Here is a 72,089-nt window from a genome sequence, read left to right on the forward strand (position 1 = left end):
AAGTTGCCCTTTATAGAACGAAATGAATTCTCAAAGGCCTGTAACTTCAAGTCCATTGAGATATATTTTGTTTAAATCGCGGCATGGTCAGTCATACACCGCCCGAAATAACAGACGGGAAAATGCAGAGATATATTAAAAATTCGTCCATTTGATGACAATCGTCACGATGAAATATTTAATTTATACGTCGTCACAATAATGTGGAGAGAGGAGCATAGCTTCGTTCACGTGTCGCCACATACGGGAAATTGCCGAGATATATTTTTTTACAATCACGGCATGGTCAGTCATACACCGCCTGAAATAACAGACGGGAAAATGCCGAGATATATTAAAAATTCGTCCATTTGATGACAATCGTCACGATGAAATATTTAATTTATACGTCGTCACAATAATGTGGAGAGAGGAGCATAGCTTCGTTCACGTGTCGCCACACACGGGAAATTGCCGAGATTTTTTTTTTTTTACATCGCGGTATGGTCAGTCATACACCGCCTGAAATAACAGACGGGAAAATGCCGAGATATATTAAAAATTCGTCGCCACACACGGGAAATTGCCGAGATATATTTTCACTTTGCACAAAAATAACATCAAGTAATCGAATCGATAGGAATGTCCTGTGCCTATAACATCGACGTTATAGGCACAGCTGCATCTAGGCATTGTGTAACATCGACGCGGCTTTTGTTTTAATTAAAACTTTTTGTACTTGTTTTTTTTTTAGATCCAAAGGTCAAGGTTGCGTAAAATCAATTTTCACCCGATTGACCTGAAATCTAAATAATTTGCATATCAGGTCACTAAATTGGTTCACTAATGAAAGGGTATGAGTCGAATGTTTTTTTTTTGTTGTTTTTTTTTAAGATCAAACGGTCATGGCTGCATTAAATCATCAATTTTCATTTTGTATATATTTTTTTAACTGTTTTCGTTATTTTGAGCATATGGAAGAAGAACATGTCTGAATACAAACGGACGCTGATGGGCTTTGCATTTTCAGATGCTTTCGAGTTTGTATTGTTGTCAGGACAATAAATATGTATTGTTTTCAGGATATGTTACCCATTTTTTTCCATGCAGGTTGTACTTGTAGCTCCTCAAGCTCAATAGTATGCTCTGGCCTACACTTGCTCTCCAGCAAAATCGACATTTTAAGCCACACAAAATATGTGGAAAGCATCATCATAATGACGTCATCTTCAAACTTTTGCATTGCTGATAGTGTTGTGCACCTTTGGACTGATTCCTGCACAAAGGTCAAAGGTGATGTCACGTAGATGAGTTCTTGCAGTCAAATTCCAAGCAGTGCCTACCAATTTGAATAAGCCATGCTTGTTTGAGTTCATATCATTTTATTGCAGCCAACGCTAGGCAGGCTCACGCATAGTCAAAGGTTTGGTTCCTTTTCTTTCACAATTAGATAAAAATGGAAGATATTAATGCGTTTTTGCTTTCAAGTTGTAAATTGCTTTCTGCATGTCCTTTCGTCCTGGTGGGGAAAAAAAATTAAAAACTTCACTTTGAGTCTTCCAGTACATGTTTCATGATGGGGATGACACGATGTGCCTACAATAAATCCTCCAATCAAAAGCCAGGGTGGATGGCCTGCCTCGACAATTCCGGCTCTTTATTGAATGAACCTTCATAGCAGGTCCATTGTGTGCCTGCAGCACATTTCTTCTTCTTTGGCATCTTTATTCTGCAAATACGAAGAATCAATCTTGTACATTCCAGGTGAGTCGGCCATCTGGTCCGACAGGCCCAAGCTGTGACTTGAGGTCTGGGTAATGAGAACTCCAGCTGGTCACTGTGCACCGTGGCAAATGTGGGCATCCTGATGGAGACAGAGCACAGAGCCCCGCCGGTTGCCAGAAGCCTCGCAAGAGTCTGTCGAGCCAAGGAAGCAGAGGTGGCAGATGGGTAGGTATTGTGGTCGGTGATGCAGGTAGTCCGAGCAACCGCAACAACCACCGCAAGTCGCTCTCCCCGTAGGAATTGCCCGGTGGGCCCATATTTGCTTGGCTCACTTGGTCTAGCAAATAAGAGAGGAAAAGAAATAAACTTCCATTGGCATGGATAAACAATTGTTATTCCATGAGGACGACATGGCCAGAACCAAAAGTTACGAGAAATTTTATTCCCCCATCGCTTGTCTGACGGATTTAATCAAAAGCCATCTTGTACTTCCCAAACATTCCGCTCTATTCACTATCATTTGCCCGAGTTCATCTTCCATCTGCTTGGAAGCCAGCTAACGTCACCTTACATCAACCACTGTCGAAGAAAAATGTATACATATCGAATATCCGCACACACTAGCAACGATTTGGTTGAAGATTTATGATCAGGAGAAGATTTACTCAAATATAATACAACAAAGTTAACAGTACTATGCCGGCATATGCAACCACGGACTCAACACAGAACGTTTCCAGTAGATCTGTTGATTCGGCCGAATTCACTCCCTTTATAGTGAATGAGGACAAAGGAACAAGAAGGCTGTCTTTGAAGTGGTAGGGAGGAGGGTTAAAGGGGGACGAGGAGCTTCTGGGAGAACATTAATGATGCAGACTTCTGGTCAGATAACACCGAGCATTTACTAGAAGGACATTCATTTACTAGAAGGTCAATAAGACACACAATTTAATCACAGAAAGCAGGGGTGCCAGAAGATGTCTGTTTTGCAAGACAAAGCATTCACTGGGAAGCAAGGCACAGATTGAGTCTCACCCCAGCAATTGCTGCACAAGCTGTTAGCAACAAGTGTCAGCTGCCACGCGAGCACATTGTCTCTGGCCTGCTCCTCGACAATTAGGAGGTAAATGAAGTTACCAACGTTTCAGGACATCAAGCCAGGTGTCTCATTTGCCAGCATTACTTGTTGGTGGAGGTTAAATATCCCGTGGTTTGTTTGCAAAGAATCGACGAGTTGCCACCAGCACTCTGAATAAATTAGAAATTCCTACGAGATGCATTTGAACATCAGGCCTGGCCAGCAGATTGGTGTACGACTTGGGCTGAGCCGGGAAGAAGGTAGGAATAATTTAATAATTGGGGCCATTGAAGTGGTAGTATTAGTGGAACTCAAACATATAATATTTAACCTTCTATCAGAGGGTTTGCATTTGAGACTTTCTTCCCATTGCATACGTCACGTTTGCTCCAACAATACCTACAATCTGTAAACCATTTGAAAGAAGCACCTCAAGCTTCAAATCACCTTGATTCATTGGCTGTCCCTTTCTGAAAGTAAGAGGTAGCACCAAGAAGGTCGTCTCGGCAATGAGCTCCCAGCCTTGGAGGATACGAAGACTCCAGGCACCAGGACGTAGCGGCTTCTTCAGGAGAGGCCGGTGGTGGCTCACCTCGACACCTTGATCGACACGCACCTCATACGCTGAAGCGATCACGTGCATAGGGTCCAGCCACACCACAGTAGTTGAGCAGTTGGGACCAGCACGCCACCACTGGACTGAGGCTGGTTCATCGTATGGACCAAGGAGTCCACCAAAGTTACGAAAGAGTCTTTCTTTGGGGTCCCAACCAGAGCCAACCTGAAGGTACAACTTGTTATGTAATTACATACGAGAAATAAGCAACAAAAGTGAACGATCATTATCATCTTAACGTCTGCTTTTGTTCACACAAATTGTCGGTAACTTTTGCAACTGGTTCAACTGTATCACCTTGTGGTCAGAATAGGGGAAGATTGGGAAGGGTAGGGTAGTTGGGAAGCAGTGAGGAGAGAAGGAAAGGAGATTGGCAGAAATAAGCGTAGAAGGAATGGTGGGAGACTGATAAGTATGGGACATATGAGGAGGAGTAGGTGCACAGAATCTGCCATTTTGCACGTGTAATATATAGAATTCCCGAACTTCAAAACAAATGCAATGATAAAGAAGTAGTTTCACATAACTTGAGCTTTACCTGAGACGTACCTCGACCCTCAGCAGTCGTGGCAGAAGGGTGGGCTTATGGACCTGGTAGAGAGCTTTCCGAGTAAGCAGAGCCTCCAGTTCCTCCAACTTCCCCGTGGACTGGCACATAGCGGACTGCTGCACCAAGTAGCCCTGGAAACGGTCTTCCCAAAAGTATAGGTGCACCATTGAAGGATGCCCGACTGCCGCAAAGCTGCCGCCATTGCCCGTTGAACAGATCAATAAACACACAACCAAAACATGGTGGGTGCGATTATCCTTCACAAGTAATTATTCATGAAAGTTGCAAGTACAATATTAACTAGAAAGAGCAATCAGAAATTGCAGACCCTCACCAGGACATGTTTTCAGTGGTTTTTAAGGCTTTTGTCTTACAAATATGGCGGCCGAACTACGTGACCGATGACGTCAGCATATATATTTTTTCTCCACCAATTTATCCCGAGATGATGTTCAAGAAATTTCATCTTGATCGGAGGAAGTTTTGTACTTGTCGAATTATGATGTCATAATGGAGGCACCTATGACATCATCATTAGCATATTTTATTCCTCATGGAGAGTTCTTCACAATAAGCCGTCTCAATTTTTTCTATTCAGTGCTTTCGGAGATAGAGGTTTTTCGGTTTTCCCAAGATGGCGGCCGAACCACGTGATCTATGACGTCATCATTATCATTACAATATTCTACAGGTGGAGGTGCACATATGGTGAAAATTTCCTGTCAATCAGACCAACGGTTGCAGAGAAAATCATATTTATTCTGTGCGGACAAACAAACAGACAGACAAACGGACTCAAATACAATACCCTCTCCTCAGGCGAGGGTAACTAGAAAGCATCTGAAAATGCAAAGCCTATCTGCATCTCCTATCGGTACTCCAAATAAACTCGACAAAACCAACAGCTAATATATATATATATATATATATATATATATATATATATATATATATATATATATATATATATATTGTTACGGACACGACTTAAGATGTTGCTTGACCGAGCGGAATGGCCGCCGTGTTCGCACAGTTTACCCGATTCTTCCCCAACTCACCCGATTCCACTCGAACGTTGACCAAATCGCGCTATGCTAAATCAATGAAGGAAAGGACACAACGGCTGGGATTAATGCAACGACACAAGGGGTACAGTTCTCAAGACCTCCGGAGGAGGATATAATTGGTGATGCAGAAACGGGTAGATTACACGGTAAGAGGTAAAGCACAGAAAAGATGGGCACTTAGACACAGTCTTATCTTATCCCCGACAGACCACAGACAAACGGGACAAGACTGACTTACACAGGGATTGATGGCAAGGAAGGACAGGCAGTCGATAGCACAAGGTGCACCTTGGCTCAGGGGCAGAATCAACACGGTCCGGTCCAGAGATGCGGGGAGGTATTTCAGCGCTCGGAGGTGGCGTCTTCTCTCTCCAAGCTGAGGGCGCATCTGACGTCACCTCCCTCTTCCTGCGCATGCCCAGCGGGGAGTGACACGCCCTCGGCTCGTTAGCTCCGCCCCAGATGGAATCGGTCCGCCGCTTCTATTGGGTGCGGGGGGTTACCGGGCTCCGCCCTTGACGAGGAGCTGACAGCGAGCCCCTGCATGGTAACCCCGTCGGAGCACATGTTCAATGGCGGCTAACCAAGCCGGAGTGAGGACGCACACTCCCCGCGCCGCCGCCGCTGTTGTTGTTGTTGTTGTACCATGAGGAAGAGCTGCGGGGAGGTATTGGGAGGTCCTAAACTTTCTAACGGTGCCATACAATCACATTCTGGTGCAACGAAGAGTCAGAATTAATGGAAACGAGTCCTTAACTGACATAGACTAAGAATAACTAGCAAGATGTCCTATAGTTGTCTACGTGAGATGCGGTGGACCTGGATGCGACATTTAATGGGGGAAATAGGGGAAGGTCGGGTCTACAGAGTGTTGTTTACAGACAATGGGACTAGGGAATGGGGGATTGGGGATAGTTGGGAAGTATTGGGGAAATAGGGGAATATTTACAAGCGGATATGGATGGAGGCCAATCTCATATCCGCAACATTGCACCCTTCTCTACCTCGGGGCGTTCCCGACCCGATAAATTTTTACTTACTTTAGTGTGGCACTCAGATGTAGTTCCCTCTACTATTAACTCAACCCTGAGTGCGACAGTTTTACAGATGTTTACAAATGAGTAAATATGTCCCCCTGCGACGTTGCACCCTTCTCCTCACAGAAACACACCCACAGGATAACCGAATCGCGGAAAGAATCCTCAAACTAAACATACAGCCGGTAGGGAGCATTATTTACACAAGACTGATATTTACACTACGATCCAGGACCTGTTCTTTGAGGAACACATGCAGATGTTATGCATAGAGAGAGCATGCATGCCAGCATCGATACACCAACCCACGAGTGCTCTGTGGCCCTACGGCCTTTAATAATGTGCAGAGCACCCCGTTCAAGCACCAAAAGCACCACCCCATCATGTACAGTCAGCACCATCCGGTGCACCAATAAAGTGTTCATAGTCACCGGTGGTGTCGCAGCCGGCCGATGTTCTGCCGCTGGTCTTGCCTTCATGGAGCACTTGGCCTTCTGGCTTCCTTAGAAATAAAGAAAGGCGCCAACCGCGTCCATTTCTAAATTGTGGCCGTCAGGGGGGCCAACTAAAAGTGGTTCACCTGTATGGCATAGGTGCCACGTTGACCCATAGGTCCATCCACGGGTGGTGCTTGCCCGCAGAAGAACTGCGGTCCATGGTGGGCGGCCACAAAAATTGCGGTCCATATGGTGTATCGATCCAGGCAGCAAGCAGCGAAAGTACAGGCCCACAACTGCAGAGCCAGCACCTCTCTCTCCTCTCTCTCTGCCCCAAAGCCAGATCCTCGGAGGTGGGAGACAAAAAGAAGACAAGTGAGTAAGGTGGTAAGGGCGCAAAAGTGCACGCAATACAAGGTAATGCACACTGGGGGCACATGGGAACCAGGTGAGACAGGTACGTTCCTACCGTACGCCCCCCCCCCCCCCACCAGGTAACCTACATTGCCCCTCCCTTACCCCTTACTGTATCCACAAAACACAACACTACCCATAAACATCTACTTTACACATCAACAAACGTCCCTACTGTCTTCCCCGTTCCTCCCATAAACCAAATTCGTCTTCTCTCCCTCCTAACCAATCAAATTTGCCATTTCCAACTCAACATCAAAATTTGCCATCTCCAACTCAACATCAAAATTTGCCATCTCCAATTCAGCATCAAAATTTGCCATCACCAATTCATCATCAGTCCCTCCTAGGGAGGGAGAGATGGAATCACCCCAATGTCTCATCCACGTCGTGATGCGTCTCACAAATCCACACAGCAATTCTCCCCTTCCTGCAACACAGAACAAAGAAAACGCAGGTGTGGAGTCATCATCATCACCCCAGGTAAGTGGCTGCGTATGGTGCGACAGGTTCATCAATCCTAACTATTTCCTAAATGACTAACAACTTTACATTACCTGGGGTCTTTCCCTGCCAATCCATTGGCCAACTTACACTATGGGTTCTAAAAACCAATTCCCATTGACCAAACTGTGGTGCCTCTCAATTTGGGGTCTCACTCCCCCGATTCATCTCTCGGTGCCCTCGCACAATTTCTGGGCTGTGACGTGTAGCTCTCCCAGCAGGTCTACCCACCTGCACACCTCCACCACTGTAGTTGCCACCCGAGCTTACCTGCTCCTCACCCTAACCTAACTAACTGGGGAAGGCCCTCTCACACTCTCACCCCCTCAGTGCCCTCTCTGGCACGGGCTGCCCGATCCACACCCGCGGGATCCTCAGGCACCCACTGACACCAACGGCTCCCAGAGCCCACCTGCGGCCTCACCTGGCCGACATCCTCACAGTGGTGGAGTGCCCAAACCAACTACACACACTAACAGGCTACACGCCCAGCCATTTCCACAACACTAATGCACCCATCCACAATACCATTCTGCAACCGCACCACAAATGCCAATATCCAACCACAATTTACCTATACCCTCTACCTAACACTTACACTACCCGCCCCGGGTACTCGTGAAAAGGGGTCCACTCTTCCCCCATCCACACCTTCGCACCATGCACACCACTCCGTACCACTTACTCCAACTCTCTCCACACCAGTCATTCTCTGCCCCATATATTCCACACACCTGTACTTGCACACCTGTGCTCTCACACCTGGTGCCACCTGCACCCTTCTCTCCCCAAAGCGCATTCGTGCTGATCCACAACACTCACCACTCATACACTGCTCCATACACTGCTCCATACACCTGTTCAGTTCTCACACAGCATCATCTCATCTAACTACTCCCCTCTGAAACTTGCGCTTCCCAGTCGTCCCTTTAAACTATTGCGCTCCCTCGTCATTATCATCCACGCTAATCTACCTGCGTCCCCTCTACAGGTATCCTTGTCACTAACTAATCTTAACGTTACCTAATGTCATCTTCTAGGGCCCTAACAATATAACCTAACCCACCCGGGCTAGTTTCCACTGCCATACACCCCATAAGCTATAGCGCATTTGCCCCACCTTGTGAGGGATGACAGAGTTGCCATCCCACCACATCGGGCATCTCCCACTACCAATTTTGCACATCAAATTTCAACAAATCAAAAATTTGCCAATCACTACCCATCATCTGCCAATCATTACTGCCAATCCTTTGCCAATCATCAAATTTTGTTTTTTTCTAATTTTGGGTCCAAAACACTAACCTCATCACCCGTCTACTTATTAATGCCTCTCGGTGCGCCAATTAACTTCTAAAGCTCGGCTTCGTACAGCCAAGCCATGAATGCGGGTTGTTTGGTGCCAGCGGCTGGATACGTCCCGCATTCGGTGCAGGGAAGGAGGTTTACCCGGGCCGAGGTCCCACGCACCATCTCGGCACGGAGCCATCCCATGGTCCGAGCTCGACCTGCCGGAATGCCTCAACAAAAAGTGGTCGCCATGACGACCCTTCCTATTGGGCTGCCAGCTCCGCCTAGTGGAGCACGGACGCGGCCGTTCAAAGCGAGGCCCAGCGTGGATCGCGTACGGCGGTCCTTTCGAACCCGCCGTGGCTCGGATCCCCGCTGGTCCTCGCGGCACGCAAAGCCCGGCACGCACCGAGGGCCCGATTCGGCTATAAGTCGTTCTAACCTCTAACCCGGTTACCGTCGATGCTTCACCTGCATGCTTACATGCATACGCTACCCCTTTCTTGCTCATACCTCCAGCTGTTCCCATGCTCCTCGTACCTTTCCTTACACACCTCGGTACACTCATTCCGCCCACAGACTTGGTCACACACCTGACCACCGAACACCTTGGCACACATTCGTTGGTCGCACACCTCACCAACACACCTCTTCGCGCCCCCTCCTCGGTCACCTCCTCTGTGACAATCACAGGTGTGCTTTCACTCGCACACCCAACCACGTGACTTACGACCAACTCAAGTGTGCATTCCCACACACGCTCTACCATTCCAGGTGTGCATCCTTCCATGCCAGGTGTACATCCTCGCTCACCTGTCACAACCAACTCACGCTCCATGTCACTCTCACTACTCTCACCTCCACTCTCGGTCGCGCACTCACCCTTACTCTCGACAGCGCACTCTTTCCTCATGCACCTGTCCGTTACACACCTTTCTCGCGCACACTCTCCCGTTACACCCTCTGTAACACTCCTCACTACGCGCTTCCATGTGCTCCCTTGCACACGCGCTACGACCGACTCACTCTCGACAACACCCTCACTCCTTGGCACACACTTTTTCCTCACACACCCCAGAGTCGGACTTTCTCGCACACCTCCTTTTTCGCACACCAGACCTGGCGCACACTTCACCAACGGCCTCTCACGAACACCCGGGTCCATCTCGACCCCCAAGCTCATTAAATCACCTGGCGCATCATACGCACGACCATATTGGTCACCACTTACACCGGGTCCTCTTCCTCTTCGCTTCTCCTCCATCACCTGCGAATCCCTCATCCGGTTAATGAGCACATCATCACGATCCGAACACAGACTTTGGACCAATTCTTTTACTTCCTCTTTTATCTCTTTCTTATCCCCTCTCCGTCGCTTCTTAATTTCGCTCACCCCTTCTTCCACTTCTTCTAATTTCTGCTTCACCTCTTTTATTTCCCGGTACGTCTCCTCAAGCTCGTCCTCCAAGGCCACCTTGACCGTTTCTATGTGCGTCCTCACCTGCCGGTCCTTCGTCTCCATTACCTCTGTCACCTCGTCCAACCTCGTTGTCAGTCCCTCACGTACCATCTGACATTCCCTCTTCGTCGCTATCAAGTCGTCTTTTAGTTCTTTCTGTGTCGCTTTTAACCCTCCTAGTACCGCAGTGTTCCTTTGTACCTGCTCCACTAACTCAGTCTGTCCCACCGTCAGCTGTTCCACCTCCTGCGTCAGGTCCTCTATGCCCCCTTGTAACTTTACAGTCCCCTTTCTCACCTCCTTCTCCATGCGCTCCTTACAGTGCCTCACCTCCTCGCGCACTCCTCCGACCTCCTCACTCACACCTCTTCTGATCTCTTCTCCCATCACTTGCATCTCCTGCCCAGATGCCACCCTCATCTGCTCCATTTCCTCCCTGTGAGCATCCAATTTAGTTTCTACCCCCATTCTGACCCCCTCTATCTGCTGCCCCATTTGTTTAACTTCCCTTTCCGCTTGGTCCCTCATGTCCCTCAATTTGCCTTCCATACTGTTTTCTAACCCCTCTAACCCCTTTCTCATCCCTTCCATTTGATTCTCCTGAACGGCCATTCTGTTTTCTACCCCCATTAACCCATTTTTCACCTCTTTTATCCCGTTGTCTAACCCCTCAAATTTGTCGTCTAACTTCCCAAATTTCTTGTCTAATCCCTTAAAATTATTGTCTAACCCCTCACCGGTACCCCTCGCTTCGTCCCTCATTACCCCCATTTGCTCACTCTGAGCCTCCATCCGGTTCCCCATTACCCCCATTTGCTCACTCTGAGCCCTCATTTGCTCACTCTGCAGGTTGAGGGACGCCTGCATTTGTACCATAAATTGCTCCATGAGGGCCTGCATTTGGGCCATCCCTCCCACTTGTGCAGCGGGTGCGGCCGCCGTAGCAATGTGCGAGGCGCCATTTTGCGCGCCCGCAACCTCGTGCGCGAGGACGCCATTTTGTGCGTCTGCCGCCCTCACTGCTTCGCTCTCCTCATGTCCCTCATGTCCCTCAATTTGGTCCTGGATCGACCCTGCCTCACTCTCCTCTACCGGAACCCAGCCGTCTTGATCCGCCATAGCGCGACTTTCAAAATTCGGGTTTTTATTTTTGTAAAACAAAATCAAATTTCGCCGTTAATAATTTCGAGCGCGTGAAGCGCGCTTCGGGTCCGATCTCACTCCTCGACACCAATTGTTGCAGCCAATAACACAATTGGTGTCCAAAATTTGGGCCTAACAAATTTAGTCCCAGGTCCGAATCCAACTCCTGACAACCAATTGTTACGGACACGACTTAAGATGTTGCTTGACCGAGCGGAATGGCCGCCGTGTTCGCACAGTTTACCCCGATTCTTCCCCAACTCACCCGATTCCACTCGAACGTTGACCAAATCGCGCTATGCTAAATCAATGAAGGAAAGGACACAACGGCTGGGATTAATGCAACGACACAAGGGGTACAGTTCTCAAGACCTCCGGAGGAGGATATAATTGGTGATGCAGAAACGGGTAGATTACACGGTAAGAGGTAAAGCACAGAAAAGATGGGCACTTAGACACAGTCTTATCTTATCCCCGACAGACCACAGACAAACGGGACAAGACTGACTTACACAGGGATTGATGGCAAGGAAGGACAGGCAGTCGATAGCACAAGGTGCACCTTGGCTCAGGGGCAGAATCAACACGGTCCGGTCCAGAGATGCGGGGAGGTATTTCAGCGCTCGGAGGTGGCGTCTTCTCTCTCCAAGCTGAGGGCGCATCTGACGTCACCTCCCTCTTCCTGCGCATGCCCAGCGGGGAGTGACACGCCCTCGGCTCGTTAGCTCCGCCCCAGATGGAATCGGTCCGCCGCTTCTATTGGGTGCGGGGGGTTACCGGGCTCCGCCCTTGACGAGGAGCTGACAGCGAGCCCCTGCGTGGTAACCCCGTCGGAGCACATGTTCAATGGCGGCTAACCAAGCCGGAGTGAGGACGCACACTCCCCGCGCCACCGCCGCTGTTGTTGTTGTTGTTGTTGTACCATGAGGAAGAGCTGCGGGGAGGTATTGGGAGGTCCTAAACTTTCTAACGGTGCCATACAATCACATTCTGGTGCAACGAAGAGTCAGAATTAATGGAAACGAGTCCTTAACTGACATAGACTAAGAATAACTAGCAAGATGTCCTATAGTTGTCTACGTGAGATGCGGTGGACCTGGATGCGACATTTAATGGGGGAAATAGGGGAAGGTCGGGTCTACAGAGTGTTGTTTACAGACAATGGGACTAGGGAATGGGGGATTGGGGATAGTTGGGAAGTATTGGGGAAATAGGGGAATATTTACAAGCGGATATGGATGGAGGCCAATCTCATATCCGCAACAATATATATATATATATATATATATATATATATATATATATATATATATATATATATATATATATATATATATATATATATATATATATACATACATACATATATGTGTACATACATATATGTGTACATATACTGTTTATACTGTATATACCGCCTATAGAAAGTCTACACCCCCTTTCAAAATGTTCACCTTTTGTTGCCTTATCGCCTGGAATTAAATTGCATTAAATCAGACTTTTTCCACCTTTATTTATGTTATGCGCCATCGGTAGATTTGCGCTATCGACCGATCGTGCTGCGCTATCAATGGATCCATCGTTCGTGCAGACATTGGTAGATGGCGCAGGCATCGATCAATCGCGCTCTATCGCGCTTTCGGCTATTTCCTGCATACGTCGTCTGAAGTTATAATCCAAGTTGTATCTCGTCTATCACTCACTGGGAAGTGTATGACAAACAGGAGAAAGAGGGCCCATTTTATAGGCCAGTGATGTGCCAGCAACCCATGAAAATGACCTAAAAGTTGTGCAATCAATTAACTTTCTGGTCACTAGAACAAAGACAGGACAAACAAAGGATGCAATTAATTATCTCACAAGCTGGTCACAAATGCGATCGATCGATGCCTGCACGAACGATGGATCCATTGATAGCGCAGCGTGATCGGCCGATAGCACAAATCTACCGATGGCGCATAACATTTACACATCGTAACCCACAATTTCCAAGTGAAAAAAAAATTCTACAAATTTCAGAAAATTAATTAAAAATACAAAACTAAAATATATTGGTTGTATAAGTGTTCACCCTTGCCTAGATGGCTAAAGATGGTGGAAGAAGAAATGCGGGCAAGGGGGTTAACAAGGGGAGATGCAGAAAATAGGGCAAAATGGAGAAGATTGTCATGGGGACCGCAAGGCTTACCCCCGCTCTATCAGGGAAAATGGCCTTGAAATGCATGTTGTTGTGTTGTATAAGTGTCCACCCCCCTGAGCTCATACTTTTTTTTTTTTTGTATACAAGATCGAGGCTCGTGTAAGAGCTAACATTAAACTCAAAAAACATAAATGGACACATAAAACACAAGATAAAGGGACCGGGAGAAAAGATGGGGAGAGAGAGGGAAGCACACAAGCACAACAACAGTAGAGAACAGGGACATTGAGAGATCTGTGGGAGGGAGAGGGCTGGAGGTGGGGGAGAGGGTACACGGTATAAAACAAATTGACACTACTAGGAATTTCAGGAATGAAGTTGGAGATTGAAAGAGGTGGATTTGGGGTGTTTTAACGGGGGTAGAAAAGATCAAGGAATTGGATGGGGGAAGTGTGCGGATAAGAGATGGTGGTGAACACCTGGAGGGAGGAGGTGGATTGAAGAGAGTGTGGGAGTTTGTTCCAGAGGTGGGAAAAAAGAGGAATGAAAGAGTGTAGGTGAGCAGAGAGTCTTGATAGGTGGAAGCACCTTTGACAGCAATTACAGCTTTGAGTCTGTTGGGATTGGTCTCTACCAAATTTTCACACCTTGATTGGACAATATTTGCCCATTCTTCTGTACAAAACTGCTCAACCTCAGTCAAGTTGCATGAGGAGCGTTGATGGACAGGAATCTTCAAATCATGCCACAGATTTTCGATTGGAATTAGGTCGGGGCTCTGACAGGGCCACTCAAGAACATTTATCATTTTGTTCCATAGCCACTCCAGTGTAGCTTTTGCTGTGTTCTTCGGGTCGTTGTCATTCTGAAAGGTGAACTTCCGTCCAAATTGCAGCTTTCTTGCAGAGGGCAGCAGGTTTTCCTCTGCGATATTTCTGTATTTTTCTCCATCCATTTTCACTTCTATCCTGACAAGTGCCCCAGTCCCTGCTGATGACTAACATCCCCATAACATGATGCTCCCACCATCATGCATCACGGTTGGGATGGTGGACTTAGGGTTGTGTTGTGTTGTGCTGTGCTGCTTTTGCACCAAAAATAACGTTTCGCATTGAGGCTAAATTGTTGTCAGACCACAAAACCTTTTGCCACATGGCATCAGAGTCTCCAGAGTGTTTTTGCGTACCTCAAACAGGACTAAAGGTGGGCTTTTTGAGTAATGGCTTCCTTCTTGCCACCCTACTGTACACGCCAGACTTGTGGAGTGCTTGGGATATTGTTGTCACATGCACACAGTGACCAGTCTTTGCCATAAGGCCTGTAGCTCTTTAAAAGTTGCCATTGGCCTCTTGGTGCCCTCTCTGATCAGTCTCCTCCTTGCTTGGTCATCCAATTTGGAGGGACAGCCTATTCTAGGCATGGTCTTAGTGGTGCCATACGCCTTCCACTTCTTGATGATTGTCTTGACTGTGCTCCAAGGTATATTCAAGGCCTTTAAATATTTTTATACTCATCTCCTGATCTGTGCCTTTCCACAACTTTATCCTGGAGATCTTTTGAAAGCTCCTTGGTGCTCATGGTTGAGTCTTTGCTGGGAAATGCACTGCCCAGCAGAGGAAACCTTCAGGAACAGCTGATTTTATTCTGAAATAATAAGAATCACAACAATTTAACACAGGTAGGGGCCAATTAACTTGGTGTGCGATTTTGAAGGTGATTGGTTTACCTGAGCTAAATGACAGTTGCTATTATAAGGGGGGTGAGGACACTTATCCAACCAAGATACACTACATGACCAAAAGTATGTGGAGACCCAAACATCACACATCTCATTCTAAGTTCATGGGCATTAATATGGGGTTGGTCCCCCCGCCCCCCAGCCCCCCTTTGCTGCTATAACAGTCTCCACTCTTCTGGGAAGGCTTTCCACTAGATGTTAGAACATTGCTGTGGGGATTTACTTCCATTCAGCCACAAGAGCATTAGTGAGGTTGGGCACTAATGTTGGGTGATTAGGCCTGACTCGCTGTCGGCATTCCAATCCATCCCAAAGGTGTTCGATGGGGTTGAGGTGGTCAGTGCTCTGTGCAGGGCAGTCAAGTTCTTCCACACCGATCTCGACAAACCATTTCTGTATGGACCTCGCTTTGTGCAAGGGGGCATTGTCATGCTGAAACAGGAAAGGGCCTTCCCCAAACTGTTGCCACAAAGTTGGAAGCACACAATCGTCTAGAATGTCATTGTATGCTGCAGTGTTAAGATTTCCCTTCACTGGAACTAAGGGGCCGAGCCCGAACCATGAAAAACAGCCCCAGACCATTATTCCTCAGCCACCAAACTTTACAGTTGGCACTATGCATTCAGGCAGTTGCGTTCTCCTGGCATCCACCAAACCCAGAGTCATTCGTCGGACTGCCAGATGGTGAAGTGTGATGCATCACTCCAAAGAACGCATTTCCACTGCTTCAGAGTCCAATGGTGGCAAGCTTTACACCACTCCAGCCGACGCCCGGCATTGCACATGGTGATCTTGGGCTTGTGTGCGGCTGCTCGGCCATGGAAACCCATTTCATGAAGCTGCCGACAAACAGTTGTTGTGCTGACGTTGCTTCCAGAAGCAGTTTGGAACTCGGCAGTGAGTGTTTCAACCGAGGAAGACGATTTTTACGTGCTTCAGCACTCGGCGGTCCCGTTCTGTGAGCTTGTGTGGCCCACCACTTCACGACTGAGCTGTTGTTGCTCCTAGACGTTTCCACTTCACAATAACAGCACTTACAGTTGACCGGGGCAGCTCTAGCAGGGTAGAAATTTGACGAACTGACTTGTTGGAAAGGTGGCATCCTATGACGGTGTCACGTTGAAAGTCACTGAGCTCTTCAGTACGGCGCATTCTACTGCCAATGTTTGTATATGGAGATTGCATGGCTGTGTGCTTGATTATATATACCTGTCAGCAATGGGTGTGGCTGAAACAGCCGAATCCACTAATTAGAAGGGGTGTCTGCATACTTTTTGTCATGTAGTGTATTTTAGTTTTCTATTTTAAATTAATTTTCTGAAATTTGTAGAATTTGTTTTCACTTGGAAGTTGTGGGTTACGATGTGTAAATGAAGGTGTAAAAAGTCAGATTTAATGCAAATTATTTCCAGGGTCCAAGGGAAAAGGTGAAAATTTTGAAATGGGGTGTAGACTAAGGGGGTGTAGATTATATATATAAGTGCCAGTAAGGTGTCCCATAACAGCCCTTGCTACACCTTACTGGGAGCGATAAGTGCTGGAAAAAAAACCAAGCCTTCTCCATGCACTTATAACAGCATGTGAAATTTCATCTTTCTGATTGGCGCTGCGACATCGCTCTTCCAGAGCTTCGCAGACAGTGTGGACGTTGTGTGGACGTTGACGTCACGAAGTTTGTCATAGGTTGGACCACTAATTATAAATTATATATATACTGTATGTACTTAATATGCATATACACAGATGGTGGACAAATTATGTGGTTATGTTCCAGTTGGTAAGCCTCAAGGAGTCATCAGACATAGTGAATTCCCTTCAAGACGTGAGCTGGCAAGCTATTCCACATGGCATACCTAGGAGATAGTTGCTCTTCACTGGAATGGTAACCATGAACCCTTATCTCAACCCAGCGATTACTACAAGGGTTAGGGTTAGGGTTAGGGTTGGGGTTAGGTTTAGGGTTAGGTTTAGGGTTAGGGTTAGGGTTAGGGTTGTTACAACTACAAGGGTTGTGACCATTATAGAGTGCCTGCTGCGCAGCGACCCTATTTGGTTATCCATTCACAAATTTGCACCAAAGGCTGCAATAGGACACAATGTGTTGTCTTACTATACACAGGGGGGGATTATATTAAAGATCTGGTCACAAAAGGCACATCCAACCAATGAAATTGCCACGAACAATGGCTCAGATCCAAGTTTAGATCACAAGGTTGTCTGGAACTGCGACCATGCCAAGCCTTAACACACTTCTTTCTAATTCTCATTGAAAATATTGGTTAAATAACCAATTTTTGTTGTTCATGTAGTATATTTATATATTTTTTGTTGTTTATGTAATTTTTGTCCTCCTGTAGAATATTTTTTATGATAATCATGATGCCATAGGTCATGTGATGCAGGCGCCATCTTGGAAAAACTGAAAAATGTTGCACCTCTATATCTCCAAAACCGCTGCATGGAAAAAATTGAAACATGGCTCATTGTAAAAACTCCATATGGGGAATAGGTGTTGTTAATGATGACGTCATTGGTGCCATAATTATGACGTCATAATTCGACAGGGACAACGCTTAGTCTGATCAGTTTGAAATGTATTGAGCGTGATCGATGCAACAATTATATTAGAGAATATAAATTTATGATGTCATCGCTCACGTGGTCTGGCAGCCATATTGGATCAAAGGAAAAAAAATGTTCAAAAACAGAAGAGTTGGCTCGCAACAATTTCACTGCGCAGGGTAAGTATTCTATGAATACCATCTAGTTTCATACATGGTTATTGTGTCGTATTCACAAAAGCAATGGTTCTCTGTATATATTTCCCCCCACAAAGCCGCAAAACAATGCAGCTTGATAGACGGACACCCACCTGCAGGTGTGTGGACTTTGTTGGTCTTGGTCAAAGATGGCTAGGCCTAGGCGGAAGAAGGCATGATAAAAAGTGAGGGCAGTGTCGCTGAGCACTCTCAAACCATCGGCTTTGTCAAATTCATTCTCCCAGTAAGCCAGCAGTGAAGTCGCGTCAGTGAGGAGCGAACCGTACAGGTCCGTATGGAGCCAGGAAATAATGCTTTGGCTGACTGAAGCTTCAAATTTGCGAGCAAAGAAAGTGGGTCTCGCAAGTTGCTGCAAGATCAGGAGAGTGGTGGACAGGTTATAGACAGAGACATTGCAACGTTGCGTTGGATACATACAAAAGGAGATCAATTTCCCTTAACTGCAATCACCTTAGTTGATTGAGAAGCTTCAATATAAATGTTGAGAAACGCACAAAAATATTTATCATTAGGTTCATAAAGAATGCGTCACTTGGTAGGTGTTCATGCATCACCTTGAATCGAGTGTAGTCCGCAGGTTTGAAGTCATTTGGAGAGCATCCACACCAGTCCACGATGTGCTTGTACTGACACTTGCAGCCCAGACGGCGGTTCCAGTTGGTAAGCCTCAAGTTGTTGTCCACGACACTTGTACAAATCTCGCTATTCATCAACAGAGTGTGGAAAAACGACTGGGGCATGGGTGGAGATGAGGTTCAGAATTGTTCATACAAACTGTGAAACTGCACTGTCCTCCATGATAACTGTGTCTTATGCAGACTTTGATATTGCAAGTGCTTTTACCCATCCTCGTTTATTAAATGTTCTAAATGTCAAACAGCACTGTAATATGACCAGATGGCAGACTGTATGGCACAGACTGTATAACCGTACGGCACAGACGGAGCAACCGTATGGTATAGACAGCGCGACCCTATGGCACAGATGGCCCAAACGTATGGCACAGATGGCACAACCGTATGGCACAGATGACACAATCGTATGGCAGAGAGGGCATGACCGTATGACAGAGATGGCGCAACCGTACAGCACAGATAGTACGCCCATACGTATGGCTCAGACAGCGCGACCGTATGGCATGGCGCGATCGTATGGCCTGGTGCGACCAAATGGCACAGACAGAGCGACCGTATGACACAGACGGAGCAACCGTATGATACAGACGGCATGAAAGTATGCTGCAGACAGCGCGACTGTATGGCACAGACAGCGCGACCGTATGGCACAGACAGCGTGGCTGTATGGCGTGGCGCGACCGTATGGCACAGACAGCGCGACTGTATGGTCTGGCGCGACCGTATTGCACAGACAGTGCGACCGTATGGCACAGACAGCGCGACCGTATTGCACAGACAGTGCGACCGTATGGCACAGACAGCACGACCGTATGGCACAGACAGCGCGACCGTATGGCACAGACAGCGCGACCGTATGGCACAGACAGCGCGACCGTATGGCACAGACAGCGCGACCGTATGGCACAGACAGCGCGACCGTATGGCACAGACAGCGTGACCATATGGCACAGACAGCGTGACTGTATGGTCTGGTGCGACCGTATGGCACAGACAGTGCGACTTATGGCACAGACAGCATGACTGTATGGCATGGCGTGACTGTATGGCACAGACAGCGCGACCGTATGGCACAGACAGTGCGACCGTATGGCACAGACAGCGCGACTGTATGGTCTGGCGCGACCGTATGGCACAGACAGCGTGACTGTATGGCATGGCGTGACTGTATGGCACAGACAGCGCGACTGTATGGCATGGTGCGACCGTATGGCACAGACAGCGCGACTGTATGGTCTGGTGCTACCGTATGGCACAGACAGCGCGACTGTATGGTCTGGCACGACCATATGGCACAGACAGCGTGACTGTATGGCATGGCACGACCGTATGATCTGGCGCGACCGTATGGCACAGACAGCGCGACTGTATGGCATGGCACGACCGTATGGCACAGACAGCGCGACTGTATGGTCTGGCGCGACCGTATGGCACAGACAGCGCGACTGCATGGCATGGCACGACCGTGTGATCTGGCACGATCGTATGGCACAGACAGCGCAACTGTATGGCATGGGGCGACCATATTGCACAGGCAACAATACTATATGGCACAGGTGGCATGACCATGTAACAAAAAAAGTAACGACCAAATGACACAGACTGTACAACTATATAAGGTCATAAGATATATAGCAGGCACAAATATGAAGGGGTTATAACAGTTTGGAACCAATACTTGCTGCAGACCGGGTTTTCATGGATCCCAAGTTATATCAAACAAAGACAGACAACATGGCCGTGGTAAAGGGAAGGTTGATTAAAATCATAAAGTAAGGTAGCTCTGTACGAGTCTATACCACAACGGAAAAAGAGATGACAGGAGGAAGAAGAAGCCATATGGTACATCGGCATTTGGAAAAGCATTCTTACCACAAAGTTAGTTTACTTTTCAGTTCTCAAGCCTTATTTACCTCTGCAGGCAGCAGTGTGAAAGCAAAGAACTGCTTGAGGTCAGAAACCAGGCGAAGCTTGGAATTGATGATAAAATCCACTGTGCGGTGATTAAGAGCAAACCAATCAGATCCACCGTCCATGGTGATTCCAGTAGGTACCGTGCGCTCTCCCAACCGCCACATGTGTGCATCACACTCGTGGAAGATTCGGTCAAGTCCCTGCTTCTTCATGAACCTGTGATGTTAGGTGGACAAAATCAGGTGGAATAATTATTTCCCCAAATGCCGAGTCCATTGTACACACAACACTATAAAGATTAGGTCGGAGAGAGAGCTGGCCAATTTATTTATTGTTCATACTTCATTAGCCCATCCCCATGCACAGCAGGAGACGGGGTTTTGTAATCACTTCTGTGTGTGTGTGCGTGTGTTTTGGGTCTTTGGGGTGTTTTGGGTCTTCGGGGTGTTTTGGGTCTTCGGGGTGTTTTGGGTCTTCGGGGTGTTTTGGGTCTTCGGGGTGTTTTGGGTCTTCGGGGTGTTTTGGGTCTTCGGGGTGTTTTTGGTCTTCGGGGTGTTTTTGGTCTTTGGGGTGTTTTGGGTCTTCGGGATGTTTTGGGTCTCCTGGGTGTTTTGGGTCTTCGGGGTGTTTTGGGTTTTCGGGGTGTTTTGGGTCTTCAGGGTGTTTTGGGTCTTCAGGGGTCTTGGTGGTCTGAAGGGTCTTGGGGGAATTAAAGGGTCATCAAAGGTCTGAGGGGTCTCAGCAGTCTTAACGCAATTAAGAGGGTTAATTAAGAGGGTGGTAATTTTATTTGAATAAGAAGACGTTTTCGTCGCATATAAACATACATACATACATACATACATACATACATACATACATAGTGAACCATATACGTTTGCTCTATTATAATAAGAAGATACGGAGAAGGCAAATTAATAATTTTGTCAAAAGAGCAAGAGGTCATAGGTCAGCGTCACCTAAAATCATCAATTCTCATCCAATTGACCTGAAATTTCAATTCACCATTTGAGTTTTGTCATCAAATCTTCAACAAAGCCTTAATATGAGAATATGGAGTAGACAACTTAATAGTTTTGTCAAAAGGTCAAAGGTCAGCGTCACATAAAATCATAAATTTTCATTCAATTAACCTGAAATTTTAAGAATGTGCATATTGGGTCAATTAATTTGTTCACCAATCAAGATCTACAAGCTGATTGTTTTTTTTTTACATCAAAAGTTCAAAGGTCAAGGTTGCATAAAATCGTCAATTTTTGTCCAATTGATCTGAAATTTTAAGTACGTATTTGCATATTCGGTCACAGAATTCGTTCGCCAATCAAAAGATAGAAGCTGATTATTTTTTTAGATCGAAAGCTCAAAGGTCAAGGCTGCATAAAATCATCAATTTTCATTTTGCATAAAAAAAAAAAAAAGTTTTCATTATTTTCAGCATACAGAAGAAGAAGAAGATGTCTGAATTCAGACAGATGTGGCCGGGCTTTGCATTTTCAGATTCTTTCTAGTTTATATTTGAATGAAATTTGAAAACATTGAGAAATCTATGCCAGTAGCAAATTTGTCTGCTCTAGGCACTAACCCAGAGCTTTTTTTTTTTTTTATGTTAGTGAGGGTGGCATGGATGGCAGAACTTCATACACAACAGAGTTTGAGTTTGTTTTTATTTTTTATTTTTTATTTTTTGTATACTGAATCGAGGCTCGTGAAAGAGCTAACATTTACTTCACAAACAAATCAACCAGACAAACAAAATATATAAAAAGAGGGAGCGGAAAACAAGATGGGGAGAGAAGGGGAAGCACACAAACACAACATTTGAGAGCAGGGAGATGTGTGGAAGGGAGAGGGCTTGGGGGGAGGAGGCGTGGGAAGGGGGGGCGGGGGGGTCGCTCGTCAACGACAAAGTGTGTCCCAGTGCCACCAGTACAGCACATTAGACATGGCAGACACATTACTTTCTCCTTGTAGTTCATTAACGAGCCAGCTGGATTTTTTTTACCAACTCTTCAATAAATACTCATACATTGTAATTATTCAAGGCTCGCCTTGATTCCAAAAAACAAATTGGGTCTTGGGTCAAAATCCTCGATACAACTGTGGCACACCTTTAAAGCATTGTCTGATGTTCAAAATCGGACATGCTTTGCTAGAAAGGTGGCGGGATGACCTAGAGATGTGCACACTCGGAAAGCGACACACAAACAGCAAGACCCAAGTACCAGAAGTTCCATAGTTCTATACAGTCAAATCCCTCTTCAACAACGATTACTAACTTGGCTGTTTCTCGTCCATGTGACTTGAGGAAGTTCTTGTCTCTGTATTTGCTCAAAAATGCCACAAGTTGATCATTGTGTCTGAAACAAAATAGAAGAAAATACAGTATATACAGTGATGAAATTCTGTCGGTCAATAGTATTAGACAATCATTTGGACATTCCATGATCAAGGTTGATTGATGATCTGTATTTCTGGATACCATTGCAAATTATTCAGTCACAAACTATGATTTGAAGTTCTGGATGATCTGCCCATCCAATAAAGATCAGGCAGTAACTGAATAACAATTACTAAAAATGGAGGAACACACCCTTGACAGAGATTCAGGGAATCCACCTTTAGAAAAACCACCTTTAGAAAAACCACCTTTAGAGGCCATTTTTCCCCGCAAAGCGGGGGTTGGCCTTTTTCGGGCACCGTGGTTGTTGTTGTTTTTTCGGTCCCCTTTTTGAAGCAATGTTTTACGGCCGGATGCCCTTCCTGACGCCAACCCTTTTTGTCGCCTTTTTGCGACAAGCAGGGAATTACCAGTGAACTGGTACTCAATTTGCCGACCTAGGAAGGATGACAGGTTGAGTCAACCCCCCTGGCGTTAATTCAGCAATCAACCAGGATTCAAACCCAGGATCCAAAACCGGCACCCTAACCGCTAAGCCAACACCAGGCACTACAGATCGCCACTCCATTGGAGGATATTTGGCAAAACTTTGGCAGGAACTTGTAATTTGTTCATGGTTCTGGCAATAACTAGACTCCTCTTTGCGAAAGACAATATGGGATATTTAATTAAACAAGGCCATTAATTATCTTCAAAAATGGTGTTTTAACAAATCCAAGTTCCCAGTTTTCATTTATGCACTTCCTTGGAGTTCGAGAAGTATGCATGCATAGTTTGGGGCCACTAGGTTTCATGGTTTTGGAGTTATGGAGGAGACACACACACTATCTTTTATTATTATAGATGAATAAAGTGCTCTGTCTGGGGAGCTGTGCATTGAGAGCACAACAACAAACGAAGTCATATCATTCAAAATTAAAGAATTGCTGAGTGGGCGAGCTATCGCCGGCATCCTGGTAAAATTCCAAATCCCTGCCCTGCTGGGGCGAAGCTGCACCCCAGCAAATGATGCAACCAGCATTTATTGAAGAGGAAGAAGATGAAGAAGGAAAAAGAAGGAGAAGAATAAAAGAAAGATGGAGATGGACATGCAATTTAAGACATTTGAATGGAGGATGCATTATCACCTTTCCATGTGTACAAATTGCCAGTGCTCTTGTTCCTGATTTGCATAACCACCAATTGCATCGTTGCATAGAGTATCAACAATATATTAAATGGCCAAACACCGAGATTGGCAGATAAAATAATCTGTCCCAGGAGTTTTGGTGGGATATTGCATAAGAAGGGAATTAAGCAAATTAATGAGTTAGTGAACGAATTAGCTCTCTCCTTGGCAGATGAATTAATCGATATGGAAGCATCTGGTATAAATCATGCAAGGGGGAGATGGATAAATCAATTAAAATGTGGTAGTGACAAGTTTTGTGACATGTTACGCATTAAAATGACCAATAACCGGACTGGGAAGTCGGAAGCGCTGAGGTTGAGGAAGAAGTCCCAGGTCCAGTCGGCCATGTTGAGAAGGTCTTTCATGGCACGTAGGTACATCGCCAGAAGACTTGCGCCTCCCCAGATGGTCGCCATTCTCCAAGAGGTCATCCGTACGTTGGCAAAGCTCTTAGCCAGCTGGAGCATTTGCCTGTGCAGGTAACTGGAGCGCTAGTGCGTAGTGGTGGGGCATGGTGGAGAGTTGATGTATTTAGCTCAGAATGTGACCCATAATGCTTTAACATGATCTAGGAGCTTTTGGTACCATATAGTATTGAGTGTCACCACCCATTGTTCAAGGACTTTCCAATACTGACGTCGATACATATGACTAAACATGCATCTTACTATAATTCACCAAATGTCTGTGTCTGTCTGTCTGTCTGTCTGTCTGTTCCCAGGTACCGCAAAAACGGCTGAACCGATCACAATGAAATTTTGGGTGGGTAATCCTGGGACCCCCTGGAGTAAAATAGGCTATATTGTTTTTCCAATTTTTTCCCAATTTCCCAGTTTTTCCAAACATGATGGAATAATATTTACCGATATGAACAGTGATGTGGATTTTATTGAAATTCTACAAATACTGTTTAGATTTTTATGATTTGCATGTGATATGATTTAACGGATGTTTATATAAATCGTTTAAAATAAAAAAAGCCTTCAATTTCTGATATTTTGCCTTTTCATTTGGGCCTCCCAATTGAAGCCCCGCCCATAGGGTGGGTACCGTTGCTAGTAGTGTATAATAGGAGCAATGGGTTGGCTTAATTAGCTAAAGTACTGTGTTGTAATCTAGCTTTGCTCTTCATCTCATCACCTGATCCACGTGGATGTAGTAGTAATGGTGAGAGTGGTAAATGGCACTGAAGAGTTGGTGCAGTTGGCGTACCGCTCTCCCATGTACCACCAGCATGAAAACAATACGTATTGGGACTCCATTCACAACCTCCCCAGACTGCAACCACTGCACAGGCTTCACCGTCTTTTCTATGCCACCACCAGGGCCAAAAGACAAAAAAAAAAAAAACAGTTTTGTTATCATTATACTCATCATCCTTTCCATCAAAGAACAATTCCCATTGGACGGAGGGCGAAACAAAATGTACAAATCTAGCAGGCCTTTAATGGCTGGTGTAAGTAACATCACAAATGCTATGTTTCGACCCGGAAATCATGCTGCAAGTCGATCCCATAAATGACTTGTGGGATGATTTGACTTTTCCACATATCAGGTATGCCTTAACCCTTGGATGCAGTGATTGGGCCTCGGAGGCCCACAAGGTTTTTTTTGTTGCAAAACCTATGCTGTACAATTTTTTTTGGGGAATGAGCCTCATTTTCACCGACTTTCATGTTGTTACACAAAATTCAGTGACATAAATAAATAAAAAATTCATTCAGGCTCGTGGGAAAATCTTCATTCTTCTCTTATAACCCGAAAATCCGACACGAATGCAAGCCTGGGGCCTTCGAGGCCCCGCATAAATGTTGTTGTACTACTATGTTATGTCATTATTTTATTGATATGAGCCTCATTATATGCTTCTATAACTTGGTTACAAATAATTCAGTGACAAAAATATGAAAATTTAAAAACGTTACACGAATACATTAGTGGGGCCTCCGAGGCCCAATTGCTGCATAGGTGTTGGATTTTTGACAGTTGTGGACATATACATTCTAAATAAAAGGATTAATGAATCATATTTTTTGAGCAAGTACTCCTCCATGAGCCTCAACCTTTTAGAGAAAAAAAAGTTGAAAAACCAAGAACAAAAAAAAAATTTGGAAAAAAAAGGATTATTTTTTATTACTTGTATGGGATTCTTCCAACTAATAGGATCAATGATTCACATTTTCTGAGCAAATACACATCCATGAGCATTGACTTGGATTGAAAAAGGATATGAAAGAAAAATAATCCATAAAAAAATAAAAAAATAAAAAAAACTACACAAATACTTCCATTGGGCCTCCGAGGCCCAATGGCTGAGTTTATGTAGGATTTTTGACACATGCATCTCAGAGTTAAAGGCATCATCACTTCCTCATCATTATGCTGACGTCACAAATACGTCACACAGCTTAACAACCATATTTGGACACACCACGTGGAGGATTACTTAATCATGTTTTCTTCCGGCAGGATATACAAGACCTTACAGATTAACAGTAGTGTCACATCACGACACTACTTCCACAGGAAAATAGTAGTTTCCCGCTTATGCACCTTTGAGAGGACAGTGACTGGTCAGCGAGACTGGCATAAGTTTTCCCTCCTGATGAAGGCAGGCCACGTTGGTAATCTCTCGACGACACTGCTTGCTTGATGCTCGGGCCAGCGCTGAGAGGGCATCCTTACTTTTCAAGTTGCAGCGCAAAAGCTCTCCTTTCCACACACTGGCCGCACCACTCTGACTCTGAAAAGCCAAGAAAGTATCTTTTTAAACATGAGTTTGTCAAATAAACCAAAACAGGTTCAAAATGTATGGAAAACATGATATTCAAAAGGTTAAGAATCAAAAGTGGCATTTGCGGGTGCACAGCTTTATGGGAAACAATGGTGCCACATCTCAGTAGGTGGCGGCAATGGGACAAACGAGCATCCTTGGGTCTTTTAGCGTTTTGCTCTCTGGCACCTCCGGCCCTTATCACGGCTTGCCAGGTGTCCACCAGTCGAGATGTTCTCACTTCACCATTTGGCTTCATTTCACATGCTCATGGACTCCGATGGTCTCCATGGTCCCTGACGCATAACCGGCTGACTCTGGTCCTCAACGCAGATAGCAGCGACTCAACCATTTAACTAACCTGATCCATTCTAACGCCTTTGCTGTCAGATCTTCCAAGATACTCTTGCAAGCCGTGCTCCTAGACTACCTGCAATGCCACTCATGAAATATGGATAATCCTTAACTTGTTTACTGTATCTTAAAACCTTATCTTGGACTGGACAGTACTGGCGGCTGAAAAGCAAGACTTTCATTAACAACTACTTACTTATACCAGTGAGTATTTTCACAATATTTCAAAGCAGGCTTTTCAAGCATGGGGTGGACAAAGGTAAATACTGTAAGTATCACGGAGACAAATATAGATGAAGAAGAACAACAGAAGAAGAAGAAAAAGAACCACCTTTAGAGGCCATTTCCCCCCGCAGAGCAGGGGTTGCCTTTTTCGGGTACCGTTGTCCCCTTTTTGAAGCAATGTTTCATGGCCGGATGCCCTTCCTGCCACCAACCCTGTTAGTCGCCTCTTGCGACACACAAGGAATTACCAGTGAACTGGTACTCAATTTAGCGACCTCGGAAGGATGACAGACTGAGTCAACCCCCCTGGCGTTAAATTCAGCGATCAACTGGGATTCAAACCCAGGATCCTAGGAACCCAAGCCGGCACCCTAACCGCTAAGCCAACACCAGGCTAGGAAGAACAACATCAGAGAACGCTCTTAAATCACTATAATGTAGCGGCTACCGCTGGGTTTACACAATCGCCTTGCACCTACCATGGACGCGGAGCGATCACCATGCCAGGCCGCGTCCAGGACGCCCGGTCACGCCCCCTCTCGCCTTTCCCGGGCAAACGCTCCAGGATAATGTGTGTATATATATTGCTGCCCAATAAACGGGCTTTTCAGAGTACCCGAGTTGTTTTGTTTCAATAAAGAAACTCGGACGAATTCCAGCTTTTTGTCGCGTCCATTCTTCCGATTACGTGGGAGCACAGCTCCTACATTGGTGACCTACCGACATGGACACGGCAGTTGCCCTCAAACTGCCTACCTTCTGGGAGGCTCACGCGGCGGTTTGGTTCGCTCAGGCGGACTCCCTGTTCGCCCTGAGAGGCATCACGGCCGACGACACCCGCTTCCACCATGTGGTAGCAGCACTCGGCTCAGCCACCGCGGCCCGCGCCCTGAGCCTCCTCGAGAGCCCGCCAGCCGCTGACAAATACGGCGTGATTAAAAAGCTCCCCCTCGACGCTTTCGCCCTCTCATCGGTGGAACGCTCACGGCGCCTGCTCGACCTGCCCGAGCTCGGCGACACGCGCCTGTCCGAGCGAATGGACTACATGCTTTCGCTGCTCGGCGAGCACTCTCCAGCATTCCTGTTCCGGGAGCTGTTCCTCCGTCAGCTGCCTAGCCCGGTACGCCTCGCCCTGGCAAACAAGACGATCACGGATCCCCGCGCCCTCGCCAGGGAAGCCGACAAGATCTCCGTGGCAGGCCAACGCATTGCAGCAGCGACCTGGGGCCCACCGCCGTCCGACGCAATGCCCATGGCGCCCGAGCACCCGGCACAGTCGACGACCGAACTGCCGACGCAATTGGCGGCCGCTACGCCGAGCCGACCACCTCCAGCGCGACGACCGGGGCCTCCACCTGACCAAGCGTGGTGTTACTATCATGCCAGGTTCGGACAGAAGGCCCGGACATGCCGACCCCCGTGCACCTTCGGCAGGCTGGGAAACGGCCGGGCCGGCGTTCATTACCAGCCATGAGCGCCGGCCACACGGGCAACTTACTTTTCATCACGGACAAAGCGTCCGGACGGCGCTTCCTGTGCGACACCGGCGCCCAACTGAGCATCATACCCGCCTCCGATCAGGACAGGCAGTCCGCGGTTTGCGGCCCCTCCTTGGTTGCGGCCAACGGATCGGCCATCCGCACCTTCGGCCCGCGCAACGTCACCCTCTGCTTCGGCGGCCAACGCTTTAATTGGACTTTTGTAACCGCAAGCGTGCCCATGGCTCTGCTAGGCGCCGACTTCCTCTGCGCACACGGACTGCTGGTGGACGTCCAACGGCGTCACCTCATCAATGCCGAGACCTTCAGCTCCCTGGTATGCACATTGAGCAGCTCCGCTCCGACCGAGCTGGCATGCGCCCTCCCGACGGCGAACGAGTTTGCTCGCCTGCTCACGGAGTTCCCGGCCCTCACGCGGCCGACGTTTTCGGCCGTCGCAGTACGACATGGGATCGAGCACCACATACCAACCACGGGCCTGCCGGTCTACTCCAGAGCCTGCCGCCTCGACCCAGCCAAGCTCGCCGTGGCCAAAGCCGAGTTCGACGCTTTGGAACACCTCGGCATCGTGCGGCGCTCCTATAGCGCGTGGGCTTCGCCACTACACATCGTCCCAAAACCAGGGGGCGGCTGGCGCCCATGTGGCGACTACCGCTGCCTTAACGACGCTACCACCCCCGACAGGTATCCGATCCCGCACATCCAAGACTTCTCCGCCCGTCTGGCAGGACGGGTCATTTTTTCAAAAATCGATCTCATACGGGGATATCACCAGGTACCTGTCAGGGCGGCCGACGTCCCTAAAACGGCCGTCATCACGCCGTTCGGCTTGTTCGAATTCCTGCCGATGCCATTTGGCCTCAAGAACGCGGCTTAGGCGTTCCAGCGCTTGATGGACGGCGTGCTGCGTGACCTGCCATTCCCCTTCGTTTACCTGGACGACATCCTCGTCACTAGCACGTCCCGGGCCGAGCACCTCCTCCACCTCCGAACACTGTTCGGGCGCCTCAGCGAGCATGGCCTCATTGTCAACCCGGCCAAATGCCACTTCGGCACGACGGCCGTTGATTTTTTGGGCCACCACATCACCAAGAACGGGGCCGTGCCGCTGCCAACCAAGGTCGAGGCCATCACCACGTTTCCGCGTCCCCGCTCCATAAAGGCCCTGCAGGAATTCCTGGGAATGGTGAATTTCTATCACCGCTTCGTGCCCCGCGCTGCTCAACTCATGCGGCCCCTCTACGAAGCCCTCCGGGGCAAGCCGGCCAAGCACGACATCGTCTGGTCCGCAGCAATGGACGCGGTCTTCAAAAGCTCAAAGCGGGCCCTCGCCGACGCAACACTGCTCGCTCACCCGGTGCTCAATGCTCCCATCACCCTCACCACGGATGCCCCCGACTACGCGGTGGGCGCCATACATGAGCAATGGGTGAACGGGGTTTGGCAGCCACTCGCTTTTTTCAGCCGGCAGCTCCGGCCGAACGAGCTCAAATATAGCACGTTTGACCGTGAGCTCCTCGGTCTACACCTGGCCATTCGCCATTTCCGCCACCTCCTGGAGGGCCGACCCTTCACGGCGTTCGTCGACCACAAGCCGTTGGTTTACGCAATGGCCAAGGTCACGGAGCCGTGGTCGGCCCGCCAACAGCGCCACCTCTCCGCCGTGTCGGAGTTTACCACGGACATCCGGCACGTCGCCGGCAAAGACAACGCCGTGGCCGACTGTCTTTCTCGGGCCAGCGCGAACGTGGTCCACCTCGGCGTGGACTTCGCGCTTATGGCGGCGGACCAAACCACCGACACCACGGTGCAAGCCCTCCGGGCGGCGGACACGGGCCTCCGCCTGGCCGACATCCCCTTCGCGGACACTGTCCTGCTCTGCGACATCTCCCAAGGCCAGCCTCGCCCCATCGTGCCCGTTACCTGGCAACGCCGCATCTTCGCCTCCCTCCACGGCCTTTCCCACCCGGGCCGGAAAGCTTCCCAGAAGCTGATGTCGGCGCGATTCGTCTGGCACGGCCTTCGACGGGACGTCCGCGATTGGACCAGCACCTGCACAGCCTGCCAACAGGCCAAGGTCCACCGACACACCCAGGCCCCGCTTGCACCTTTCACCGTGCCCGAACGACGTTTCGACCACGTCACCGTGGACCTGGTGGGCCCCCTCCCCCCATCACGGGGGTTCACACACCTGCTCACCATGGTGGACAGGACCACCAGGTGGCCGGAGGCCGTTCCCCTCGTCTCCACCACCACCGCCGACGTGGCGCAGGCTTTCATCGCCACCTGGGTCGCCCGCTTCGGCGCACCAGCGGACATCCCGTCGGACCGCGGACCGCAGTTCACCTTCTGAGCTGTGGGGCGCGGTCGCCCGCAACCTGGGGGTGAAGCTCCACCGTACTACGGCCTACCACCCCGAAGCCAAGGGGTTGTGCGAGCGATTCCACCGCTCCATGAAGGCCGCGCTCATGGCCGGCCTTCAGGACGGCGGTTGGGCCGACCGCTGCCGTGGGTCCTTTTGGGCCTCTGCACGGCCCCCAAGGAGGACCTCCGGGCATCCACCGCCGAGCTTGTCTACGGCCAGGCGCTACGCGTCCCGGGCGAATTCGTGCCCGACGCTACCAGTCCCTGGTCCGCAGCTCACCAGCGCTTGGACCTCCAGGAGGCCGCCCGACGGTTTGCCCCCGTGCCAACATCCCACCACGGTGACCCCCAGTCCTACGTTCCCCCAGCGCTTCGCACAGCGGAGTACGTTTTTGTGCGTCATGACGCACATCGGGGGCCACTCCGGCCGCCGTACGACGGGCCCTTCCGGGTCCTGCGATGGGACGACAAGTCGTTCGTCATCGACATCGGCGGCAGGTCGGACCGGATTGCGGTGGACCGCCTCAAGCCGGCGCACGTGGACATCGACCAACCGCCATGGTTGGCCCTTCCGCCGCGGCGAGGCCGCCCCCCATCCACGGTGCCCCCCACTCGACCGCCCACCACCACACCGGACCCCCCCCCCCCCCCCCACGACCCGCCAGGGGTCGCTTCGGCCGGGTCATCAGGACCCCCCTTAAATTGACCCTGCCGGTGCAAGTCGATTCTGGGGGGACGTGTGTAGCGGCTACCGCTGGGTTTACACAATCGCCTTGCACCTACCAAGGACGCGGAGCGATCACCATGCCGGGCTCGTCTAGGACGCCCGGGCAGGCCCGCTCTCAACTTGCCAGGCCTCGTCCGGGACGCCCGGGCATGCCCGGCCATGCCCGCTCTCGACTTGCCAGGCCGCGTCCGGGACGCCCGGGCATGCCCGCCCTCGACTTGCCAGGCCGCGTCCAGGACGCCCGGCCACGCCCCCTCTCGCCTTTCCCGGGCAAACGCTCCAGGATAATGTGTGTATATATATTGCTGCCCGATAAACGGGCTTTTCAGAGTACCCGAGTTGTTTTGTTTCAATAAAGAACCTCGGACGAATTCCAGCTTTTTGTCGCGTCCATTCTTCCGATTACGTGGGAGCACAGCTCCTACAATAACATACTTAGACCTATCTTGTCGATAGCTCTTAACAATTGAAAACCGTCAATAAGTAACTTTGCAATTGAATCAACCAGTCTCATGGAAGAGCTTTACATGATTCACACGGAGAACAAGGACATTATGAGGCAACAAACAAATGAACACATGATATGGGATTATTTATTGACCTGGGATCTCAGCACCATGAGCTCAGATGAAAACAGGGAGGATTCAACCCATTTAAGATAAAGAGCAAAATGGAGGAGTGCGACCGAAAACCCAAAATAAACACGAGTGAGCCGGAATAGCAGCACCATGTGGTCTTCGGGTCCCACACGAATCCCATCCTGATCCCATAGTTCCACCATCTTCATGTCAAAGGGAGATTAAGCCTCTCTAGACCAACAATATGAAGCAACACAAAAGTGACGCAGACATTGATGAACAGGCTCAGACAAAGAATCCAAAAAGGGAAGTGTAACTCGAGCCCCTTAAATAAGGAGTTTGAAACATTCTCCAATGAAGATCCAAATGAGTTCTTGCCTGAAGTGCAGATCCATTCAGTTCCAATCGCGTAGTCTTCGACATGGCACGTCCAGTCTCTTGCGGTGCTGTTCTGCGAAAGACAAGTTAAAGCAACTGTCAGCGTCATGCTTACTCACATGGAAGTGAAAACACTTGGGCCAAGCTCACGATTCGGTCAACACGATGAATGGGTAACTATTAATTTTCCTTTAAGTGAAAGTTTGATGTCACTCATCATTGAAGAGCTTAAACACAGAGAGCAGTTGTTCAGGCAACAGATTAACGGTAGAGAAAGAGGAAATCCACAAACCTGCATACTTCGCTGGAGTACGTTCAGATATAGAAACTTTGAAGGTCATGGAATAAATTGCAAACAATCATGAAATGTCAACAAGCATGCACGTTAATACTTGGAGGGAAGGATGTAATACTGAATGCACGGGCAGAAAGACACCAAATTGTGGCAATTAACAGGTGCCATGACTTTGGGTTGGCAGGAGGTGTGAGGTTGCCCGATGTCTTTGGTCGATAATGGCAGAAACGGCAGAATGGCAGAATAAATGTCTACAAACACCTCTCAATTTATTCCTTCCCAAATCCTTGGGGAAAAGTCAAAATTCAAAATGGCGTCCAAAATGGAAAAATTGTGGATAAAGTCATAGTTTGGCCAGAAATTTTATACTTAATATGGGGAAGAAACCACAAAAATATTGTTCTAGGACAATTGTGAACTCTTGCTAAGCATATTTGTATTATTATCTTGCTTTATATCCAAGATGGTGGCCAAAATGATGTCCAAAATGGCCGCTAAAATGTGAAAATTGTGGATAAAGTCATAGCTTGGCCAGAAATGTAATAATTATTATCTTGCTTCAATAATAGGTGTCTACTGAGACCTCTCAATTGATTCAGTATGGAAGGGGATGCAATAGCTGCACCTGGCCATGGCTTGAGGTGTTTCATCTGTGATGATCCTGGGACTGAGATGCAGAAGCTGTCAAAAGTCACCCAAAAAGGCCACTCACAGATGTTATCATATTCTGAGTGCGTGGACGATGCGGCGCTGATCAGGAGACTAAATGAGGACTGGAAAAACGGAGATGACCCCAAGTTGAGATATCATTTGGATTGCAGAACCGAGTTATACAATCGTGTGAAAAGTATATCCACTGCAACTGCAACTGCCAATCGTAAGTTTTTAGATTATCATTCAGAAGAAGTAGCCACTTGCAGAGATTTCGATCCCAATCTGTTATAAGTTGTGATGTTGCAAATGAAGAAAAACTAACCAAAACTACCTTTCTACACAATCCATTCCCTAGGACATGACGAGGAGGACCGAAGGTCGGGCAGGATGAAAAGACGACGGGTATTCTCTGCGTCAAGTACTTCAAGTGCCGGCAGCTCCAAGTCCAAAACCCCATCAGTACACCTTGTCTACCGTGATGTTTGTATACTCTGTAACGAAGGCAAACTCCTTCTCCACGGGGTTCAGTAGCACTCCCGAGGACCCAGTCAATGCTGATCAGGCAGAGGAGGTTGGCAGAGCCATGCAGGCCAAGATGGATGGAAAAACCTTTTTGGATACAATGGAAACTAAGCACAAGGTCAAATCATTAGAGAGCTTCAGAAGTGGACCCAAAGTCAATGGGAAGAAGCTGGTTATTGACTCACTCAAGCTCTTCAACCGCCTCATCATCATCAGTGAGCGTGAAGTCAAGACCAAACAACCCTGCGATTTGGGTTGACACCAACACCGATGTCTCTATTTGATAAAGACCAGAAGTTGTGAAAGCCAGACAAGGCTGCCCTAGCAAGGGTCCTGAAAGCATTTGTGGAACCCGTTGAACAACACCCCTGCACGAGCCTGGTGATTGATGGTGGGTGGCTCCTGCACAACGTCAGATGGGAGGCTAAGCTCACCTGGAAGGACATCGCTGAGAGCTACCTCCAGTTTGTGAAGTCCATGGGGAGCCATTGCCTCAGGATCACTGTGGTCTTTGACGGATACGGCAGCTCCACCAAGGACCATGATCACCTGAGACGAACAAAGAACGCATGCTGCGACATTATGATTTGCCCAGACATCAAAAGCCTCGTTCCAAGAGAAAAGTTCCTCGACAACAAGAGCAACAAGACCCAGCTCATTCAGCTACTTGCTGAGACATTCGGTAGAAATGGGATCAGTGTACAGGAATGCCCCGATGATGCAGACACCTCTATCGTCCGGGCAGCTCTAGATGAGGCAAGAGAGTCCCCTGTTGAGGTGAGGGCTGAGGACACCGACATCATGGTTTTGCTGATTCATCATGCTGCAGACCACCCGATCTTCCTCACAACAGCCAAAGACACATCTTACGATGTCGGAAAGATCCGGGAGGCCCTCCCAGAGAGATACCGGAAGTATCTGATCTTCTTGCACAGCTTCTTCGGCTGCGATACAGTGTCCGTGATTTCTGGGTTTAGCAAATCAACTTTGCTAACCAAGCTCTGCAAGACTGACAAAGCAGAGAGGGCCATGGACATGTTTCTGGACATCCGAGCCAAGAAAGATGACATCATCAAAGCCGGCTGTGAACTATTCAGGCTCATGTTCCGCGGGAACCCATCCAAAGACTTGGGGGACTTGAGATTTGACATCTTCAGCAAGCGGGCCGCTGCTGGGAGCATCAAACCTGAGAAACTGCCCCCGACAACAGAAGCTGCAGCACAGCACTCTCTCCGGGCTTATCTCCAGACTAGAGATTGGCTGCTGCTGCAAACTCCATCATTGGATGTCCTGGACTACGGATGGAAACTCGGTGACCAAGGTTATGCGCCGGTCCCTACAACAGACCCTATCGCACCGGACTATCTTCTGAAGTTTGTCTGCTGCAACTGTGAGGGGGAATGTAGCACACTCATGTGTTGCTATAAAAAGCAAGGAGTCAAGTGTATTTCTGCTTGCGGCAACTGTCATGGTAACTCTTGCCAGAACATCAACCAGCCAGATGACGAGAGGAGTGTGGGATATGCTGGGGATTAGGATGAGTAGGGTGAACTAGAGAACTGACTAAGCGAGGTTTCAATTGAGATACATTTCTATTTCTATATAAAGCTATGACTTTATCCACAATTTTCACATTTTAGTGGCCATTTTGGACATCATTTTGGCCACCATCTTGGATATAAAGCAAGATAATAATACAAATATGCTTAGCAAGAGTTCACAATTGTCCTAGAACAATATTTTTGTGGTTTCTTCCCCATATTAAGTATTAAATTTCTGGCCAAACTATGACTTTATCCACAATTTTTCCATTTTGGACGCCATTTTGAATTTTGACTTTTCCCCAAGAATTTGGGAAGGAATAAATTGAGAGGTGTTTGTAGACACCGACATGAACACATTGGTGAAGAAAGCTATTGGTAAGCAATTTTTTCACAGATTTTTCAAAAAAATTATAAAATGCCCTAACTGAAACTAGAACGACACTCTTTGACGTCTTTGACGTCATGATTACATCATTACAATACTTATACCAAGTTTGTTTTAAATCCATTCAGAGATTGCCTTTTGATAAAACCCAGAGGTCATGTCAGGTAAAAATGTGATAACTTGTGAACAGCTGAAGGGATTTAAATTAAAACTTGGTACAGGTATGTATAATGATGTAAACATGAACCTTTGACCTTGGGACCCCAAAATCGAATCAGTTAATCTTTACATCATTGTACATATCTATACCAAGTTTGAATTAGATCCCTTGAGCCGTTCTCAAGTTATAGACCTAGTACAGACTTTTACCTTTGACCTCTTGACCTCAAAATTTAATCAGTTAAGCTTTACATCATTATACATACCTGTACCAAGTTTGAATTAGTTCCCTTCAGCCGTTCTCAAGTTATAGACTTATTACAGATTTTGACATTGACCTTTGACCTTTGCCCCCAAAGTCTAATGAGTTAATCTTTACATCATTATACATACCTGTACCAAGTTTGAATTATATCACTTCAGCCGTTCTCAAGTTATAGACCTATTACAGATTTTGACGTTGACCTTTGACACCAAAGTCTAATGAGTTAATCTTTACATCATTATGCATACCTGTACCAAGTTTGAATTATATCACTTCAGCCGTTTTTTTTTGTATACAAGATCGAGGCTCGTGAAAGAGCGAACATTAATCACACAGAAAGACAAACCGACACATAAAACATATAACATAGGGAGCGGTAGACAAGATGTGGAGAGAGGGGGAAGGACACAAACACAACATTTGAGAGCAGGGACCGAGAGACATGGAGACATCGAGAGATCTGAGAGAGGGCGAGGGCTTTGGGGGGGGGGGGGGGCGTGGGAAGGGGGCAGTGGGAGAGGTATAAAACATATGGACACTGCCAGGACTTCCAGGAAAGAAGTTGGAATTTCAAACAAGGTGGATCTGGGGTGAATTAGCGGGGGTAGAAAAGATCAAGGTTTTGGATGGGGGAAGATAAGAGATGGTGGTGAACAGCTGTTTTAAAGACCTGGAGGGAGGAGTGGGATTGAAGGGAGTGAGGTAGTTTGTTCCAGAGGCGGGAGAAAAGAGGAATGAAAGAGTGAAGGTGAGCGGAGAGCCGAGATTTCGGCAGTTTAACCATCAGAGGGTTGCTGGCAGATCTTGTGCGACCTGTAGGAATATTTGGGGGACAGAGCACAGAGAGAGCTGGGGGTGCAAGGCCGGAGAGGAGTCGGTAGAAGACAGAAAGACCACCTACCTGCCTGCGGTGAGTGAGTGAAAGGCCCTCAGAGATAGCTTCATCGCGGGAGATTCCAATAATTCTGAAAGCTTTGGTTTCAACAGCGTGAAGCCGAGCTAGGTGTGAGGCAGGAGCACCGGCCCATAGGGGAGAACAGTATTCCATTGAGCTGCGGATGAAAGCCTTGTATGTGGTGAGGAGCTCAGGTGTGCCGAGGAAGGACTTCGCACGACGGAGGATGCCCAGTCGGCGACTGGCTTTGGAGGCCAGCTTGGAAATGTGGTTTTCCCAAGAAAGATCATGGCAGATAGTGAGACCCAAAATCTTGAGCGACAGAACTTCTTGGAGAGGATTGTTGAGAAAGTAGATGGGAGGGTTGTCCAGTCGATCTTTTCGGAGAGACATAGTAAGAGTGTGAGATTTGTCAGGATTGAAAGACATGTTCCACTTGTTTGACCAGTCTGTGATTTTGTCCAGGTCTTCAGAGAGTGAGGAGGCAGCAGACTGCCGATCTGAGGGAAGAGGAATGGAGCGGCAGAGAGTGGAGTCATCAGCAAAGAGATAGAGAGGATTTTCGAGAGAGTCAGAGAGATCATTGATGAAGACCAGAAAAAGCACGGGGCCCAGAACACTGCCTTGGGGAACTCCAGCCTGAACAGGAAGAGGAGATGAGAGAAACCCATTCAGGGCCACACGTTGACGACGACTAGAGAGGAAGTCCGCCAGCCATGCGTGGAGATTTCCATGGATACCAAAGGAGGAGAGTTTGGTGAGCAGAGCGGGGTGCCAGACCGTGTCGAAGGCACGTGATATGTCGAGGGAGACAGCTCTAATTTCCTGTTTGGCATTGAGGACCTCCATCCATTGTTGAGACAGCAGAAGCAGCATGTCCAGAGTAGAGTGACCTGGTCTGAAACCAAGTTGATGATCAGAGATCAAGCCATTGGAGAAGAGGAAAGATTTCATATCAGAAGCAATGATGGATTCCATGACTTTGCTGATAATTGGGAGAAGGCTGATTGGTCTGTAGTTGCTAGGATCTGTTTTTGCACCTTTTTTGTGCAAAGCGGTGATGTTGGCTGATTTCCAAGCAGATGGCAGTTGACCTTGAGCAAAAGAGAGGGTGAAGAGAACAGAGAGAGGGTGAGATAGAGCAGCAGAGCAGGATTTTAGGACCCGTGGGCTGATGCCGTCGGGTCCAGTTGCAGAATCAGAGTCGAGGGTTGACAGAAACTTTTCCACCTTGTCAGGAGGAAAGGACACGGAGTCCAGGAGCAGCAGGGTACGACTGGGTATGGTGGGTACAGAGAGGGATGGGTTTGGGTTCCGTTCTCAAGTTATAGACCTATAACAGACTTTGACCTATGACCTTTGCCCCCAAATTCTAATCAGTTAATCTTTACATCATTATACATACCTGGACCAAGTTTGAATTAGATAACTTCAGCCATTCTCGTTATAGACCTATTACGGATTTTGACTTTGACCTTTTGATAAAATTATTAATTTGCCTTCGGCGTCGGTTTAGTCACCCAGTGAGCGGTGTCGGTTTCGTCGCACAGTGAGTGGTGTCGGTTTAGTCGCACAGTGAGCGGTGTTGGTTTAGTCGCCCAGTGAGCGGTGTCGGTTTAGTCGTCCAGTGAGCGGTGTCGGTTTAGTCGCTCAGTGAGCGGTGTCGGTTTAGACGCACAGTGAGCGGTGTCGGTTTAGTCGCCCAGTGAGCGGTGTCGCTTTCGTCACCCAGTTCGCGGTGTCGCTTTCGTCACCCAGTGAGCGGTGTCGGTTTAGTCACCCAGTGAGCGGTGTCGGTTTAGTCGCCCAGTGAGTGGTGTCGGTTTAGTCGTCCAGTGAGCGGTGTCAGTTTAGTCGCTCAGTGAGCGTTGTCGGTTTAGTCGCACAGTGAGCGGTGTCGGTTTAGTCGCCCAGTGAGCGGTGGCACTTTCATCACCCAGTGAGCGGTGTCGGTTTAGTCCCTCAGTGAGCGGTGTCGGTTTAGTCACCCAGTGAGCGGTGTCGGTTTCGTCACCCAGTGAGCGGTGTCGGTTTAGTCACCCAGTGAGCGGTGTCGGTTTAGTCACCCAGTGAGCGGTGTCGGTTTAGTCACCCAGTGAGCGGTGTCGGTTTAGTCACCCAGTGAGCGGTGTCGGTTTAGTCACCCAGTGAGCGGTGTCGGTTTAGTCACCCAGTGAGCGGTGTCGGTTTAGTCACCCAGTGAGCGGTGTCGGTTTAGTCACCCAGTGAGCGGTGTCGGTTTAGTCGCCCAGTGAGCGGTGTCGGTTTAGTCACCCAGTGAGCAGTGTCGGTTTAGTCACCCAGTGAGCGGCGAAGTCGGTTTAGTCACCCAGTGAGCGGTGTCGGTTTAGTCACCCAGTGAGCGGTGTCGGTTTAGTCACCCAGTGAGCGGTGTCGGTTTAGTCGCACAGTGAGCGGTGTCGGTTTAGTCACCCAGTGAGCGGTGTCGGTTTAGTCGCCCAGTGAGCGGTGTCGGTTTAGTCACCCAGTGAGCAGTGTCGGTTTAGTCGCCCAGTGAGCGGCGAAGTCGGTTTAGTCGCACAGTGAGCGGTGTCGGTTTAGTCGCCCAGTGAGTGTTGTCGGTTTAGTCCCTCAGTGAGCGGTGTCGGTTTAGTCGCACAGTGAGCGGTGTCGGTTTAGTCGCACAGTGAGCGGTGTCGGTTTAGTCGCACAGTGAGCGGTTTCGGTTTAGTCGCCCAGTGAGCGGTGTCGGTTTAGTCGTCCAGTGAGCGGTGTCGGTTTAGTTGTCCAGTGAGCGGTGTTGGTTTAGTCGCCCAGTGAGTAGTGTCGGTTTAGTTACACAGTGAGCGGTGTCGGTTTAGTCGCACAGTGAGCGGTGTCGGTTTAGTCGCCCAGTGAGCGGTGTCGGTGTAGTCGCCCATTGAGCGGTGTCGGTTTAGTCGCCCAGTGAGCGGTGTCGCTTTCGTCACCCAGTGAGCGGTGTCGCTTTCGTCACCCAGTGAGCGGTGTCGGTTTAGTCGCACAGTGAGCGGTGTCGGTTTAGTCGCACAGTGAGTGGTGTCGGTTTAGTCGCCCAGTGAGCGGTGTCGGTTTAGTCGTCCAGTGAGCGGTGTCGGTTTAGTCGCTCAGTGAGCGGTGTCGGTTTAGTCGCACAGTGAGCGGTGTCGGTTTAGTCGCCAAGTGAGCGGTGGCGCTTTCATCACCCAGTGAGCGGTGTCGGTTTAGTCGCCCAGTGACTGTTGTCGGTTTAGTCCCTCAGTGAGCGGTGTCGGTTTAGTCGCACAGTGAGCGGTGTCGGTTTAGTCACCCAGTGAGCGGTGTCGGTTTAGTCACCCAGTGAGCGGTGTCGGTTTAGTCACCCAGTGAGCGGTGTCGGTTTAGTCACCCAGTGAGCGGTGTCGGTTTAGTCACCGAGTGAGCGGTGTCGGTTTAGTCACCCAGTGAGCGGTGTCGGTTTAGTCACCCAGTGAGCGGTGTCGGTTTAGTCACCCAGTGAGCGGTGTCGGTTTAGTCACCCAGTGAGCGGTGTCGGTTTAGTCACCCAGTGAGCGGTGTCGGTTTCGTCACCCAGTGAGCGGTGTCGGTTTAGTCGCCCAGTGAGCGGTGTCGGTTTAGTCCCTCAGTGAGCGGTGTCGGTTTAGTCGCACAGTGAGCGGTGTCGGTTTAGTCGCACAGTGAGCGGTTTCGGTTTAGTCGCCCAGTGAGCGGTGTCGGTTTAGTCATCCAGTGAGCGGTGTCGGTTTAGTCGTCCAGTGAGCGGTGTCGGTTTAGTCGCCTAGTGAGCAGTGTCAGTTTAGTTACACAGTGAGCGGTGTCGGTTTAGTCACACAGTGAGCGGTGTCGGTTTAGTCGCCCGGTGAGCGGTGTCGGTGTAGTCGCCCAGTGAGCGGTGTCGGTTTAGTCACCCAGTGAGCGGTGTCGGTTTAGTCGCCCAGTGAGCGGTGTCGGTTTAGTCACCCAGAGAGCGGTGTCGGTTTAGTCGCCCAGTTAGCGGTGTCAGTTTAGTCGCCCAGTGAGCGGTGCCGGTTTAGTCTCCCAGTGAGCGGTGCCGGTTTAGTCGCCCAGTGAGCGGTGTCGGTTTAGTCGCCCAGTGAGCGGGGTCGGTTTAGTCGCCTCATGAGCGGTGTCGGTTTAATCGCCGACAACCCGACCATGGGGCAGGTAGCACTGAGTTACATGTTACCAGTGGCAGTCCCAAAAGACTGACACTGTCAAGCAGGTTTTGTAGTAGAACATATACATATGTAATGCCTTAAACTTAAGGTATCTCCTTTTAAAAGGTAAAGGGGTTTAAAGGGGTACAAGGTTCATCATGATTATTTAACGGCCACAATTATTTGCTCATCGTGTGGTTCACAGGAGAAGGTTTTTGGCCGAAGTCTTTCGCGAACCGGCTGGCCCAGCCCAACGTTCTACTGAGTGTGTTCGAGCAGGGACTTGATATTTATCCACAGAGCCGGCGATGGCTCGTCTACTCTTCGCGAAGGACACCGTGGGATCTTTAACGTCTTCCAACTAATACCGGCAGACGGGAAGCCCGGTTCAACGTCCACACAAGGGACGGAGCACACGTTGATGAATCACAATGCCTGACACCGGGATGACAGTTTATAGGTGGGGTCAGGATTATAACCCAGGATAGACAGCTTAGAGGTGAGTGTGCATACCTATAGGCTAGGCCATCGTGCCAACCATACACAAGGTAAAGTACCTGAGATAAATACAAGAGGTGACTCGGCTACAACACAAACTACCTAACGATTCGAGAGTTGGAAAATGAAATAAAATTGCGGTTCTCAACAATGATCGAGTTGTTCTTGCCAATCATGAATATACATCTGAACAATTATATAATTAGCATCTTGGCATAGGAAATCCTGCCCACAAGAGCTTATTAGCACAAAGATGTAGCCAGTAGTAGTGACTCTTTCGGAAGGATTCCAGGTTACCCTCAGTGGGTACAGGTATGAGAACACGAGAGAACACAACAGCATCATGGAGAATGAGCATGGCGACAAGTTTGGTGAAGATGGTTTTGTGGTTTATGGTAACATGTCATACTTCCTGGCCTTGGATTGAGCGATTCGTTGTCTGATTTCTCGTTGGTTTGTACGTGAAGGTAGCTTGGCATGAAGTCCCATCCGCTGCCCGGGCCAGACAGGAATCCTGCCCTTGCGGATGCTGCCCCTTTGTATTATTCTCAGCTCTCCAGCAGGGTCATGACCCTGAAATTGAAGGGACAATTATTCACTTTTAATCTCCAATCAGATCATTCAAACAGTAAGTCTTTTACCATTTGAGTTTTGTCATCAAATTTTCAACAAAGCTTTATTATGATAATATGGAGTAGACAAATTAATAATTGTCAAAAAGTTAAAGGTCAAAGGTCAGCGTCACATAAAATCATCAATTTTCATCCAATTGACCTGAAATTTAAATTTAACATTTGAGTTTTGTCATCAAATTTTCAACGAAGCTTTATTATGATAATACGGAGAAGACAAATTAATAATTTTGTCAAAAAGTTAAAGGTCAGCATCACATAAAATCGTCAATTTTCATCTGATTGACCTTGAAATTTTAAGAATTTGCATATTGGGTCACTGAGCTGGTTCACCAATTTTAGCATCACCTATTTTAGCATGACCTAGCAATTTTAGCATCACTGAGCAATTTTAGCATCACATAAAATTTACCATTTGAGTTTTGTCATCAATTTTTCAACGAAGCTTTATTATGATAATACGGAGAAGACAAATTAATAATTTTGTCAAAAGGTTAAAGGTCACAGGTCAGCATCACCTAAAATCATCAATTTTCATCTAATTGACCTGAAATTTAAATTTACCATTTGAGTTTTGTCATCAAATTGTCAACGAAGCTTTATTATGATAATACGAGAAGACAAGTTAATAATTTTGTCAAAGGTCAAAGGTCAGCATCACATAAAATCGTCAATTTTCATCTGATTGACCTTGAAATTTTAAGACTTTGCATATTGGGTCACTGAGCTGGTTCACCAATCAAAAGCAACAAGCTGATTGTTTTTTTTTAGAACAAAAGGTCAAGGTTGCATAAAATCGTCAATTTTCATCTGATTGACCTTGAAATTTTAAGAATTTGCATATTGCGTCACTGAGCTGGTTCACCAATCAAAAGCAACAAGCTGATTGTTTTTTTTAGAACAAAAGGTCAAGGTTGCATAAAATCGTCAATTTTCATCTGATTGACCTTGAAATTTTAAGAATTTGCATATTGCGTCACTGAGCTGGTTCACCAATCAAAAGCAACAAGCTGATTGTTTTTTTTAGAACAAAAGGTCAAGGTTGCATAAAATCGTCAATTTTCATCCGATTGACCTTGAAATTTTAAGACTTTGCATATTGGGTCACAGAATCGGTTCACCAATCAAACACTACAAGCTGATTATTTTTTTAGATCTTAAGCTCAGGTCATGGCATCATAAAATCATCAATTGTCATGTTTTTGTTTTGTTTTTTTTCAAACTGCTTTTGTTATTTTGAGCATACAGAAGAAGAAGAAGACGACGGAATCCAAACGGACGCGGACGGGGTTTGCATTTTCACACGCTTCCTCGTTGAAAATTGCTTTTCTTTTTCATGCAGCGAGGAGAATGTTAGAGGTTATCTTGTGTGAAAGATCCTGTCTCTTCATGTCATTGCTCAACTGTCTCAATATATAGCTGGAGATGTGTTGGTTCAAATATATATAGCTGGAGAGTTCAAACCCCGACCGAGTCATACAAAAGATTTTAAAACGGTAAGTGCTGCTTTCTTGACTGATGTTCAGTATTTGAAAGTAACTGATGTAACTGATGTTGTAATTTTTTTTAACAGTACAGTGAAACCCCTCATCGGCTCATCCTCATTTCCTCATCGTTACATTTAAAACCAGAAGCTGATCTTGCTTTATTTGTGAGCTCATTGCTACTCTAATTTAGGATCTTCATGAAAGAAAGTTCCTGAAAAAGTTCTAAAAGAGAGAAAGGGTGGGAGTGGGGGTCCGGAGGTTGTTTGCCTCGGGGTCCGTGCTGGCTCTCGACGCCCCTGCGTGTCATGTATCAGCAATGTCCGTGCAGCGTGTCTCTCCTTCCCAATCCCCACTCCCCCCGCTACCTCCTCCTGGTAAAGAAATACATTATATCCTGGGAATAAAATACATTAACTCAGACTTTTTACACCTTTATCCCAAGTAACCCACAACTTCCAAGTGAAAAACAAATTCTACAAATTTCAGGAAATTAATTCAAAATACAAAACTAGAAAACTAAAATAACCGCCCCTCCCTCTTCCCCCAGCCCTCTCCCTCCCACATATCTCCCAATGTCCCTGTTCTCTACTGTTGTTGTGCTTATGTGCTTCCTTCTCTCCCCCCAACTTGTACCCACTGTCTCCCAAGCTATCTTTCGCGAAGATTAGGCAAGCTATCCTTCGCAAAGAGTAGGTGAGCTATCCTTCACAAAGGTTAGGCGAGCTATCCTTTGTGAAGATTAGGCAAGCTATCCTTCGCAAAGAGTAGGTGACCTATCCTTCACAAAGTTTAGTCGAGCTATCCTTTGTGAAGATTAGGCAAGCTATCCTTCGCAAAGAGTAGGTGACCTATCCTTCACAAAGTTTAGTCGAGCTATCCTTTGTGAAGATTAGGCAAGCTATCCTTCGCAAAGAGTAGGTGAGCTATCCCTCACAAAGTTTAGTCGAGCTATCCTTTGTGAAGATTAGGCAAGCTATCCTTCGCAAAGAGTAGGTGACCTATCCTTCACAAAGTTTAGGCGAGCTATCCTTTGTGAAGATTAGGCGAGCTATCTTTCACGAAGAGTATACGAGCTATCTTTCGCGAAGAGTAAGCGAGCTATCCTTTGCAAAGTTTAGGCGAGCTATCCTTTGTGAAGATTAGGCGAGCTATCTTTCGGGAAGAGTAGGCGAGCTATCTTTCGGGAAGAGTAGGCGAGCTATCTTTCGGGAAGAGTAGGCGAGCTATCTTTCGGGAATGGAAGGAGAGCTATGTTTCAGGAAGAGTAGGGCAAGCTATCTTTCTGGAAGAATAGGCGAACTATCTTTTGGGAAGAGTAGCCGAGATATATTTTCCGAAGAGTAGGCGAGCTAACTTTCATGAAGAGTAGGCAAGCTATCTTTTCCAAAGAGTAGGCGAGCTATCTTTCGGGAAGAGTAGGCGAGTTATATTTTCCGAAGAGTAGGTGAGCTATCTTTCGGGAAGAGTAGGCGAGCTATATTTTCCAAAGAGAAGGTGAGCTATCTTTCGTGAAGAGTAGGCAAGCTATCTTTTGGGAAGAGTAGCCGAGATATATTTTCCGAAGAGTAGGCGAGCTAACTTTCATGAAGAGTAGGCAAGCTATCTTTTCCAAAGAGTAGGCGAGCTACCTTTCGGGAAGAGTAAGCGAGTTATATTTTCCGAAGAGTAGGTGAGCTATCTTTCGGGAAGAGTAGGCGAGCTATATTTTCCAAAGAGAAGGTGAGCTATCTTTCGTGAAGAGTAGGCGAGCTATCTTTTGGGAAGAGTAGCCGAGATATATTTTCCATAGAGTAGGCGAGCTATCTTTCGTGAAAAGTAAGCAAGCTATCCTTCACAAAGAGTAGGCAAGCTATCCTTCGCGAAGAGTAGGCGAGTTATCTTTTCCAAAGAGTAGGCGAGCTATCTTTCGGGAAGAGTAGGCGAGTTATCTTTTCCGAAGAGTAGGCGAGCTATATTTCGGGAAGAGTAGGCAAGCTATATTTTCCGAAGAGTAGGTGAGCTATCTTTCGTGAAGAGTAGGCAAGCTATCTTTTTCAAAGAGTTGGCGAGCTATCTTTCGTGAAAAGTAAGCAAGCTATCCTTCACAAAGAGTAGGCGAGCTATCCTTCGTGAAGAGTAAACGAGCTATCCTTCGCAAAGATTAAGCGAGCTATCCTTCACAAAGATTAGGCAAGCCATCCTTTGCAAAGTTTAGGCGAGCTATCCTTTGTGAAGAGTAGGCGAGCTATCTTTCGGAAAGAGTGGGTGAGTTATCTTTGCGAAGAGTAGGTGAGCTATCCTTCGTGAATATTAGGCGAGCTATCCTTCGCGAAGATTAGGCGAGCTATATTTTCCGAAGAGAAGGCGAGCTATCTTTCGTGAAGAGTAGACAAGCTATCTTTTCCAAAGAGTAGGCGAGCTATCCTTCAGGAAGAGTAGGCGAGCTATCTTTCGGGAAGATTAGGCGAGCTATCTTTCGGGAAGATTAGGCGAGCTATCTTTTGGGAAGATTAGGCGAGCTATCCTTCGGGAAGAGTAGGCGAGCTATCTTTCGGGAAGATTAGGCGAGCTATCTTTCGGGAAGATTAGGCGAGCTATCCTTCAGGAAGAGTAGGCGAGCTATCTTTCGGGAAGATTAGGCGAGCTATCTTTCGGGAAGATTAGGCGAGCTATCTTTCGGGAAGATTAGGCGAGCTATCTTTCGTGAAGATTAGGCGAGCTATCCTTCAGGAAGATTAGGCGAGCTATCTTTCGGGAAGTTTAGGCGAGCTATCTTTCGGGAAGATTAGGCGAGCTATCTTTCGGGAAGATTAGGCGAGCTATCTTTCGGGAAGATTAGGCGAGCTATCTTTCGGGAAGATTAGGCGAGCTATCTTTCGGGAAGAGTAGGCGAGCTCTCTTTCGGGAAGATTAGGGGAGCTATCTTTCGGGAAGATTAGGCGAGCTATCTTTCGGGAAGATTAGGCGAGCTATCTTTCGGGAAGATTAGGCTAGCTATCTTTCGGGAAGATTAGGCGAGCTATCTTTCGGGAAGATTAGGCGAGCTATCTTTCGGGAAGATTAGGCGAGCTATCTTTCGGGAAGAGTAGGCAAGCTATCTTTCGGGAAGAGTAGGCGAGCTATCTTTCGGGAAGATTAGGCGAGCTATCTTTCGGGAAGATTAGGCGAGCTATCTTTCGGGAAGATTAGGCGAGCTATCTTTCGGGAAGATTAGGCGAGCTATCTTTCGGGAAGATTAGGCGAGCTATCTTTCGGGAAGATTAGGCGAGCTATCTTTCGGGAAGATTAGGCGAGCTATCTTTCGGGAAGATTAGGCGAGCTATCTTTCGGGAAGATTAGGCGAGCTATCTTTCGGGAAGATTAGGCGAGCTATCTTTCGGGAAGAGTTGTCGAGCTATCTTTTCCGAAGAGTAGGGAAGCTATCACCGGCAACATGAACAAATTCCATCCTGCTCTGACTTCCTGTGTCGGAGTGGCGACACGTCCAGGATTGTAACCCTGTACATAGAAACTGCTTTGGCAGCACCGGCGCTCTGTGCAGAACATGGTTCATGATCTTATCTGAATGATAAGATCGCCTCCACCCTTTTGCTCTTCCATTAACCTTCCACAATGCATGAACCATGCGGTCCTACTTGACCACTATTTGATTCGCCCCTTTATCCCCAGAATGAAGTCGAGGCTCGCATCATGCAATCCAAGTAAATAAAATTCCATCTGCAACAATTGCTCCCACGTGGCTGTCCCGTTTTACAGCTCCTGTTCGACTCTGCCCTGCCTTCCCACAATCCCACAATCCCACTCAGCCTCTCCGCCCCGAACCATCATTCCGAACACTCACTCTCCCTCCCCTGCCCCATTCCTTGTGATGTTGTAGTTGAGTTAAGAATTAAAGATCCTGCATTCTCTTTAAAAATCATGTATTTCTCAAAAGCCGCGCACTAAGAGATGTTAATACTATACTTATAGTAATGCAGAAATCTAGCCTCCTGGAGTACAGCAGGTTCACAGATTGACAGAGGGTAATGGGTAACAGGCAGACAAAAGAAAGGCACAGACACATCCCAGATGAATGGTTGAATGGAAGGAAGGAAGAAAGGAAGAAAGGAAGAAAGGAACTAAATAAATGAAGATGGAGGACTGAGGGGTGGGTAAGAGGAGAAAATATTAGGTGGGGGTTATGGAAGAAAGCATGAGGTCACGATGGGCAGCACTCTTGTAATACTGGAGGGATTATCACGACACAGGGAGTCGGTTCCACAAAGAAAAAGAAGGGTGAAGGAATTCAGGTGAACATTCGGCTTAGACCTTGGGACCAGGTGTGCATTACTGGAGTAATGTGTGTGATCCTGGAGGCCTGTGGAAGGAAGCAGGAGTTGGGGATAGGAGCCAGGACAGAATTGAGGTCATAGAAACCTCGTGTCCACCAACCTGCCTCACTGTGCTGAATTGCGATATACTTGTCGGTGCCTTGGCGGCTTCGTCAAGGACTGTCAAGGACACAGACACTTTCACAAGGACGTGTTCAGAGGAATGAAGAGCAGAAGAGGAAAAGCAGGACAGGGTTGAGCGGAAGTTTGTCATGACCAGATATAACAAAGAATGGAGACATGCGAGTAGGAAAAGTAAATCTGAGCAAGGTCAGCTATTTCACGAAAGGCCTTAACGGCAATACCATGGATTGTGGTTAGAGGAGTCTTCCAAACAACTTCCTGCATGGTGGCAATTGAAGTCCCCACAGATGAGAAAAAATAACTGGGATGAGAGATGGGAGGACAGCAGAGAACCCATGTTTTAGGAAAGAGCCTTGTGGGGTTATCACAGTTGGAAAAATGGGGAAGGGGTGGGGGGAGGCTGTAGACCACGCAACGTTGTGGAGAGATACACAAAGTCATAAGTGGCAGTCAGGGAGGAGGGCAGGCTGTGGAGAAGGAAGCTAGAAACATACATAAACAGCACCACGCCCACCAGGCAATAGGACAATAGCTGGGTCTGTCCAATACAGGTGAGTTGAGGACTTCCTGTATGAGAAAGGTTTTGTCAGAAAAATAATGTCAGGGGAAGCAAAGGCCACCTGGTTAGAGCAGTCTTTCCTACCTGTGATCGCAAGTTTTGTGCAATAAACTGCGTCTGTCGGCATAAGTTAGTGGATGTTAAATATCCCACGGTGTCCTTCGCAAAGAGTAAGCGAGCTATCCGCTGCACTATGAACAAATTCAAAATTCCTCCCTAACCTACAGAGGAATTGCATCAGCAGTACAGCTGCATGCTCAGCCAATAATGCTGCCCCGCAGCCTGTTGCTGCATACAAAAGAAGAAGAACATGAAGAACACCATCATTCAAAATGCCAAAATGGTACTTGCATATGGAGCTCCACTAATGTCTTCAAGTCTCACTCTTTGAAAATGTAAGAAATGAAAATAAAAGTTGTTAAAGCACACAATGTACATTTTGTTAATAAAATATTATTTAACTCGAAAGCTCACACAGAAGATGTATTGAGGAGACATCTGAGATCATCCAGGAGGACAATGAAAAGAAAATGATACAGAAATCGACAACTCCAAGAATTAACAACAACCCCCAAGGGGAAGTGTGCCTTTCAATCCTTCTTTTCCGAAGAGTAGGCGAGCTATCTTTCGGGAAGAGTCGGCGAGCTATCTTTCGGGAAGAGTCGGCGAGCTATCTTTCGGGAAGAGTCGGCGAGCTATCTTTCGGGAAGAGTCGGCGAGCTATCTTTTGGGAAGAGTCGGCGAGCTATCTTTTGGGAAGAGTCGGCGAGCTATCATTCCGGAAGAGTAGGCAAGCTATCTTTCCAGAAGAGTAGGCGAGCTATCTTTTCCGAAGAGTAGGCGAGCTATCTTTTGGGAAGAGTAGGAGAGCTATCATTCCGGAAGAGTAGGCAAGCTATCTTTCCAGAAGAGTAGGCGAGCTATCTTTTCCGAAGAGTAGGCGAGCTATCTTTCGGGAAGAGTAGGCGAGCTATCTTTTGGGAAGAGTCGGCGAGCTATCTTTCGGGAAGGGTCTTCGAACTATCTTTTCCGAAGAGTAGGTGAGCTATATTTTGGGAAGAGTAGGCGAGCTATCTTTCTGGAAGAGTAGGCGAGCTATCTTTCTGGAAGAGTAGGCGAGCTATCTTTCCAGAGGAGTAGGCAAGCTATCTTTTCCAAAGAGGAGGTGAGCTATTCTTCACAAAGAGTAGGCGAGCTATCCTTGGCGAAGAGTAGGTGAGCTATCCTTTGTGAAGTTTAGGTGAGCTATATTTCCGGAAGAGTGGGCAAGCTATCTTTTCCAAAGAGTAGGTGAGCTATCCTTCGCAAAGAGTAGGCGAGCTATCCTTGGTGAAGAGTAGGCGAGCTATACTTTGTGAAGTTTAGGCAAGCTATCTTTTGCAAAGAGTAGGTGAGCTATCCTTCACGAAGAGTAGGGGAGCTATCCTTCGCAAACTTTAGGCGAGCTATCCTTTGTGAAGATTTGGCGAGCTATACTTTGTGAAGTTTAGGCAAGCTATCTTTTGCAAAGAGTAGGTGAGCTATCCTTCACGAAGAGTAGGGGAGCTATCCTTCGCAAACTTTAGGCGAGCTATCCTTTGTGAAGTTTAGGCGAGCTATCTTTCACGAAGCGTAGGCGAGATAGCTTTCGGGAAGGGTAGGTGAGCTATCTTTCGGGAAGAGTCGGCGAGCTATCTTTTCTGAAGATTAGGCGAGCTATCTTTCCAGAAGAGCAGGCAAGCTATATTTTCCAAAGAGTAGGTGAGCTATCCTTCACGAAGAGTAGGCGAGCTATCCTTCACGAAGAGTAGGGGAGCTATCCTTCGCAAACTTTAGGCGAGCTATCCTTTGTGAAGTTTAGGCGAGCTATCTTTCACGAAGTGTAGGCGAGATAGCTTTCGGGAAGGGTAGGTGAGCTATCTTTCGGGAAGAGTCGGCGAGCTATCTTTTCTGAAGATTAGGCGAGCTATCTTTCCAGAAGAGTAGGCAAGCTATATTTTCCAAAGAGTAGGTGAGCTATGCTTCACGAAGAGTAGGTGAGCTATCCTTCACGAAGAGTAGGGGAGCTATCCTTCGCAAACTTTAGGCGAGCTATCCTTTGTGAAGTTTAGGCGAGCTATCTTTCACGAAGTGTAGGCGAGATAGCTTTCGGGAAGGGTAGGTGAGCTATCTTTCGGGAAGAGTCGGCGAGCTATCTTTTCTGAAGATTAGGCGAGCTATCTTTCCGGAAGAGTAGGCAAGCTATATTTTCCAAAGAGTAGGTGAGCTATCCTTCAGGAAGAGTAGGCGAGCTATCCTTCGCGAAGAGTAAGCGAGCTATCCTTTGAAAAGATTAGGCGAGCTATCTTTCCGGAAGAGTAGGCAAGCTATCTTTTCCAAAGAGTAGGTGAGCTATCCTTCACGAAGAGTAGGGGAGCTATCCTTCGCAAACTTTAGGCGAGCTATCCTTTGTGAAGATTTGGCGAGCTATCCTTTGTGAAGTTTAGGCGAACTATCTTTCATGAAGAGTAGGCGAAATATCTTTCGCGAAAAGTATGCAAGCTATCCTTCGCAAAGAGTAGGCGAGCTATCTGTCCAAGGGGAATCAAAAGCATCATTGGATTTTGGGAACCAAGAATGTAGGTTAGGGGTGAAGAGGGCAGGGGAAGAGAGGGATGTGTTGAAGATTTGGCAAAGGCATTTTCAGAGTACGATTCAGAATAGTTTAAACCATTAACCCCAAAAGCCGATCACGGGGAAATCACCTGCCTTGTTTCAATGATTAATTGTGCATCTCTGACTGGGACCGACCTGCACGTTTAGCCTGCTTGTCGCATCATTGCTAAGATGCATAACTGTGCTACCGATGCAGGGCCGCCACACCTTTCGGGGCAGGAATTTGGGATCGAGCCAGGGCATATGTGCATATTGGCTCGCCCTTTTCGGAAGACAAAAGTGAGTGCGAGCAGAAGAGTAAGCCAGATTAATGTCACCACGGCAAGGTAGACATACTCTGCAATGCCACATTGAGGAAGCAAAACACTGGGATGACATTTTGTTTCAGAGGTACATTTCTCCAGAGCAGGATACAAGAACACACCCTCCCACTTGGAACACTGCGCTTGTGATCCACCATAATTATTATTATAGGAAACTGTTGTTGAAGAATAAGATAATGCTTTCAGTCATTGGTTGTGGTCTTATAACCTTGGGCAGGCCATCGTGGGTGGCATAGTGGCGTTTCTAAGGGTAATGGATCTGCTGGTGCCCTCGGTCTCTGGAAGTCATATTTCTGAGCAAACATGGGCATCGAAGCCATAACCAACGAGGGCAATGCGACAAAACATTACCCAATTACAAATATCACTTTAGCAATCTGCTATTATTTTTTGCTGCTGTACTGACACTCAAAATGTAAAAGACAAGAGAGGATGAACGAACTGGAGGAAGGGAATATCCAGAGTTCTCCAAGTGACGGCCATGGTTGCTCCTTGGATATCCAGAGAGCACCTGCCGGTTAGTTGAGCTTTGGCAGTGTGAAAAGAGACGTCGGGACAAACCTGCTCAGCTATTCTCATAAACCGCTTTCCTTGTAACAAGGTACAAAAAAAAATTGTGAACTGATTGTGAAATTGTGAAAAAAAAACTCGTGCCACTAAATCTGATCACGATCTGCGGATCGTTCACGAGACCAGAGCATTTACATTTACAAGCATTACATTTACATTTACATTTACGAGCATTTACAGCATTTACAGCATTTACGAGCATTTACATTTACATTTACGAGCATTTACAGCATTTACAGCATTTACGAGCATTTACATTTACATTTACGAGCATTTACAGCATTTACATTTACGAGCATTTACAGCATTTACATTTACGAGCATTTACAGCATTTACGAGCATTTACGAGCATTTACAGCATTTACGAGCATTTACAGCATTTACATTTACGAGCATTTACAGCATTTACGAGCATTTACGAGCATTTACAGCATTTACGAGCATTTACAGCATTTACAGCATTTACGAGCATTTACAGCATTTACATTTACGAGCATTTACAGCATTTACGAGCATTTACAGCATTTACGAGCATTTACGAGCATTTACAGCATTTACGAGCATTTACAGCATTTACGAGCATTTACAGCATTTACAGCATTTACGAGCATTTACAGCATTTACATTTACGAGCATTTACAGCATTTACATTTACGAGCATTTACAGCATTTACGAGCATTTACGAGCATTTACAGCATTTACGAGCATTTACAGCATTTACATTTACGAGCATTTACAGCATTTACAGCATTTACGAGCATTTACAGCATTTACAGCATTTACGAGCATTTACAGCATTTACATTTACGAGCATTTACGAGCATTTACAGCATTTACAGCATTTACGAGCATTTACAGCATTTACATTTACAGCATTTACGAGCATTTACGAGCATTTACAGCATTTACAGCATTTACGAGCATTTACAGCATTTACAGCATTTACGAGCATTTACAGCATTTACATTTACGAGCATTTACAGCATTTACGAGCATTTACAGCATTTACGAGCATTTACAGCATTTACGCGCATTTACGCGCATTTACAAGCATTTACATTTACATTTATATTTACACCAGAACCAATGTCTTGGAAAACCCAGCCCAATGGCAATGCAGCGAGCACTACATGCCCTGGCAAGCCGGAGAATACAATATCCAGCTTAGAAAACCCTGCGCTCTCACAGTATGCCAACATACCAGTTTTGGCAACAATGTTACCGACAGCGACGTTTGGCACAGAATCTAGCTTAGACAAGTCTGTCCTCAGTGTTTTAAACAAGACCGTTAGATAAATAGGCCAATGTAATGAACACTCCGGATTATCACCGAGGATGGTAACGTCACAGAAAATTACATTTACAGCAGAAAATAATTATTTTAAAATCACAAATACTCTTGTCATCTGTGTTGATCTTCATTAGACCGACAATAAACATTTTGAAGCTTTTATAAAGTCTGATAAAGCAGTTTGCTTTAGTGTCTCTATTTGATGTATTGCGGTGATTGAGGAAAAGTAAGGGCTTTGACTGTGTTGTGTTTGGAGAAAGGCCCGAGAAAAGCAAAACAGCCACATTCAATCAGAAGAAACAGTGGGAATGAGGTGAAGGTTAACAAGCAATGTTATCATTCTTTGAGAATTTTTTTTAAAAATTACTACAGTTCTCTTACCCCCAAATATATATATATATATATATATATATATATATATATATATATATATATATATATATATATATATATATATATATATATATATATATGTGTGTGTGTGTGCTAAATACAGTATAATGTTCCTAAAATGTGGCCAACTCTACCAAATCTGAGTCAACCAATCTCAAACTTGCCAACTTCTTATAAAACTTTTCCATCTGCTCCAAAACTTTGCCAACTTTTCCAAAACTCAGCGAAATGAACTCTTCTAAAACAATGTTATCATTCTTTTAGAAAAATTTAAAAAAATTACGACATGTTCTCTTCCCCCCAAATATATATATATACAGACTTGGCATTTAATATGGAATATTTTTTTTGTGGGGGTGAACTTACTTTTCAAGATGACTTAGAACCAAAAGTTCATTGGAATTATGTTGAAATTATTCTAGATTTTGTTAATGTGACCTTTAAAAGAAACAAAAACCACATTTGACATTTTGAAGCAAATAAATTGATCCTTGAAAGTGATGTAAACTGATATCGAACTCAATTCACGGACAGTACTGTGTTAAACTTCTGTGCGTTTTCCAGAAGTATCTCTTTATTTTGCACATTAGCCAAAAAAAATTTCAACAAAAACAAAAGCTAAATTATGACTGGATTACAGACAGTAAAATTACAGTTCAGTACTTCGTGTAACCCCCACGAGCATTCAGGAGAGCACGTACACGTCGAGGCATGCTGTTCACGAGATTTGCCAAGGTTTGGACAGGAATCGCTTGCCATGCAGTGACAATAGTCTGCTGCAATTCACGCACAGAGGTCGGCTGCTGGCCCAAGTTGTCGATTTGACGCGTTAATTCTGCCCACAAGTTCTCTATCGGATTCATATCCGGGGACACGGCAGGCCACTCCATATGCTCTACACCACGGTCAGCAAGAAAGTGTTGGATCATGCGAGAACGATGAGGCCGTGCATTGTCATCTTGGAAGACAAAGTTTCCTCGAAAGGCTGCACGAGCAAATGGAAGCAATGTTTCTTCCAGAATGACCCTGTACTTGAACTGGTTCAGGTTTCCATTCAGAACAACCAGGTCAGTTTTGCCCCCTGCATGAAAAGCAGCCCAAACGGTCACCCCACCACCTCCAGCTTGGACTCTTGGCACTATACAATCTTCGTTGTGGGCTTCATGCATTTGTCTGCGCACTCGGACACGGCCATCTTGACGATAGACCAGAAATCTAGACTCGTCACTGAAGGTCACATGATTCCAGTGTCCTGGCTCCCATTGACGGTGCTCTCTGGCCCACTGCAATCGGCGCTGGCTGTGTTGTCTGGTCAGGCATGGCTTTTTCAGGGGACGCCTGGCACGATAGCCTGCTTGAACCAGTCGTTGGTTGACTAGCCTTCTGGATACAGGCACATTTGTCAGTTGCTGCCACTCAGCCCTAAGCCGATTAGCTGACTTGGTACGGCCATTGCAGACTAACCGGTGCAGCTGGCGATCATCTCTCCTTGTGGTTCTGCGTGGACGTCCTGGCCTCGGTATTGGATTAGGGACACCCCTCTGAGCATTTCGTTTCAGGATCTTTGACACCTGACCTTGAGTGATGCAATACTGCCGAGCAATAGCACGCTGTTTCATGCCAGAATTTCGTAAAGCCACCACTCCATGACAAACAGCATTGTCAAGTTGACGGACCATCTCCAGAGGAAGCGGCAATAACTTTTGTAGACGTGCAGCAGTTGTTTTCCACTAATACAGAACGCAACAACCTTTATATACCCGATTGTGAAGCCAATCGTCAAATGTACCTGTCCTTACATTTTGTCATGCCACCTGTGATATAATCTTGTAATTGACTTCTTGCTGCGAAAGACAATCAGTGACATGGTTCTTTCAACAAAGACATCACCAAAGGGTAAAAGAAACTCACCAGATTGATATACTGAGTTCAGAAAGTAAACCCAAGTCAAGAAAAAAAATTATTCCATATTAAATGCCAAGTCTGTATTTGTTAAATACAGTATAATCTTCCTAAAATGTAGCCAACTCTCCCAAACCAACCAAACCAGAATCATTGGAATCTCCCACGATGAAGCTGATTGTGAGGGCCTTCACTTACTCACTGCAGGCAGGTTGGTGGTCTTTCTATCTTTTCTCGACTCCTCTCTGACCTAGCCCCCCCCCTCCCCCCCAGCCCTGCCTGTGCTCTGTCCCCCAAGTACTCCTACAGGTCGCACAAGATCTGCCTGCAATCCTCTTCTGGTTATACTGCCAAAATCAAGACTCTCTGCTCATCTTCACTCCTTCATTCCTCTTTTCTTCCACCTCTGGAACAAACTCCCTCACTCTCTTCAATCCCACTCCTCCCTCCAGGTCTTTAAAACAGCTGTTCACCACCATCTCTTATCTTCCCCCATCCAAAACCTTGATCTTTTCTGCCCCCGTTAATTCACCCCAGATGCACTTTTCTGAAACACCGACTTCTTTCCTGGAAGGCCTTGCAGTGTCCATGTTTTATACCTCCCCCCCCCCCCCCCTTCCCACGCCTTCTCCGCCCAAGCCCTCTCCCTCCCACAGATCTCTCGATGTCCCTGCTCTCAAATGTTGTTTGTGTTTACTACCCCTTCTCTCCCCATCTTGTCTACCGCTCCCCTTATTATATGTTTTATGTGTCGGTTTGACTTTTTGTGTGATTAATGTTTGCTCTTTCACGAGCCTCGATCTTGTATACAAAAAAAATAAAAAAATAAAAAACCTGAGTCAACCAATCTCAAACTTGCCAACTTATTTATAAAACTTTTCCAACTACTCCAAAACTTTGCCAACTTTTCCAAATTGTATCAACTCTTGCAAAACCCAGCTAAACGAACTCTTCTAAAACAATGTTATCATTCTTTTAGAATTAAAAAAAAAAAAATACTACATGTTATATATATATATACATATGTTATATATATATATATACATATATACATACATATACATATATATATATATATATATATATATATATATATATATATATATATATATGCTAAATACAGTATAATGTTCCGAAAATGTAGCCAACTCTACCAAATCTGAGTCAACCAATCTTAAACTTGCCAATTTCTTTATAAAACCTTGCCAACTTTTCCAAAATTGTATCAACTCTTCCAAACCTTAGGTAAACGAACTCTTCTAAAACTTAAGCAACTTTCCCATTGGCACTAGGAGACTCGCACTCGTGATAGGAAGGATAATTACGAGTAGAGGCGCAACACGTTCAACAAGCTGTATGTCAGAGTCGGACCAGAATCGTTGTGACGTCACGCCTACTTTGGAGCTTTCGCACCTCCAGCACAGTGCGCTCCAGCCCAGGGGATCGAACCGACACGAGGTTCAAGTTTGAACGCACCTCGTGCTGCCCGTGCCGCACCTCGTGCCCGCTCAGGCTCCACAGTACGAGAGTCTGCACCAGGACGAGCAGCAAGCTGATGGCGGCGGACGAGCGGTACCTGCGGAACAGTCTGAGCGCCCGGCGACCGGCCAGCCGGCTCTCCGCAGAGCCCATCACCGGGCCCGGCGGTCTGTCCCTCTCCCTCTCTCCCGCTCTGTGGGCGAATACTCCCCGCAGGCGTTTCGTCCCTCCCGCCACCTCGTGCCCTTCGCACCGCCTCCCCACCTCTCGCTGGTCTGTTTGTTCCTGCTGCACAACAGCTTTTCCTTTTATACGAGGGAAGGCTATACATTTGTAACATACACAGGTAAGGGGAGGAGGGCACGGCGATATAAAAATGAGAGATGGAAGTGAGAAGATAATACAAGACGTCAAAGGGGGCACAGAAGAGGTTGATGAGATATAGATGTACGTGGAAGGTTGTGGAGGGGAGATGGGGAAGTAGGGGGGGGGGGGTAGGGTAAGTCGGCTAGAGATGTATAAAACAGATGATAAGGGGGTATACATAGTTGGTGGGGAATGGATTTAAAATTACGTCCTTTGTGTAATAAATAGATCGATCCAAGGTTCGTTTAAAATGCACAATGTACTTACTCAAAGAAAAAGAAACAGCTTTTGTACCCTTCAGCAAATAACTACAATGCCTTCAGAAAGTATTCACACCCCTTGACTTTTTTCACATTTTGTTGTTACAGCCTGAATTAAAAATGGATTAAATTGAGATTTTTTTTTTCGTCACTGATCTACACATAATGTGTAGTCAAATGATGTCAAAGTGGATTTTTTTTTTTGAATTTTTCACATATTAAATAAAAATGAAAAGCTGAAATGTCTTGCGTCAATAAGTATTCAACCCCTTTGCTATAACACTCCAAATTGAGCTCAGGTGCATCCAATTTCCTTTGATCGTCTTTGAGATGTCTCTACACCTTGATTGGAGTCCATCTGTGGCCAATTCAATTCATTGGACATGATTTAGAAAGAAACACACCTTTCTATATAAAGTCCCACAGTTCACAGCGCATGTCAGAGCAGAAACTCTATCATGAAGTCCAAGGAACTGTCCGTAGAACTCAGATATAATTGTGAGGAGGCATAGATCTGGGGAAAGGTATCAAACAATTTCTAGAGTATTGAAAGTTCCCAAGAGCACAGTGAGCTCCATCATTAGGAAATGGAAAGAATATGGAACTACCCAGACTCTTCTTAGAGCTGGCTGTCCGACCAAACTGGGCAACCAGTCAAGAAGGACCTTGGTCAGGGTGGTGATCAAGAACCCAATGACCACTTTGACAGAACTGCAGAGTTCTTTGGCTGAGATGGGAGAACCTGCCGGAAGGACAACAATCTCTGCAGCATTTTCACGAATCTGGGGTTTATGGGAAAGTGGCCAAACAGAAGCCACTCCTGAGGAAAAGGCACATGACAGTACGCCTGCAATTTTCAAAAAGGCACGTGAAAGACTCTGAGCATGAGATACAATATTCTGTGGTCTGATGAGATGAAAATTGAACTCTTTGGCCTGAAAGCAAAGCGCTACGTCTGGCGGAAACTGAGCACAGCTCATCACCCATCTAACACCATCCCTACCGTGAAGCATGGTGGTGACAGCATCATGCTATGGGGATGCTTTTCAGCTACAGGGACTATGCGACTTGTAAGGATAAAGGGAAAATGAATTGAGCCAAATATAGGTAAATCTTTGAGGAAAGAACCTGCTTTAGAGTGCCACAAACCTAAGAATGTGGAGAAGATTTACACTCCAACAGGACAATGACCCCTCGTGGAAAAATAGTGCCGCATCCCTTCTGCAGAATTCCAGATGCTATTGGACTCATACATACACAGGCCCACTGGGTGCATGTGGTGGCCCAATGCCCGATTAAGTGACTTTACATTGGTGATTCCATTTTGTTTTGTCCACTACCTGTATATTTAATAAGATATACTCAGTAGATATATATTGTTACAGCCACAGGTTTTGCGTCTACCACGAGGGATGTCCTCGGTTCCCCTCGAATTTACCGGGCCTGAGGTCACCAATCACGAATAACTTCATACCATCGTGGGTTGCTTGGCAACCACAAGTGCCAATTGGTCGACTACATGGTCCCAGGGTTCTCCGTCTGACAACCGTTTACCTGCGTCATGCGGCTTTCCAATCGGGGGACGCGCCCTCAGCTATGGACCAATCTCATCTTAAAACTTAATTGGATCTTAATTTGGGCAGGTGAGCAACCGCTGGTGCATGCCGCACCGGATGAGCCAATCAATTGGGGAATTATAACCTCTCAGTCTAACTAATGTGCAAACAGCGCTGGATCAATAGGGAAATGGTGAACATGGACAGATTAAAATGGAAGTTTAACAAGAGGAATTTCTTATTGGTGCATGGTGTAAAATGTGGAATGCGGAATCATGCAAAGGGGTAGGGAACTGAAGGACTTTAATGTACAGCAAGGGAATAAAAATGGATCAACAAGGGGGAATGCAATTCAACATGCACAAGCAATTGTGAGCAATGGAGAGGGCAGCGATATTTATACAGCAAAGAAAATTGACAAGAGCAGAACATCACCTACCTACCGGCTATACACAACATGGGTACCCAAACAGACCATCCATGGAGGGAGAAAGAACAGAAAGTGCAAGAGTTATCGGCCTCTTTATTTTACCGGGCGGGAGCCGTCGTGCTCCCGCAACCCAAGCACTAACGGTAGGGGTCAAAGGGAGAGAAATACTGTGGTGTCTCGGGTGCGTTGCGTCGTATATTTGCAGGATGTCGTTTGTGTCATGCATGTAAGTGTGTGTGGTGCAAGAGAAACTGTGAAGATGCGTTATCAGTAATTATCTCTCCAGAGGAGTCGGGCCGTGGCAATGCTACCAGTCGTTGATTCCCTGAAAAGGACAGTTGGTTGACTGTACCTTTTTTGAGCTCATAAGTTTCGTAGAACGATTTTATATACCGACAGCTGATAAAATAATACATGAGATAAATAGCCTACTGTGGAGGAATCTAAAGAGAGTGTGTAATGTGTATGCATGGCTTGGCTTTGGCCCTAACCTGTGCGCTTGCTCCGTCCACCTAAGGCTTTGGCTCCCAGCTCGACCCTGCCAATTTCAATGCCACCACTCGAGTATCCGAATTACACAGGACAAGCACCAACCCGAGCCAATGTAGGACCCAAGCCAAGATCCAAAGTGCTGCTGAGCTCTTTCTCTGTCTGTCTGTCTGTCTGTCTGTCTGTCTGTCTGTCTCTCTCTCTCTCTCTCTCTCTCTCTCTCTCTCTCTCTCTCTCTCTCTCTCTCTCTCTCTCTGTGGAGAGCAGGGATGCGCAGGGATGAGCAGGGATGTTTGGAGGTAGATGGTGTATGGAGAATGGAGGCGATTGCCGCTGCTCTTTGCGCTACCTTCCCCGCACTTCTAAGCTGCATCGCGCATCCGTGGTGTGCATAGATGAGGTGATAATGGAGGAGGAAGGTGGACAATTGATGTGTGGTTGAGGTGACATCTTGGTTAGCGGGTTGTGGTGTTTTTGGGTCGTGGATCCGGCGATATAATGAACGGCGTATATAATGTCTAAATGCAATGAACATTAACATCTGAATAAAACTCAAGTGTAAACAAAAATGTGTATTAATTATTGGTAAATGTTGGGTACTTATGGGGTTATGTAAATTAAGCCTATGAGTGGTTAAAGCACACTGGCCGTTGGGTTCTGGCGCGCAATTCAAACCAGCTTTTGGGGCGATATGCAAATTAGCACCTGTGTTACACCCAATTAGCATCCAGCACGTGCAACAAAACTCATATAGAAGTTACCATTAACCCCTGGGAAATGGTGAGAAAAGGGAAAAACCTCTCTAACCATCAACAACACATTTTATCTCATTCTAACCCATTACACCAAGGGAAGGGACTGCTCTAAGTCTCTAACCTTACATTACATCATGGGTATAGGAAATAACTCTACTGAGGGACTTGTATGTTGGGTGCCATTGCCCTCGGAGCCAGTTCCTAGAACCACAACAATATCTTACTATAATTCACCAAATGTCCGTCTGTCCGTCTGTCCGTTCGAAGGTACCGCAAAAACGGCTCAACCGATCGCAACGATATTTTGGGTGGGTATTCCTGGGACCCCTGGGAGTAAAATAGGCTATATTGTTTTAACAATTTTTCCAAGTTTTACAATTTTCCAATTTTCAAGTTTTTCCAAACACGATAGAATAATATTTACCGATATGAAGTCATGTGGCTTTTATTGAAATTCTACAAATACCGTTTAGATTTTGATGAGAATTACGAACCTGCAGCGAATCCGGAAATGGACAGATGACGGCAATGTGTGAGTTATATAATATCCCAATACAACCGTCATTCAATCGTAATGTTAAATCGTTAAACGTTAATCGTGTTAATTGTTTTGTTAAAGTATCAATTGATGATTGGAATTGAGTGAATACAATTACGATTTTGAATTCGTAATTGCGTTCACCCAACCGTACGGAACTTCACATCAGGATTTAAATATTTGTTTATGTCACGAATGTTGTTAACAGTTTATTTTTTATATTAATGTTATTTAATTTGTGATTGGAGTTATGCTGTTTGGAAAGAAAAAAGAGATATCGAGTTCAAGTGAATGACGACATGCCGTGATGGTTTCTACTTTCTAAACGTGAATTCGCGGATCGCCACATGCAGATTCGCCATTGACTGGGTATGGAACAAACGTACTCGTTTGTTGGTGAACAGGTACGTTTTTCATGGAAGTCCTTCACGAACTTGCTGTCCATGTCTGACGTGCGACTGAAGGTGCTACAGTAATGTGGAATTTATTGGTTTCATGCTTTAGCATTCGCCGTTTCTGCATTGTCTGCTTGCTTCTGGTCTCACACCCGTGCGTAGCACGGGTACCTCACTAGTATTTAAAATAAGATGAACGAGAGCAATGCGACTCTCGCCAATATGCCTCCGCGTAGTCCTTGCCCGTGACAATGGGTAGATGCCCTCGTTGACTGTCCTAATAATAAACAAGTTTGATTTAAATCCCTTCAGCTGATTTCAAATATCACATTTTTAGCTCACCTGGAACGAAGTTTAGGGGAGCTTATGCGATGCTGCGTTGTCCGTCCGTCCATCTGCCAGTCCGTCCGTAAACACTTGAAACTTCTTCTCCAAAAGCGCTGAGGGGATTGCGACCAAATATGGCACAAATGATATTTGTTGTGCTGTGACTAAAGTTTGTTCACGGCAATAAAAAAAAACTCAGGGTCTAAGGGGGTTTACCGGGGGCCAAAGTGGATCCAGGTTTGACCCCCAAAATAGGAATTTGCTTTTTCCTCTGAAACCACACACATTCTTTTGAGGAAACTTTACCACAACCTTCATCACCCGTGATGTACCAAAGTTTGTTCACGGCATTACAAAAATCTGCCACTTTGGGTGTTTACGGGGGTCAAAGTGGGTCCAGGTTTGACCCCCCAAAATAGATATTTGCTTTCTTCTCAGATACTACACACGCAATTCCGATGATACTTAATCACAACCTTCATCACCCATGATGTACCAATGCTTGTTCAATGCATTGGAAAAATTGGGGTCCAAGGAGGTATATGTGGTTGGGGGATGGGGGGGGGGGTGTTGCCCCCCAAAATAGGTATTTTTTTGTTTGTTTGTTTAAAGTCTTATGATTATGTTAGTATGATTCGACATGTTGCTCTGTCTTCTAGCAACCATTGAAATAGGTTTAAAATACCCTTAGTCGGTGCAGTATACTGTTTATTCTACCTAGTCGGTGCAGTATACTGTTTATTCTACCAGGTGAGTGCCAGGGGTATTGCCCCTATGTTTAAGATAAGGCATTCAATTAAAACATTTATGGCGAGTATACAACTTCACCGATGATGTCATCATTATCATGCTTTTCTTCCCCATTGGGAGTACTTGACAATGTGCCAATTTTCAAATGTTTCCATTCATCGGTTTCCGAGAAATAACTTTGTAATTATTTGCGTTTAATCCAAGATGTCTGCCATAACACGTGACCTACGACATCGTAATTATCAAAAAGCCATTCTACATGTGTGTCGCTCCGACACAAAGTTTCATCTCAATCGGACATGTGGCTGCTGAGAAAAATGAGGTTTCGCCTGTAAGGTTGGACGTACGGATGGACAGGTGGACAACCCGAAAACATAATGAACGCCTCTGGCCACCTTCGGGGGCGGAGGCATAAAAAATAAATAAATAATTTTTTAATGTGTCTTTGTGTTTGTGTTTAATTTAATGCGTTTAATGGTCACGGGCTGAAAAATTGTACCTAAATAGTCGATCTTTTTGAACGTTCCAGATGTGTACATGAATTCATAATGATGAACCTAGGATCAGATAGCTCATGCGGGGAGGTGACCATATGGCGCTTCCCATAACGAAGAACCCATGAGGATGAAATAGCTCATGCGGGGAGGTGACCATACGGTGCTTCCAATATGGTGAACCAAGAATCAGATAGCTCATACAAAAAGGTGACCATACGGTGCTGCCCGAGTTGTCTTTCCCCGGACAGCGTAAACGAGAATCTTCCCCCTTTTTTCACGTTTATCCCATCTGGGTGTTTTCCTATTATCACGAGCCACGTGGCAGGCCGATTGAAAATCCCTCCGGCAAATGTTTTGCCCGTTTGGTGTGGAATTAATACAAGTTACATACCTTTTCGGACCATTTAGTATGCAGACAAAGGGCGTTCAAAAACTTCTCGGAACCACATATTTGTACAACGGTCCAAAATGCGCACCTGTTGAAAAATGTCAACCTTTGGTGTTTCTTGCACTTTGACTATAAATCTGATGGTTGTTATCTTTGTATGAACATAGCACAAGATTATAGTAATGTGCAGAATGGTAGGTATGCCTTTCGTATCAAAGTAATTTGGTATCAGCAAGCACAGTATGTAACATTATAAGGGACTAATGATTCATCGCTATTTAGATAAAGTCCTTAAGGAAGCTGGAGGGTGAGTGTCAATGTTGAAATTCTTGAAAGTGGTAACTGTTCACCACCATCTCTTATCTTCCCCCATCCAAAACCTTGATCTTTTCTACCACCGTTAATTCACCCCAGATCCACTTTTCTGAAATACCGATTTCTTTCCTTGAAGTCCTAGTAGTGTCCATGTGTTTTTTTTTACCTCTCCCACCCCCGCCCCCCTTCCTATGCCTCCTCCCCCCAATCCCTCTCCCTCCCACAGATCTCCCGATGCCGCTGCTCTCAAATGTTGTACTTTGTGTGCTTCCCCTCTCTCTCTCCCCATTTGTCTCCTGCTCCCTTTATCTTATGTTTTATGTGTCCGTTTGTCTTTTTGTGATTAATGTTTGCTCTTACACGAGCCTCGATGTTGTATACAAAAACAAAAAAAAAATTATGGGACGTGCCTGCCACAATTATTGTCAGATCAGGACAAAAGAACCTTGAAATTATAACGTGGTGCAAAAGTATTCCAGATATCTACATCGAAACGCTATACCAAGTATTATAGTGACCGCAGGACCAGGAGCTTGCTGCCAAAGGTGGACCGACATGGTTAAGATTTGAGTAGGACTAACCCTGTGTGCTTTCTTAGTGGGTACACTTACTGTGCTGCCAAGTCGAGGTTCCATTCTTGGTATTTAACCAATGCGGCATTTCATCACAAAGTGCGCCTTCCCTCGGACAGATGTCTGCTGGCATTAGTTGATGGACGTTCAATATCCCAGTGTCTTTCACGAAGAGTAGGTGAGTTATCACCGGCACCCTGAAAAAAAAATACAAGTACAGATACATTCAAAGTACACTGCTCCCGCAAATAAATAAATAACATCCCATCGCACCTTCAGCAAGCCAGGTGTTGGCTTAGCCGTTAGGGTGCCAGCTTGGGATCCTAGGATCCTGGGTTCGAATCCCGGTCGATCCCTGAATTAATGCCAGGGGGGTTGACTCAGCCTGTCATCCTTCCGAGGTCGGCAAATTGAGTACCAGCTCACTGGTAATTTGGTAATTCCCTGTTTGTCGCAAAAGGCGACTAACAGGGTTGGCGGCAAGAAGGGCATCCGGCCATAAAACATTGCTTCAAAAAGGGGACCACGGTGCCTGAATAAAGGCCCAACCCCTGCTCTACAGGGAAAATGGCCTCTAAAGGTGGTCTCTATCGCACCTTCATTCAGTGCCCGAGATACCGTCGTGCAGCACATCGAGACTGCATTGGGTGGGAGAGGTATAAAATAATTGATTGATTAATTGCGTCATTAAAATCAATAAATAGTAATCGTAAAATAATTTCTTAATCAATTGGCTAATAGCATACCTCAACCACAAGTGTTTCATCCGAAAATGTAACTTTTTGAAAATTAATTAAATAAGTCATTAATCGACAACAAAAAAAAAAATATATTTTTTATTTTTTGTATACAAGATCGAGGCTCGTGTAAGAGCTAACATTTATCACAAAAAAACCGGACACATAAAACATATAATAAAGGCAGCGTGAGACAAGATGGGGGGAGAGAGGGAAGCACACAAGTACAACAGTAGAGAACAGGTACATTGGGAGATCTGTGGGAGGGAGAGAGCTTGGGGGGGGGGGGGTGGGGGAGGCATGGGAAGTGGGTGAGGAGGTGGGAGAGGTATAAAACACATGGACACTGCTAGGACTTCCAGGAAAGAGGTTGGTATTTCAGAAAAAATGGATCTGGGGTGAATTAACGGGGGTAGAAAAGATCAAGGTTTTGGATGGGGGAAGATAGATCGTGGTGAACAGCTGTTTTAAAGACCTGGAGGAAGGAGTGGGATTGAAAAGAGTGAGGGAGTTTGTTCCAGAGGCAGGAGTAAAGAGGAATGAAAGAGTAATGGTGAGAAGAGAGTCTTGATTTTGGCAATTTCCCCAGAAGAGGGTTGTTGGCAGATCTTGTACGACCTGCAGAAATATTCGGGGGACAGAGCACAGATAGAGCTGGGGCAGCTAGGCCGGATAGTAGTCGGTAGAGGACAGAAAGAACATCTACCTGCCTGCGGTGAGTGAGTGAAAGGCCCTTGCAATAAGCTTCATTGCGGGAAATTCCAATGATTCTGAAAGCTTTGGTTTCAACAGCGTGAAGCCGAGTTAGGTGTGAGGCAGGAGCACCAGCCTAGAGGAGAGAGAGCAGTATTCCATTGAGCTGCGGATGAAAGCCTTGTATGTGGTGAGGAGCTCAGGTGTGCCAAGGAAGGACTTCGCACGATGGAGGATGCCTAGTCTGCGACTGGCTTTGGAGGCCAGCTTGTAAATGTGGTTTTCCCAAGAATAATTGATTAATCAATAAATAATAAGTCGATTAATTGATTCAGCAATAAATAATAAGTCGATTAATTGATTCATCAATAAATAATAAGTCGATTAATTGATTCATCAATAAATAATAAGTCGATTAATTGATTCAACAATAAATAATAAGTCGATTAATTGATTCAACAATAAATAATAAGTCGATTAATTGATTCATCAATAAATAATAAGTCAATTAATTGATTCAACAATAAATAATAAGTCGATTAATTGATTCATCAATAAATAATAAGTCGATTAATTGATTCATCAATAAATAATAAGTCGATTAATTGATTCAGCAATAAATAATAAGTCGATTAATTGATTCATCAATAAATAATAAGTCGATTAATTGATTCATCAATAAATAATAAGTCGATTAATTGATTCATCAATAAATAATAAGTCGATTAATTGATTCATCAATAAATAATAAGTCGATTAATTGATTCATCAATAAATAATAAGTCGATTAATTGATTCATCAATAAATCGAAAATACCATTTACAGCCAAATCACTTGGTCATTGTTGTGTCCAAATATCAGCTTCCGAGCTCAAAACGTGCCTGAGATATTGCCCAGATGAGAAAGAAAACAAGCGTTACACCTAGGTCCCCCATCGGTGAAGTGATGTGAGTTGACAAAGTGGAAGACGCAAGGCGGCCATCTTGGATTTTGACGTGGCGACCCAATTTTCAATGGCGTTCTTTCTTATGCATAGATACACCCACACACCAGCTTAGAAGTTAGTAGTTCGTTTATTGTCCCCCGTCGCACCGCGGAGCGAAAGGGGGACTATGGTTTTCCCCTGCGTGCGTGCGTGCGGCGTGCTTGCGTAAGCGAAGGAACGAATTCTAATTTGGTGTGTGGGTGCAACCCACATCAAAATCCAAGATGGCCACCGCCATGTAGGTCTGAACCTTGTGAGCGGAATATCTTGAAAAATAAGCGAAGTACCAACTTATAATCTGGTGTGTGGGTGGATCTAGGCATCAGGAAGAACGCTATTGAAAATTGGGTCGCCACGTCAACATCCAAGATGGCCGCCACCATATATATGTCTGAACCATGTGAGCGAAATATCTTGAAAAATAAGCGAAGTACCCACTTCTAATCTGGTGTGTGGGTGTATCGAGGCATAAGGAAGAAAGCTATTGAAAATTGGGTCGCCACGTCAAAATCCAAGATGGCCGCCACCATATATATGTCTGAACCGTGTGAGCGAAATATCTTGAAAAATAAACGTACTACTAACTTCTAATCTGGTGTGTGGGTGTATCTACGCATAAGGAAGAACGCTATTGAAAATTGGGTCGCCACGTCAAAATCCAAGATGGCCGCCCTGCGTCTTCCACTTTGTCAACTCACATCAATTCACCGACGGGGGACCTAGGCGAAACGCTTGTTTTTCAAGATATTTCACTCACAAGGTTCAGACATATATATGGTGGCGGCCATCTTGGATTTTGACGTGGCGACCCAATTTTCAATAGCGTTCTTCCTTATGCCTAGATACACCCACACACCCGATTAGAAGTTGGTACTTCCCTTATTTTTCAAGATATTCCACTCACAAGGTTCAGACATACATGGCGGTGGCCATCTTGGATTTTGACGTGGGTTGCACCCACACACCAAATTAGAATTCGGTCCTTCGCTTAAGCACGCTCGCACGTATGCACGCATGCACGCCCGCACGCATGCACGCAAGGAAGGACGGATGCACGCACCGACAGACGCACGGACGGATGCACACACGGACGGAGGGGAAAACCATAGTCCCCCTTTCGCTCTGCGGTCCGACGGGGGACAATAAATACGCGATTAATAAATCAATAATAATTAAGTAATTCATCAAGTAATTGATTAATCAAAAAACCAAAAAATATCGCTTTTGCCAAAGCACGTGATCACTATTGTGCCCAAATTTCAGCTTCCTACCTTAAAGGATGGCTGAGATATCGCCCGGACAAACAAACAAACAAGCAAGCAAGCAAGAAAACAAACAAACAAGAAAACAACCAGAGTGAAAACTGAGTACTCCCTAACAGCGCGCGTCGCGGGCCCCCTTCGGTGCCCGGCAATGACGTAATGCAGCGCCTGGGGATGGCATCGGAAAGGAACTGTGTACAAAATTCCTGCTCAAATCAATTTGAAATTGAAATCTGCAAAAAGGTAGTGGCAGTGGAGGGGTGGATAAGTTTAAACGGGAATTAGATAGGTACATGAATGCATTGGAGAGAGAGGGGTATGGGGATATTTGCATGACTTACAGATATAGGTAGCTTGTGCGTGGTTGGGCGATGATACTGGGGGTGGTGCGGCGCAGGCATGATGGTCCAAATGGCCTCCTCCTGCACCAAAGTTCCTTGTGTATCCTTATTCCTTGTGTAATAATTGCTGGTGCTTTGTGAAGAGGAAACAGGCTGAACTGGCATCAAGTACAAGGAATCCGCATATCAGCGCAACTAATATCAGAGCGTTTTGTGAATTAATCCAGGAATGAAATGCAAAGACCTAAATTTTAAATGAAATTTTAGTGAAAATGAAATTTTATTTAAGTTAAATTTTAAATGAAATTAAACGAAAGTTAAAAAAATTTAAAAGTTAAATAAATTTGAAATTAAATGCGAGAGTATCCTGTACGGGTAAATGGGGGGCCTCAATAGGGAAATTAGCCATGCACCAAAAACAAGCGGGTCAGTCGTTGGGAACAAGCCTGCAATGGCTCGGCCATCATGCGTACATGTGGTATTCATGCGTACATGTGGTAATCATGCGTACATGTGGTATTCATGCATACATGTGGTAATCATGCGTACATGTGGTATTCATGCGTACATGTGGTATTCATGCATACATGTGGTAATCATGCGTACATGTGGTAATCATGCGTACATGTGGTATTCATGCGTACATGTGGTATTCATGCGTACATGTGGTAATCATGCGTACATGTGGTATTCATGCGTACATGTGGTAATCATGCGTACATGTGGTATTCATGCGTACATGTGGTATTCATGCGTACATGTGGTATTCATGCATACATGTGGTATTCATGCGTACATGTGGTATTCATGCGTACATGTGGTATTCATGTGTACATGTGGTAATCATGCATACATGTGGTATTCATGCGTACATGTGGTATTCATGCGTACATGTGGTATTCATGCGTACATGTGGTATTCATGCATACATGTGGTATCCATGCATACATGTGGTAATCATGCATACATGTGGTAATCATGCATACATGTGGTATTCATGCGTACATGTGGTAATCATGCGTACATGTGGTATTCATGCATACATGTGGTATACATGCGTACATGTGGTATACATGCGTACATGTGGTAATCATGCGTACATGTGGTATTCATGCGTACATGTGGTATTCATGCGTACATGTGGTATTCATGCGTACATGTGGTAATCATGCGTACATGTGGTATTCATGCGTACATGTGGTATTCATGCGTACATGTGGTATTCATGCGTACATGTGGTATTCATGTGTACATGTGGTATTCATGCGTACATGTGGTATACAAGCGTACATGTGGTATACATGCATACATGTGGTAATCATGCATACATGTGGTATCCATGCATACATGTGGTATTCATGCATACATGTGGTATCCATGCATACATGTGGTAATCATGCATACATGTGGTATTCATGCGTGCATGTGGTATTCATGCGTACATGTGGTATTCATGCATACATGTGGTAATCATGCATACATGTGGTATTCATGCGTACATGTGGTATTCATGCGTACATGTGGTATTCATGCATACATGTGGTATCCATGCATACATGTGGTATCCATGCATACAAGTGGTAATCATGCATACATGTGGTAATCATGCATACATGTGGTATTCATGCGTGCATGTGGTATTCATGCGTACATGTGGTATTCATGCGTACATGTGGTATTCATGCATACATGTGGTAATCATGCGTACATGTGGTATTCATGCGTACATGTGGTATTCATGCGTACATGTGGTATTCATGCATACATGTGGTATCCATGCATACATGTGGTAATCATGCATACATGTGGTAATCATGCATACATGTGGTATTCATGCGTGCATGTGGTATTCATGCGTACATGTGGTATTCATGTATACATGTGGTAATCATGCATACATGTGGTATTCATGCGTACATGTGGTATTCATGCGTACATGTGGTATTCATGCATACATGTGGTATTCATGCATACATGTGGTAATCATGCATACATGTGGTATTCATGCGTGCATGTGGTATTCATGCGTACATGTGGTATTCATGCATACATGTGGTATTCATGCGTACATGTGGTGTTCATGCGTACATGTGGTATTCATGCGTACATGTGGTATTCATGCGTACATGTGGTATTAACCAATGCCAGTGAGCGAGGCACCTCTGCTGACACTTGGGAACTCGAAGGTTCTGCCCTTCGGAATGGAATACTCTGTGGTGCGAAAAAGGCATCTTATTGTACCCTCACACCACCAGTTTCAAGCTGGCAAGATAGCCGAGCCACCCGAGACCTGCGCACTCGCCTCCACAGAGTCCTTCACAAAGAGTCGGAGAGCTATCGCCAGGAACGCTGAACAACTTCCAAATTCCAGCCTTGATCCACAGGGGGAATTGCATCAGCACATCCCACATCTAAAGATGCG

General features: G+C 46.2%; 1 protein-coding gene across 5 annotated transcripts; it reads right to left on the minus strand.

Moving 5' to 3' along the window:
• Positions 1 to 1,621: 1,621 nt before the first annotated feature.
• Positions 1,622 to 58,209, minus strand: LOC137423002 (xylosyltransferase 2). Of its 5 annotated transcripts, none has more exons than XR_013622904.1 (13): positions 58,008 to 58,206; positions 42,715 to 42,878; positions 32,974 to 33,046; positions 26,629 to 26,818; positions 25,216 to 25,385; positions 24,364 to 24,566; positions 22,783 to 22,863; positions 20,506 to 20,722; positions 18,512 to 18,688; positions 18,050 to 18,306; positions 3,937 to 4,140; positions 3,230 to 3,563; positions 1,622 to 2,041 (listed from the first exon to the last, which is right to left on the minus strand). XR_013622904.1 is itself a non-coding variant. In XM_068109743.2 (13 exons), the coding sequence occupies exons 1-13, from the start codon at positions 58,161 to 58,163 to the stop codon at positions 1,725 to 1,727; spliced, it is 2,595 nt and encodes an 864-aa protein (XP_067965844.1). In that variant the 5' UTR covers positions 58,164 to 58,209; the 3' UTR covers positions 1,622 to 1,724. The 5 variants fall into 5 exon arrangements, 3 of the variants coding, with proteins under 3 accessions (XP_067965844.1, XP_067965845.1, XP_078630923.1); XR_013622903.1 differs by having other exon boundaries at positions 57,945 to 58,206; XM_068109743.2 differs by having other exon boundaries at positions 3,948 to 4,140; positions 57,945 to 58,209.
• Between the last annotated feature and the right edge of the window lie 13,880 nt (positions 58,210 to 72,089).

Source organism: Myxine glutinosa, chromosome 3 (genome assembly GCF_964187855.1).
Source record: "Myxine glutinosa chromosome 3, kmMyxGlut1.1, whole genome shotgun sequence".
NCBI classification, from domain to species: Eukaryota; Metazoa; Chordata; class Myxini; order Myxiniformes; family Myxinidae; genus Myxine; species Myxine glutinosa.

Bases quoted from the DNA above. Each gene is read 5' to 3' on its own strand.
- LOC137423002 (XM_068109743.2), bottom strand. From the start codon at position 58,163: ATGGGCTCTGCGGAGAGCCGGCTGGCCGGTCGCCGGGCGCTCAGACTG. The intron at 42,879-57,944 runs GTGCGAAAGCTC...CTTCAATTTCAG, and splicing joins TGGAGCGCACTGTGCTGGAG to GGTCATGACCCTGCTGGAGA. The intron at 18,307-18,511 runs GTGATGCATGAA...CTGATCTTGCAG, and splicing joins CGGACTACACTCGATTCAAG to CAACTTGCGAGACCCACTTT.